Source organism: Bos indicus x Bos taurus, chromosome 22 (assembly GCF_003369695.1).
Source record: "Bos indicus x Bos taurus breed Angus x Brahman F1 hybrid chromosome 22, Bos_hybrid_MaternalHap_v2.0, whole genome shotgun sequence".
Taxonomy (NCBI): domain Eukaryota; kingdom Metazoa; phylum Chordata; class Mammalia; order Artiodactyla; family Bovidae; genus Bos; species Bos indicus x Bos taurus.
In genome coordinates, this window is record NC_040097.1 from 15,107,640 (window position 1) to 15,179,728 (window position 72,089).

General features: G+C 43.3%; 1 long non-coding RNA gene across 1 annotated transcript; it reads left to right on the forward strand.

Moving 5' to 3' along the window:
• Positions 1–34,363: 34,363 nt before the first annotated feature.
• Positions 34,364–59,090, forward strand: LOC113880946. Its single transcript, XR_003507890.1, has 3 exons — positions 34,364–36,408; positions 49,571–49,740; positions 57,472–59,090. It is a non-coding gene; the product is annotated as an uncharacterized LOC113880946 (long non-coding RNA).
• Positions 59,091–72,089: the final 12,999 nt, after the last annotated feature.

Sequence of the window (72,089 nt, forward strand, 5' to 3'; positions counted from 1 at the left end):
CCGAAACATATTCCTCTGCCATCTCATTGTAAATATCTATTTGTATTTTTATGTCTGTAGAAAGTGAGTTATGTTTCTCGCCCTTGCAGTAGTGGCCCTCTGTAGGGGATGTTCTGTGGGTCCCAATAGGGCACTGCCCTCTGGTCACCTAAGGGCCAGGGGCCAGCTGGTCCCAGGATGAGTTCTGATCTGTGTGTGTGGACTTGATCCCACAGGCTGCCAGATGGTGGTTCTCTTCTGGGTCTGCCCTTTGGTGGGTGGGCAGGGCCATGTCATGGGGAGTGTCTAGAGGTGGCTGTGGGCTCAGAAAGTCTTTGGCAGTCTGTCTGCTGCTGGGTGGGGCTGTATTCCTCTTAGGTTGGTTGTCTGGCCTGAGGCATCCAGCACTGGAGCCTGCAGGCTGTTGGGTGAGGCCAAGTCTTGGTGCCAAAATGGCTGCCTTCAGGAGAGCTCCAGCTGATAATTACTCCCTGGTACCTCCTGCACCAATGTCATTGTCCCCATAGTGAACCACAGCTTTCCCTCACTGCCCCCGCCCTCCCCCTCAGAAACCCTCCAAGACCAGCGGGTAGGTCTGGCCCAGGATGCTATAGAGTCACCACTTTTCTCCTGGGTCCCGTAAGGCACAGACCTTGTGTGCTTCCTCCAAGAGTGGAGCCTCTATTTGCCCCAGCCCTGTGGAGCTGTTGTCATCAAGCCACACTGGCCTTCCAAGCCAGATGCTCTGGGGGCTTCTCTTCCAGATGCAGACCCCCAGGCTTCTGAGCTGGCATGGAACTCAAGAGCTCTCACTCCTATGGGACCATTTCTGTGATATGATTGTTCTCCAGTTTGTGGATCACCCACCCTGGGAGGTATGAGATTTGATTATATCATGAGCACACCCCTCCTACAATCTTCTTTTCAGTTCAGTTCAGTCGCTCAGTCATGTCCGACTCTTTGCGGTCCCATGAATGGCAGCATGCCAGGCCTCCCTGTCCATCACCAACTCCCAGAGTTCACTCAGACTCACGTCCATCGAGTCAGTGATGCCATCCAGCCATCTCATCCTCTGTCGTCCCCTTCTCCTCCTGCCCCCAATCCCTCCCAGCATCAGAGTCTTTTCCAATGAGTCAACTCTTCGCATGAGGTGGCCAAAGTATTGGAGTTTCAGCTTTAGCATCATTCGTTCCAAAGAAATCCCAGGGCTGATCTCCTTCAGAATGGACTGGTTGGATCTCCTTGCAGTCCAAGGGACTCTCAAGAGTCTTTTACAACACCACAGTTCAAAAGCATCAATTCTTCGGCGCTCAGCCTTCTTCACAGTCCAACTCTCACATCCATACATGACTACAGGAAAAACCATAGCCTTGCTTAGACGGACCTTTGTTGGCAAAGTAATGTCTCTGCTTTTGAATATGCTATCTAGGTTGGTCATAACTTTCCTTCCAAGGAGTAAGTGTCTTTTAATTTCATGGCTGCAATCACCATCTGCAGTGATTTTGGACCCCCCAAAAATAAAGTCTGACACTGTTTCCACTGTTTCCCCATCTATTTCCCATGAAGTGATGGGACCAGATGCCATGATCTTCATTTTCTGAATGTTGAGCTTTAAGCCAACGTTTTCATTCTCCACTTTCACTTTCATCAAGAGGCTTTTGAGTTCCTCTTCACTTTCTGCCATAAGGATGGTGTCATCTGCATATCTGAGGTTATTGATATTTCTCCCGGCAATCTTGATTCCAGCTTGTGTTTCTTCCAGTCCAGCGTTTCTCATGATGTACTCTGCATAGAAGTTAAATAAGCAGGATGACAATATACAGCCTTGACGTACTCCTTTTCCTATTTGGAACCAGTCTGTTGTTCCATGTCCAGTTCTAACTGTTGCTTCCTGACCTACATACAGATTTCTCAAGAGGCAGGTCAGGTGGTCTGGTATTCCCATCTCTTTCAGAATTGTCCACAGTTTATTGTGATCCACACAGTCAAAGGCTTTGGCATAGTCAATAAAGCAGAAATAGATGTTTTTCTGGAACTTTCTTGCTTTTTCCATGATCCAGCGGATGTTGGCAATTTGGTCTCTGGTTCCTCTGCCTTTTCTAAAACCAGCTTGAACATCTGGAAGTTCATGGTTCACATATTGCTGAAGCCTGGATTGGAGAATTTTGAGCATTACTTCACTAGCATGTGATATGAATGCAATTGTGCGGTAGTTTGAGCATTCTTTGGCATTGCCTTTCTTTGGGATCGGAATGAAAACTGACCTTTCCAGTCCTGTGGCCACTGCTGAGTTTTCCAAATTTGCTGGCATATTGAGTGGAGCACTTTGACAGCATCATCTTTCAGGATTTGAAATAGCTCAATTGTGACAGAATGTGGTCCACTGGAGAAGGGAATGGCAAACCACTTCAGTATTCTTGCCTTGAGAACCCCATGAACAGTATGAAAAGGCAAAATGATAGGATACTGAAAGAGGAACTCCCCAGGTCAGTAGGTGCCCAATATGATACTGGAGATCAGTGGAGAAATAACTCCAGAAAGAATGAAGGGACGGAGCCAAAGCAAAAACAATACCCAGCTGTGGATGTGACTGGTGATAGAAGCAAGGTCCGATGCTGTAAAGAGCAATATTGCATAGGAACCTGGAATGTCAGGTCCATGAATCAAGGCAAATTGGAAGTGGTCAAACAAGAGATGGCAAGAGTGAATGTCGACATTCTAGGAATCAGCGAACTCAAATGGCCTGGAATGGGTGAATTTAACTCAGATGACCATTATATCTACTACTGTGGACAGGAATCCCTTAGAAGAAATGGAGTAGCCATCACGGTCAACAAAAGAGTCCGAAATGCAGTACTTGGATGCAATCTCAAAAACAACAGAATGATCTCTGTTCGTTTCCAAGGCAAACCATTCAATATCACAGTAATCCAAGTCTATGCCCCAACCAGTAACGCTGAAGAAGCTGAAGTTGAATGGTTCTATGAAGACCTACAAGACCTTTTAGAACTAACACCATCTTGTTTTGGCTACTTCTTTATCTCTTTGGGTGTAGAATGTCCAGTCTTTTTTATCAATGGTTGTTCAGCAGTGAGTTGTGATTTGGATGGGCTTGTGAGTGGAGGTGAGCTCATGGTCCTTCTACTCTTGCCTAGCCCACTCTGCTACAAGTGAGAGCTCCTTATTTTGCTTATACTGGTCTGAACTGGGTTTTCTGCTACCTGCAACCAAGAGAATAAGACTCAAAGCAACCCCTGTTCTGGTGCATTCCTCCAACTCTTCAAGATCAAGAATCTCAGGAAAAGACCTTCCAGGCCCACCACTTTGCTGATCTTGCCTTGCTCTCAGTTTGGAAATGTACAGAGCTGGACACTTCTCTCTGGAACTGGGGAAAGCACCAGCTAATGCAGCAAAAATCTTGACACCATCAAGATGGATGGGACTTTAGAGGGCTTAGACACCAACTGGACATCTGGAGCTCGGACTTTTCCTCCTCCTTCCTTGCATGTGACTGTCCCCAGTGCTGAGACACTTACCATCTTCCAGGAATATCATTTCCAAATTGGCTAACTGTGATTATTCAGAATTCTTCAGTAACTCAACCTGTCGCTAGAGAAGGGGAGAGCTAAACCTGAACCCTACATTCTAAACTACACCCTTCGGCAAGCAGTGTTTGCCTACTTACTTGTTCATTTATTCATTTCTTCACACATTCAGTAAATATTTGTTAGTGGTTTCCATGTGTCAGGCACTCGTCCAGGTATTTGGGAGACGTGAGTGAACAAAAGAACAAAACAGATTAAAGCCCTGACTCATGGAGCTCACATTCTAGAGACAGAAGACAGGCCATCAACAATAAACCCTGTGATAATGAGTTATGAGGAGCACTGGAAGGTGGCAAGGACCATAGGAATAAAACAGAGCAGTCTAAGAGCAATCAAAGGCCCGCTTTCACTCTTACGCGCAGGTGGTCCAGGTGGGCCTACCTGGTGATGGGGCCCTGAACTCTGCCTTGAAAGAGAGGAGGAATGATCCATGCAGAAAGTTAGGGATCCTGGGACCTGTTGATTAAAACTGTTTCCCAAGTTCTTGAACTTCTGAACTTCTAATTCTGTTTCCAACCACCAGTATTTGTTGGTAGTTCAGGGTTGTATCTCTACACAGACCACTTCAAGTGAATTTCTTTCTGTTTTGTTTAAGTGTGGAGGGTGGTATAAAGGGTGGAGAGCTGTTAGATTTTGGCAGCAAGAAGCTAAGGAGTAACGCTGGTGGGAGGTTCATAGTTTGCCTGAACACCACCCTGCCGTGCCGGGGTATCGATTCCAGAAATATTTAGGAAACTGAGTCACTACCAGTGGACTCAGACCAATGAGCGAGCCACAGCAACACCTGCCAGGGCTCTTTCTCTCATTTGAACAACAGCCGGAGGTGCTGCCTCTCTCAGGGCTGGTGACTGCTGACCCCGGAGACCTGGGGCTGGGGAGTGGCCACAGGGAAGCCGCCCCCGGGCCTTGGACTGCCCCGGGCGGGGGTGATGTGAATGGGCCGCCCCTCCCGGGTGTGTTTGGGCTTTCTCCTTCCTGACCTGTCCTCCCACTGACCCTCGTCTTTGACTGAGATTTATGTGCCGGTGTCACGCTCACCCTGGATCCTTTGAGGAAAACATAAAACAAATCCCTAGGATTGGGGAAGGAGGGCAGTCATCGGTTGCTTTGAGGAAAGTCAGAGGCAGCTGCACACGGCCTCCACCAGGTCAAGGTGCGTCTCGAGGCTGGAGCCCAACTCCCTTCCCGGCCAGTACTGGCCAGGTGCCTCCGCAGCCAGGGCCAGCTGCTCTGTGCTTCCCGATGAGAGGCTGACTAGGGCCCCACACAGTAATACATCCCTGCCTCCCAGCTCTTTTATTTCTCTTCTTCAGATATCACCAAGGATTGCCTCTTGTTACTATGATAGACAGTTTTCAATGTGGTAAGCTTACCTCCCTAATTGAGATTATGAATGCTGATGAACAGGAAGCGTGTTTAGTGTGCTTTTGTATGTCTGCCCCTTTCCTGCCCTCTCCAACACACCAAACTCCCACCCACCCCTCACCACTCCCATGCCTACTCCCAAACACCAGGCACAGTGACCAAAATTAACAGGCCTACCCGGTATTGAGTGCTTCCTATGTGCCGCCTCTGATATTTAAACATCTTAAACGCTTAACAACTAAGAAATCTAAATATTCACCTTCTGAACATATAGCAACTCAGTTCAGTGCAGTTGCTCAGTCGTGTCCGACTCTTTGTGACCCCATGAATCGCAGCACACCAGGCCTCCCTGTCCATCAGCAACTCCCGGAGTTCACTCAGACTCACGTCCATCGAGTCGGTGATGCCATCCAGCCATCTCATCCTCTGTTGTCCCCTTCTCCTCCTGCCCCCAATCCCTCCCAGCATCAGGGTCTTTTCCAATGAGTCAACTCTTCACATGAGGTGGCCAAAGTATTGGAGTTTCAGCTTCAGGATCAGTCCTTCCAATGAACACCCAGGACTGATCTCCTTTAGAATGGACTGGTTGGATCTCCTTGCAGTCCAAGGGACTCTCAAGAGTCTTCTCCAACACCACAGATCAAAAGCATCAATTTTTCAGCGCTCAGCCTTCTTCACAGTCCAACTCTCACATCCATACATGACCACTGGAAAAACCATAGCCTTGACTAGATGGACCTTAGTTGGCAAAGTAATGTCTCTGCTTTTCAATGTGCTATCTAGGTTGGTCATAACTTTCCTTCCAAGGAGTAAGCGTCTTTTAATTTCATGGCTGCAGTCACCATCTGCAGTGATCCAAACCACCACTTTGAGTAGGGAATTATCCTTCCCATTTCACAGATCAGGAAGCTGCAATCCAGTAAAGCTAAACAGTGTGCCCCAGCTGGGAATATCTAGGGTTTGAGCTCACCCCTGCCTGTCTCTCAAGCCCATGTTCTTTCAGATGCATAGCGCAGTTGCTTTATAAATATTGGGCACAGGTGGACCCGGATGTTTGTCAGGGTGCACCAGTTTCCAGTACAGGTCTGGTTTGTTGTCTCGCTTCAGATGGAGGGCAAAGGCAGGAGAATGTGGAGTGCAACAGTGATTCTCAGAGGGAAGGGTTTGTCCTCCAGGGGACACTTAATCTCTGGAGACATCTCTGCTTGTCACAACTAAGGTGGAGGATGTTGCTGGCATTTTGTGAGTTGAAGCCAGGGATGGTGTTGAAGATTCTGAGATGCTCAGGGCAGAGCATTCTTCCATCTCAGTGGCATTAATGCTGAGGTGGAGAATCAGAGAATTAGAAGGACCCCATCCCATCTCCATGATAGGTCCAGCGCTCTCCTTGCAAACGTCTAGCAGGGATCAGCTTACAGTCATCCTCCTGTCGGCAATGAAATCTTTACTTTGTTCCCAGAACTCTGGCATTCTCCATCAATAATGAGACCCATGTAGTTTCCATAATATCTGTAAAGAACAATCTTCCAAGTAATTCCTAACTTTTTCTCTTTCTCTTATTAAAGGTAAAATTAGAGTCTTTGCTGGGATGAGTGGGTCCATAGGGCTGTCAGAGTTTATATTCACCCCAAAGCCTTCTGACTTTCTGCCAGAAAGAGTATTTTAATACCGACCAAGAATAAGAGCACTTAAGGGGATGTAAACCACCTCTTGTTACTCAGAATGTACTGTTCATTTTTTATTTGTTTGAATCATTTTCTCCAATTAATTTACAAGCATGATACACTCAAAATAGGCCTGGGAATCATCCTGCAACCAGGACAATGTTTGAGTACCCACAAGTTCTGCAAATCATCTAAGACTGATACTGTTATTTGATAAAAGTGAAGCAATTGTGTTATCAGGAGTTATCAAGAGAAACAGAAACAATAGGATATATAGATATACAGGTATAGATGTAGATGTAAATGTACAGATAGAGATAGACAGGAGGAGATTTATGTTAGAAATTGGCTCACATGATTAAGAGGTTAAGAAGGCCCAGGATCTGCTTTCTGCCAGTTGGGAACCAGGAAAGCCAGTGGCATAATTCAGTCTAAATCAAAAGTCTTGAGAATCAGGGGGTTGATAGGACAAGTCCCAGTCTGAGTTCAAAGACCTGAGAAACATGAACACAGATGTCCAAGGACAGGAGAAGACAGATATTCCAGTGCAAACAAGAAGAACAAATTTGTTTTTCTTCTGCCTTACTGTTCTAGTGAGGCCTTCAACAGACTGAATGATGCCCACCTGTATTGGTGAGGGTCATCCTGTTTATTCAGTTCACTGAATCACATGCTAGTCTCTTCTAGAAACACTCTAACAGACACACCTAGAAACAATTTTTACCAGCCATCTGAGCATCTCCAAGTCCAGTCAAGTTGACATATGAAATGGACTATTATAGCAAAGTTCCTAAGAGCTGGGGTCATGTGGGCCCTTGATTAGAATCACAGAGGGGGATTGATCAGACCATATCAGGACTCTCTAAGGCATGGTTTGATGGAGTTGTCAAACTGAAAAGACCAGAGGATAGAAAACTGCAGGCATGGCTGAATCCAGGTGCACAGAAAGCGCCACCAGGATCTGTTGTCTCTCCATGTGTCTGCCCACTCTCTCTGTGTTGGGGCCATTCTCACAAAGACATTACCCTCATGGCAGCCAGCTTCCGCCTTTATCCTTGTAGGTTCTACTGGAAAAGAGGAAGTATCTCTTTTCTGATACTCCCCCCAAAAGTCACAATGTGTCTAGTACTGGATCGCATGATATTCCTTAGCCAGTCACTGAGGCCACTGGAACACAACACTACACTTGGCCAGGCTGCATCGTTGCTGTTAGGGGAGTGATGGGGAAAGAAAAGTGGATCATGCCAGCCAAAGCCACAGTGACCATTTGAGAACAAAATCAGTCCCGCCCAGAATCACATCTACTCTGGAAGATGAGCCTGAAGAGTCTAGCACGTTACAGGAGTCCTCACTGGGGGGTGATAAGGCTAGCCCTGACTTGCCGAGTGACCCTGAGCAGGGCATCTCTTCTCTCGGAAGACCTCCAAAATCCCAACCACTTCAGACTGTTTTTCTCTGTGGATGCCTTCACCAGTTGTTTCAGAGTGTCTACCCCAAGCCATCTGTTCCATTAGAAACCAAACGCTCCAACCAAACACAGCAAAGGAAGAAAAATGAGACAAGGGTCAGCAGAACTTCACCACTGCTTTGTGTCATTTCTGGCAGTTACAAAACAAACCAGCAAATCACTTAGGATAATCTACTTGGTTTACAAATTTCATGGTAGCGTAAACTACTCACTAGGCTCTGATTAATACCCTTTAGCACCAAAAGGGTGCTGTGCCAAAGACAGCAGCAGAGCTCCAGTGTCTGAAAAACATGGGCAGGAAGATGGAACCAAGACTAACATGCCTACTGGGCCAGACAGCTTCCCTCCTCCCCACGGGGGGACACATTTTCTAGTGGTCGAATTGGGTAGAGTGTGGAACAGTTATCAATATCGTGATAAAATTGTATTCTTTGCTGCAAGCATGAAGCCTGTAATTGTTGATTTCACCCTCTGATGTGGCCTAAAGACAGAGAGAGAGATTGGGAGTAACTCAGTTGGGCTCTTGGCATCACCTACCAAAGAGTTGGCTAGAAATACTCGGATGTCCATTAGGGAAGCAGGAAGTGGTGTGGCAGCTGACCCGTCAAGATTGTAATCGTATTAGCAAGCAGAGTCTGTGATTCTTTTAGTAAATCTCTCGTCTCTAGTCCTAACATGGAAAGACCTGCTCTTCCTCTAGAGAATGGTTAAATGGCTTATGATTTCTCCTAACGGAGGCACATTACTCTACAATTAAAGGTAGCAGTATGTGTTCATGTTGGAGCCAGCGCCTCGGAGCTGTAGAGGGAATTAATAAAATGGAAGGCAGAGTGTATTCCAAATGTAGTGAGAAGATAAAAAGATGGATGAGAAGCCCAGGAGGTTAAGACGTATAGAAGACGGCGGGAGAAGGTTTAACACAAATCTAATCCAAGTTCTGGAAGGTGATAAAAGACAAAATAAGGGAGAAGTACTATCAAAGAGATAATGTTACCAATTTTCAGATTTAGGATTTAACATAGAGGCATCATAGTGAAACTGACGAAAACCAAAGAAAACGAAACTCTCTTTAAAGCAGACAATGATAAAACACAGATTGCCTACTAAGAAACAGCGTTTAGAGCGGCTGCTGGCTTCTCAACTACAAGGGAGCTCAGAGAAGTGGAATCTGAAGGGAGTGGGCTGAGAAAAGCTACTGTCAACTTAGAGATCAATACCCAGTGAGACTCTTTCAACAAATGACGATCAGATAAAGACACAAAAACTCAGTATTTATTCACAATACTATAAAATATCCTTAAAACTTACATTCTAAAGGCTATATGTAGATAAAAGAAAAATTAGTCCAGATTAAAAGCTTCTGTAAGTAGAAAGAGTAAGCATATATATTGGTAATATGCAGACTAATCAAATGATTGTATAAAGTGATAATAAAAATAAAACCAAATGAGATGTGGCAAAGCAGAAATAATAGCTGATATAAAAATATTGGCTTACAATAGTAATAGAACTCCAGCTGAGGCAGTACTAATGAACAGTAGTAGTTGGAGGAAGGGTGATCTGGAGTGAAATTATCCTGATTGTAGTTTGTTCAGGAAGATGGGAAATATGTTAATTAAGTTTGGACTTTGCTAAACTAAATATACATATTAAAATTGCATGGAACATATGTCCACCAGAGGAGTAGCAGAGAAAAAGGAAATGAGAAACTAAAATCCAAAAGAAAGGGAAAAGGAGAAGAATTCAAAGAAGCAGGACAAACTCAAAGCACTTAACAGGATAGAAGAAATACATTTAAATATGTCAGCATCCACCATGAATACAAATGGATTAATGTCTAGGTAAAAGGTAGAAGACAAAAACTGCCAGGCAGTTGGAATTTTAAAAGTTCAAGTATATGCTGTATATAAAAACAAAAAGTAACAGAACTGTAAGAACTAGGTAAATCTATCAATATAACAGAAATGGCATTTTAGAATTTATTTTTTAATTGGAGGAAAATTGTTTTACAATGTTGTGTTGGCTTCTGCCTTAACAACAATGTGAATCAGCAAGTTATACACTTATCTCCTCCCTCTGGAGCCTCCCTCCTCTCCCCCCTTCCCACCCCTCTAGGTCATCACAGAACACCAAGCTGAGCTCCCTGTGTTATATAGTAACTTCTCACCAGCTGTCTCTTTTACACATGATTGTATACATATGTCCATGCTACAGAAATAGCTTTAACACACCTCTCTCAATATTTGACAGATCAAGCAGACCAAGAAACCATTAAAAATTGAAAAGACAATTCACAACCCTGATTTAATGGGTTACATAGAATATTGAGCCCAGCAATTGGAGAATACATACTCCTTTCAAGCACAAAATCTGGTCATGGATTATGCCATAAAGCTAGCCTCAGTAGGTTCAAAAACTTGTCATCTCTCCTGCATTTCTGACCTGTATACCCTGAAATAAGAAAATGTGAGGAGGAAAAGAAAAATAGAAAAACTGCAAATATTTAGAAATTTTAAAAACTAATGTGTCAGTGAAAAATAATGAAAATCAGAAAATACTTATGTGGGAAGAATCATATATTATTGCAGGGGAATTATACTGTCAGTGTTCCACTAGAAAAAAAAGAAAGGCTCCAAATTAATGAGCTAAGAATTCAACAAACAGATTTAGGGGTGAAAATACCAGAATAGAAACAAATAGGAGAAATGGAATAGGTTTAAAGCAAAGGTTTAAACATGAATAAGGTTAAAAGCAAAAATAATAAAATAGAAAATGAATACACAATAGTTAAGACCAACAAACTCAGACTAATCAATAGGAAACTGTCATCACAATTAATGGAGATAAAAAGTCAACAAAATCAGAGATATAATGCAAATAAGCAATATTAGGAGTGAAAGAAAAGATGTAACTGCAGATCTGCAGAGATGAATAGTTAATAACAAGTTATTTTAACAAGTTATAGTTAATAACAAGTTAATAACAACTTGATGTTACTAAACTTATGAATTTTCGTAGAGTGGGTAAATTCCTAGAAAAACACACACTACTAAAATTGACTCTCAAGAAAGAGAATATAGGAATAATCCTATAACTGTTTTAAAAATAATATCAAAAGCTTAAAATGTTGCTAAAAGAAAACGCTGGTCTCAAATGGCTTTATAGGCAAGTCCCACCAAACAGATAGGAACAGATAATTCTGAATTTATACAAACTCTTCCAGAGAATTATTTTATTAGGCCAACCTAACCTTGATTCCAAACAAAACAGGGACAGCATAACAGTCCAATTTCACTAGTGAGTATAAATGAAAAAAATGTAAATAAATATTTGCAAACTAAAATCAGAAGTTCATAAAAACAATAAAACACCATTACCAATTTAGATTTGATCAAGAAATGTATCTTGATTTAAATATAAAATATATTCATGCAATTCTTCATGTTAACAAATTAGAAAAAACTCCCACATGATTATCCTAGTAAATGCAAAAGAGACTTTCCATAAAATTCAACTCAGTCAATTGAACCTATAACAAAACCACCACAAATAAAATCCTTAGTGACGAAAGTTGAAAATACTCCATCTCTAAATATTTTTCAAAATCAATATAGCAGAATAACCTTATTAGTTCTATAAGGAAAGCATTGTTAAATAAGACATAATAATCACAAAAGATAAAGGAAATGATTGGAAATTTTGACAATTTTAAAATAGATAACTTTTTCATAAAAAAAAAAAAAAATAGCAACCTGGGAGATTTTTGCAACCTGTGATCAACAGAGAATTGGTACCTAGGATAAGATTTTCCTATTAAAAAGTTGTAGCTCAATAGAAAAAAAACTTTCAAATGGGTATTTCATAGGGAGGAAATGAGCAGATTCTATGCCTCATAAAAGTTAATCTCAATTAGTAATTAAATAAACATGAATTAAAACTACCTGGAGATATAATTTTGCACTGGGATCAATGCAAAAAAAATCTGACAGTACTAGATGTAGGCAAGGGTGTGGAGCGACGGAGATTCTCGTTACATTGTTAATGGAGTATGGATTAGGAGGGACCCTGAAAAATATTTTAACGTGACTCCAGGAAAGTGACTATGCACCGGCACCAGACCCAGCAATTCCAGCCCAGGTTGCAAAGCTCTTGCAAGAAACTCTCTCACAGAAAACTGAACAAATGTGTGCCAGGGAACACACACAAAATGATATGGCAAGATTATTCATGAAAGTGAGAAACTGGAAACAATCTGAACGTCCACCCACCCTAGAATGGACAGCTAAGTTGTAGTACACTTCTACATTGAGTAGTGTGAACAGTTCAAATGAATAGAGCAAGTTACAAAAGCCTGCAAACAATACAGTTCATTTACATTAAGTTCAAATTCACGTAGGTTAATGGATTCATTGTTTAAGAATGTATAATAAATAGTGACACAACCATAAAGAAAATAAATGAGAAAAATTTTGAATATTGATCCCTAGGTAGAGGGAAGGAGATGAAATCAGGGACGTGTCAAGAGACAGCTTGGAAGGTAGTGGAACAGTGTGTGTGTGTGTGTGTGTGTGTGTGTTTAATTAATGTGAGTAGTCAGTACTTGGGGGCTTATGTGATTATTTTTCTGTAAACTGCTAATATATTTTACAAATTTTTGTATATATGACATATTTTACAATTGTTCAGTCGCTGAGTCATGTCTGACTCTTTGCAGCCCCGTGGACTGCAACATACCAGGCTCCCCTGTCCTCCACTATCTCCCGGAGCTTGCACAAACTCATGTCCAAGAGCATTTAACAAGATCATTGAGTCTTTTTTCAACTTTTAGAAAGACTCCAAAAAGAAGTCTGATGATTTTTAAATATATGTGTTTTAAATTTCTTAAATCAACCAGCAGTACAAAATAAAGCATCTTTGACAAAATGCTTTAATTCCCAATGAAATTAAGAACAGAGTAGTGATGTCATTACTATTACTGAACATTTTTATAATATAGCCATGAAATTGGATGATAACATTACATACATAAAAAACAAAACTATTAAAAAGGAAGAACATTGCAATTATTTCTTATGGGTTACTTTTTCAAACCCAGAAAAACCAAGAGAATCAAATAAAAAAATAATAAACTCAGAGAAGCCTAAGTTACTCTGGATCAAAATACATGCTATGCTATGCTAAGTCACTTCAGTCATGTCCAACTCTGTGTGACCCCATGGACGGCAGCCCATCAGGCTCCCCCATCCCTGGGATTCTCCAGGCAAGAACACTGGAGTGGGTTGCCATTTCCTTCTCCAATGCATGAAAGTGAAAAGTGAAAGTGAAGTCGCTCAGTCATGTCCGACCCTCAGCGACCCCATGGACTGCAGCCCACCAGGCTCCTCCATCCATGGGATTTTCCAGGCAAGAGTACTGGAGTGGGGTGCCATTGTCTTCTAGAATAAATAAAATTTTATGCAATATTCTATTTTAAGAATACAAAATTTGAAAAATGCCTTAAAAACACAAAATATCTAGAAATAAACAAGACCTAACCAAATAAGATAATTAAATTATACTGGGGTATAAAATAAAGATAAGTAAATCAAGAGATATACCATAGATGCCCTTAGATAGGAAGACATAATTAGTATATCAATTTTCTTGAAAACTAGTTTGTAAAATAATATCATCTCACTACTTTGGAACTTGACAAAGTTGTTCTACAGTTAGTTTCAAGAATAGTCAGTAAAAATTGCAAGGAAAATATTTTTAAAAGGAGAGCAATACTATAGCAGAGATTTATCAAACCCCTGGATATTAAAATGTATCATAAAGCTTTGGTGACTAAAATAATATGACATTTACTCAACTCCAAGGACACCATACCAGACTGTTTGCTGGAGTACTTTTGATATAATAAAAGAAGAAGAGCAACTAAATGTCTATTGACGTGAACCCATGTAATAAATTATGTGACAGTAGACATTGAAATATTCTACAAACAGTAAAAACCTAAATGAAAAGTAATCCACGTTGAGGTATTTCACATTCAATCTATAGGACACAAAAGACTATGTGAAAAATCTTAGAAGCAGGTAGGCAGAAGGCTATATTTGAACCAAAAGACGGTACTTTAAAGGGCAGGAAACTTCTCAAAAACAACAGTCTAACTCAGAAGAAAATTGAAGAATACACCAAAAATAGCAAGAATAAATAGTAAGCCTAGAATTTTCCCTTCAGCTAAATTACCATTCCAGAGTGAGAGCATAGAATAAAGCAAATATAGTTTCACACAAAGTCTGCAGGAATTTGCCACTTGAAGTCCCTTCTGAAAGAACCATCAAAGAATGGATCACAGAGAAGAGAGATCTGAACCTCTCTAGGAGAGGGTAGGATGAGAGAAGCAACGTGAACAAATTGGGAAAATCTAAAGCAAGAACTTGGTATACAAATGATAATAAATGATTTTGCAGGGCAAGACAACAGGAAGCACAATAGTCTATCAATAAAGAGGGGTACTGAATTATAGCATTATTTTAAGTTAAGCAATCATGCTAAAAACATTGTGTTGACTCCTAAATATATTATATAAAAGAAACACAGAACTTGCAAACCAGTGAAGGAATAAGTTGGAAAGAAAAGAAATCACCCAATCCAACAAAAGAGAAAAAGGTGGGGGCGGGGGGGGAGGCAGATAAAACCATAAGGAATAAAACAAGGTAAAGGAAATACGCAAACATAGGTAACTTTTGCTCCTTAGGATGTAGAAGGATCTGATGGACCATTTCTCTTGTGTTAACAAGACCCCAGACAAAATAAAAATGGTAAGGAGCTACTAAAGAGCAGTTCAAGCCTTGAGTGACTGAATTACAGAGAGAAAAGAGACCGTTATATCGTGAGTAGAACCTCAGTCAGCTTCAGTTTCCAAATGGACAGGAGTGGGCTTCAACCATAAACAGAGATAATTTGTGCAGATAAGAAGAAATCAGGCAAACCTGAGATGAAAGCCTGGACTAGCAGGACTAAATCCAAATGCAAAAACAAATGACTCATCCCCACAACACTCACCACCCCCTTCCACACCCTCAAGTTCTGCCAAAAAGCATCAATACAGGAGGGGAAAAATAGGGTTCAAGGGTCTTGCTGGAGTTGAATTCAAAGATGAAACAACAGTCCAACCTCCTCCCAGCTGGAAAACTAACAAACTCCAAAGGGGAGTGGTTGACAGAATGAGAAGGACACATCACCTCTGTACTTTTCTCCCGCATTTCAAATCCAGTCATGAACAGAGCATCAAACAATCCCAAATGAAGAGCTTTCTGCAAAATACCTGACCAAACCCCTCCAAATAATCAGGGTCATAAAAACGAGGGAAGTCTGAGGAACTGCCACAGACCAGAAAAGTCTAAGGACACATGAGGACTAAATGTAATGCAGTCTCTTGGATGGGATCCTGGAACTGAAAAAAGGACATTAGCGGAAACATTGGTGACATCTGAAAAAAGTCGGAGTTTAGTTAGTAGTAGTGTACCGATGAGGGTTTCTGAGTTGTGACAGTGTACCCCGGTCATGCAAGATGTCAGCAAATGGCCAAACTGGCTGAGGGATGCCTTCCAACTTTCCTGTAATCTCACACTATTCTAAAATTAAAAGTTTACTTTTTAAAAGGAGAAAAAAACACCCATTTACAAAGTACAAAACATTTGTGAATAAATTTAACAAAAAATGAGCCCGAGTGGCATGCTGAAAACTAAAAAAATACAGCTCAAAGCAATCAAATGGAGAAGTGCCTTATTCATCGACTGAAAGTCTTATTAGCGTTATGATGTCATTTCTTCCCCAAACACCTCAACTAATTCAACAGCTTCCCAGGTGGCACAGTGGTAGAGAATCCACCTGCCAGTGCAGGGGATGCAGGTTTGACCCCTGGGTCGAGAAGATCCCCTGGAATAGAAAATGGCAACCTGCTGCAGTATTCTTGCCTGGAAAGTTCCATGGACAGAGGAGCCTGGCAGACTATCGTTCATGGGGTCACAAAGGGTCAAACAGGACCACATGACCGAGCATACACACAATCCCAATCTAAATCCCAGTATGCCTTTTTTTTTTTTTTTTGGTAGAAATTGACAGGCTGATTCTAAAATACAAAAGAACAGCGAAAACAACTTTGATAAAGAGGAACAAAGTTGGAGAGTTAATGCTACTGGATTTCAAGACGTCTATTAAGTGGAAAGAATCAGGCCCATGCTGTAAGGGCATGGCTATCAACATGGAATGAGTACGGAAATAGACACCGTGCACACGGTCCAGTGATTTATCGCAACAGAAGAGTCAGAGTAAATGACTGGGTAAAGGGTGGTCTTTTCAACAAACAGAACTGGATATTTTAAAACAATGAACACCTACTTCTACATCACACCATAAACAAAGATTAATTCAAAATGGCTCATAGACATAAATGTAAGAGCTAAAACCATAAAACTTAATTTAGGAACCAATTTTCCTACGTTTGAGCTAGGTAAAGGTATTTTTATTGAATAAAAGGAGTACAAATTATGGGGGAAACTGATAAAACTGAGCTCATAAAAATTAAAAACATCTGCTCTTTAAAAGTTATCAGTAAGAAAAATAAAAAATAGGCTACGTAGGGAAATATTATATGTCTTATAAATATAAAACGTAGTTACACAAAACATACAGAACGCATGTAATTCAATAATAATACAATAAAAATGAGTAAAACATTTAAATGCAAAATTCACAAAAGTAGATATACAAATGGCTGATTAGGACATAAATCTATATTTGTCATCATGAAAGAAATTCAAATTAAAATCACGGAGAGGCAACGCAGCCTACCTCAGAATGGCTAAATGTTTTTAATTGACGTTACTCACTTTTGGCAACAGTGTGGAGCAGCTGGAACTGCTGATGGCGATGTAAAATGATGAAACAACTTTGGAAAACAGTTGAGGAGTTGCTTATAAAGGTAAACAGCCATTCATCATCTGACCCAGAAACTTTCCTCCTCAGTAGTTACCTGAGAGAAATGAAAAATATGTCCACAAAACGTTGTGCACAGAGATTCACAAAGAGGCTTATTTCCAAGAAGCCAAAACCTAGAAGTGACTCTACTGTGCATCCATCAAGAGAAAGGATGAACAGACTGTTATGTAGTCACACAGGGAGACATGACTCATCAAGAAAAGGGCATGACTCTGCTTCACGAAACAATTGTATAGATTTCAAAAACAAGGTGTTTTTTTTTTTTTTGCAAGAGACACAGAAGGGTACATATTGCAGGATTTCATTGGTGCAAAACTTAAAAAGAGACAAAACTTACCTATGGAGTAGAAATCAGAACAGTGGTCACCTCTAGATGGAGGACTGAACACAAAGAAGGGCGAGGAAATGTTCTGGGGTTACGGAACTGTTTTATATCTTGACTGGAGTGTGGATTACATAGGTATACGTATGTTTTGTTAAAGTTAGTCTGTCTCCAGATATCATAAGCTGTCGTCTGTGGTCCCAGGCATTTATTAAGCCCCTGCAGAGTGCAGACTTTCATCTCCGAGTGAAGTTCAACTTTCAAGTGCGAGGAATTCATATGCAAAAGCCGTCCAGGGGTGTTATTCCACCCTTTGCTCCATGAAGACACCACCATGGCAGGAAGGTCAGGGAGGTCCTTAGCAGTTTGGGAGCCCAATATATATTCTTCTGAGGTGCTCTGCTGAGAGAGTCTAGGTGATTTGGTCTCTGCTGGCAGCAGGATGCTGCAAAGGAGAGGCTGAGTGATCGCCAAATGCTTGAGATAAAAGTCATCTTTCATGGCCTCAGTTCCCTAAATCTTATAGCTGCCAACTGGTTTGTGTTAGATTTATTTCTTTCTGGTCCTGCTCCTACACCTTCCTGGTGGAAAGATGGTGAGAACTTGACAGGGCAAAGCTTGGTCTTAGGATATCAAGCATGAGCAATGGGTTATAGGCATAAAAATTAAGTTTTGACCCAGAGGAGCAACCAGTCTGGTTCAGACACCCACAGAGGCCTCAGGTAATTTTTATCAACCCCCAGCTGACCCTCTAGTTCACCCTCTGTGCAACTGGAACTTAGACAGTGTCATAGTCCATTCTGGCTGCTATAACAAACAAAATATTACAGACCAACTGGCTGATAAACAATAGAAAGTTGTTTCTCACAGTCCTGGAGGCTAGAAGTCTGAGGTCTGCATTCCCTTATCCCACAACTGCATATGGAGGGCTGGACACTCTCTGAGGTGCTGCAGATGTGACGTGAACAAACTAGCTCAAAATCCCTGCTCTCCCGGAGTACGCACTCTAGTGAAGGAACGGACACCCACAGCAGCTTGAGACTGTGAGAAAGTCAGAGGCAGAAACATGCCAAGGACAGCGTTTAGTGGGACTCGGCGGAGAGACACTGGGGAAGCTGGGGGACTGGAAGATCCTACTGGTCCAAGCATATTAAGGCCCTTCGTTTCTCCTCTTTTGTCATCTATTTTCAATTGCATGACAGTAGTACAGCCCTCAAGAGCTTTATATTCTTATCTCAGTTCTTTACCCATAAAGACTGGCCTTTAGTATGTTTAGGAATGTAGAGCTTCTGTCTCTGCTTATTTTCATATTTATTTACTTGGTTACAACAGGCCTTAGCTGTGTGCAGTATGCAAGGTCTTCGATCTTTATTGCAGTATGCGGGATCTTTAGTCACAGCATGCAAACTCTTAATTGTGGCATGTGGGGTCTAGTTCCCTGACCAGGGATCAAACCTGGGTCCCATGCATTGGGAGCGAAAGTCTTAGCCACTGGACCACCAGGGAAGTCCCTCCGTCTCTCTTAATTACTGATTCACTTACTAAGTTATAGAATTCTCATTTGGTGCCAGTCATGAGGCAGTATGAGAGCCCTCCTGCTGCTTCACCTGAGGGAAAGATTAAATGAAATGCTAAGAGAGCAACTCACTAGCACTTCACTAGTGAATATTAGAAGGCAACCCTTCCCTCAGAAGTCTTTACTTCCACTTGTCATGATCACTACATTTTTGGGAAGAAAGCATTCTATTGTTATCTTCCAGAAAATGCATGTAATAAATATCCTAACATCCACTATCATTGATATACATGGTATTTCTTAGAGATGCAGCCCTTGGGCAGTGCGCCACATGCACCACCATACATGGCGGCCCCACCAAAAAAAAAGTCATACAGTTCTAGGGAGAGAGCAGTGATGTGGGTGACTGCTCCAGATTGTACCTAATTCTGTGTGTAACTTTAGAGTTCTGAATAGTGGCGGTTTAGTAGCTAAGTCATGTCCGACTCTTTGAGACCTTATGGACTGTAGCCCACCAGGCTCCTCTGTCCATGGGATTCTCCAGGCAAGAATACCAGAGTGGGTTGCCATGCCCTCCTCCAGGGGATCTTCCTGAACTTGAGATTCCTGCATTGTGGGCAGATTCTTTACTGACTGAAACACCTAAGCTGCTGCTGCTACTGCTAAGTCGCTTCAGTCGAGTCCAACTCTGTGCGACCCCATAGACGGCAGCTCACCAGGCTCCCCCGTCCCTGGGATTCTCCAGGCAAGAACACTGGAGTGGGTTGCCATTTCCTTCTCCAATGCATGAAAGTGAAAAGTGAAAGTGAAGTCGCTCAGTCGTGTCTGACTCTTAGCAACCTCATGGACTGCACCCTTCCAGGCTCCTCTGTCCATGGGATTCTCCAGGCAAGAGTACTGGAGTGGGGTGCCATTGCTTTCTCCGCCTAAGCTACTCATGCTAAAACATTAGTTTTGTTTTGTTTGTTTTTTTCCACATATAACTGTTAATGATTGATTAAATGTGAGTGAGGGTTAGCTCTACCCCACAAGTTTCCTATTGAAAACAAGTTTCAGCCTAAATCTGCCGCACTGGAAGGCCCTTTATAAACAGGCGTTAATAGGCAAGGATGTTACCAAACAGTCTGGACTGGAAAACTGGTGAGACCCCAGCTCTGTGACTTCTCAGGAGCACCAGTCACAGCCGGTGTGAAAGACTGACTTATAGAAGATGTGCCGATAGTCTGTTGACTGTAAGGAGACGTTGTCCCTAGTATATTTCAACCAATCCACATGTATTAATTATACTAGTTTCACCAATGAGAACCCATTTCTAATGCTCACCACGCTGTGGACAAGCACTCAGCACCATGAGGGGACAAGCCGCTCATTTTATCAAGGGAAACCCATTTCTAGCATTCTTTCTGCAAATTCCCAGAGCCCATAGTATGGAGAGAAGACCTAAAGAGAGCTAAATAGGCTTTCTGATCAGAATACCGGCTCCTTCACCCTGGGTCCAACTTCCTGATTAGGGAATTAGCTGCCTGAGGGTGTTACAGCTAAGTGCACATTCTCTTTTTAAATTTTTTTAAATTAAAATATAGTTGATGTAGAATATTATCAAAGTTACAGGTGTACAGCAGAGTGATTCACAATTTTTTAAGTTTATATTCCATTTATAGTTACTACAAAATACTGGCTGTATCCTCTGTGTTGTACAGTATATCCTTGTAGCTTATTTTAGACTTAACAGTTTTTAGGTCTTAAACCCCTCCCCCTCTCTTGCCCCTTGACCCCTCCTTCTCCCCACTGGTAACCACTAGTTTGTTCTCTATGTGTCTGCTTCTTTTTCCATAGCACATTCTTAATATCCCCCTGCCTAACATGCATTGCAAAATATAGACATCCCCGCCATGAGAACACCACCTAACCTGCCTTGCCTGTCTCCTCAGGCACTCAGTTCACCCCATTAAACATTTGTTCACGCGTACTGTGATGGAGACTCGAGATACATTCTGCCCTAAGGAGCTCAAAAGTCTAGACCTTAGAAGGCAAATATATATATATATATATCTTTTCCTATTGCCAACCCATTGGTAGGAGCTCTGTAGAGTACTGGCTCAAGAAGAACTCAAGCTCAGCAACAAAAGAAATTTAGGATTGACTAATAGTATCTGCCATGACATGAAATGGAAAGTAGCCATACATATTTATGTGCTATTCCCACACATTCCATAACAAAAAGAAGACAGTCTTCCCAACCTCCCCAGTTATTTAAAATTGTAAAGAAGACTAATTAATTATAAAAGTGCATTGTAAAAATATCAAAGCCCTGTATTGATGTGAGGCATCGTTACTACCAAAAGTAGCTGCCAATTCAAGCAGAAAGATAGTATCACCTGCCCATCTTCAGGGCTTCAAGCACACACACGAGATGAAAAGACAGAAATGAAAGTGCTGGCAAGCTCTTCTTACGGCAATTTCCTGTGAAGAAAGGTCAGTACATTCCAGGCTATGCTAACCACGGCTTCCTTTTAGCTTCTCTTGAGAAACCAAGGAATAATCCTGCACAGCACACCTGTTCTGAAGTTAAACCATTAGCATTCGGGGCTTGGACGCCAATGATCTGAATCAGCCTTAGTGGCACAAGACCCTCTATATAACTGCAACCGCTCTTTGAGAATGGGAGCAGTGTTTCACAGACAAATGGCCAGTACCGTCAGCACTGCTGTAACACAGCACGTGTATTCCAAAAGAATCGGCATGCTATGGAAAGTTGTGCAATAAAAACCTCAGGACCTAGGGAGGGGAAAAGGTGTTGAAGCACAGCACTCAGAATCTTCATCAGGGACACATTTTTTTTTTTTAAGACATGAATCTTATAAAAATGGCACCACATTTGTTCATGTGTTTAGCGGTTAAAGAATACATAGTACTATAGTTAACATGACGGTAAAGCGTCTGCCTACGATGCAGGAGACCCAGGTCCAATCCCTGGGTCAGGAAGATCTCTTGGAGAAGGAAATGGCAACCCACTCCAGTATTCTTGCCTGGAAAATCCCATGGAGAGAGGAGCCTGATAGGCTACAGTCCATGGGGTCGCAAAGGGTCAGACATGACTGAGCAACTTCACTTACCTTGAAAAAGGCCTAGTGTTCCCCCGTGGAAATGGGTGTGGGAAGGGTTGCAGCCTGGGAGGGCTTCTTGTGCAGTAGCAGATTATCTGAAATCAGACGGAAAGTTGAAGTGCCTGCTGTGGGTGGTGTGGCTGACAATGGCCTCCCTGACCTGAGGGAGATGAGGGGTGTTGGAGGGGTGGGCATTTTGTGAATTCCTACATGTCTTTGTTCAGCTGGGTGCAGTCTCCAGAGTTCACCAAATGTTTGTTCTGGACAAAATATTCAGCAGACCCAAGTGTAATATTCGCGTTACGCTCAAATTGTTCCCTAATATATCAATCTCACTGAAGTAAATGTGAAATTATAAGACAGCCATCACAGCAGAACTAACTGTATAGAAGTCTAGTCTGGAGCACAAAGGGATTAATTAATAATAGCTATCTCTTACTGAGTAATAAGTAGTCATGCAAACATTTTTACTCAAGCATCACAGTTCAGTTAAGTCACTCAGTCGTGTCAGACTCTTTGTGACCCCATGAATCGCAGCACACCAGGCCTCCCTGTCCATCACCAACTCCCGGAGTTCACCCAGACTCACATCCATCAAGTCGGTGATGCCATCCAGCCATCTCATCCTCTGCCATCCCCTTCTCCTCTTACCCCCAATCCCTGCCAGCATCAGAGTCTTTTCCAATAAGTCAACTCTTCGCAACCAAGTTATTAAAAAGTTAATATTTACAACTGAGGAAACTTGGGACTCAGAATTCAATTATTTGCCCCAATTTATTCAGGCCATAAATAGTAAAGACAAGTTTTGAACCAAGTTGGCAGGAATGCAACACACACGCTCTTTACCGCTGTACCTACTCCCTGCCCAAGAGATTATTAAATGTGAGGAATAATTTATCCACTCGTTGATTCATTTTCTGAGATACCAGGATGAACCTAGCAGTGTGATTGTGATGATTAATTAGATAATAAGTACCAAGCTCTTAACATAGCGAGTGCTGAATAGTACTCTTGCTTCAACCATATTCATCACTGTTCTCATTATCATGTCCTCGGCCAAAAAAGGGCTGGATACAGTGAAAGAGGAATCGTAACCCATCTTGCACGGAGTCAGCTGTCAAAATGTCCCATGCAGTAAGGCACTGGAGAAAGCCCTTCCAAGGAGCCAGAAGGAACTGGATAAGCTTTCCAAGGAGGAGACAATAAGGAGAATTTTCATTGATATAAAAATACGGATTTTTAAAGTGTAGTTCAATCCTTCTCAGTAGTGTTTGCCTTTTGAAGTCCCTGACTCTACCTCTTCAACTTTGAGGAAGCCAAGTGCCACTAAAACACAGAGAGCCAATTCCAGAATGACTCAAAGAACCGAGGAGATCAGAGAAAATGAGTTAGCTGCAGTCCTGAAAAAACTTGAAAGCAGCAATTATGGCCTGTTCAGTCATATCCTGTCCCTCATATTCTAAAAAACAAAGTACTCTTAGGGGCGAAGGGGGCTATGGTTTGCATGTAGTAAACCCAGTATTACTCATTTTGACCTGGACGACTGTTGCCAGTTATACTTTTATTTTTTAGTGTAAAAGAGTACAGAGAAGTGAACTCAGTATCCCCAAGGTATGTCATAGATTTCCTGACTTTCAGGTTGTGGCAAATCAGGTATCAAATTCGAGAGAATAACCCTAGAGAGGATAAACCACCCTCTGGTGAAAAACATTGCTCTCCACAAGAATCTGTTATTTCTCTGCTACTGTATATTTTGCACTGGGGGTCTATCCTCCCCCAACTTAAGTCAACCAAGTGTTACCTGAGACAGTCATCTCTCATTCCCCAGGCCACAGTGGGTGACCCAGGGATAGGCCAGCCAAGATCTAATTGAAGCCAGCGAGACCCAATCAGACCTTGGTCTGCCTGGTTGGGATAAGGACCACAAGTCTTTCCCCCACTCCACTGGAACCAGAAAGAATGAAGGTAATGCTTCTACAGCTATTTTGCCACTGGGCAAGGCAATTCCTTGTGAGAAACGACCGGAGAGCCAGGGCTAAGATGAAGAGAGAAGCGTGTTTAGAATCTGTGTGGCATCTTTAGGATGTGTCGCTCTCCCCATGCCTGCAGCCACATGTTCTCGTGGAACATATTCACGTGTGCCACTAAATGTACTTCTTGCTTATACACAAACATTGTCCTTGCCTACCTGCATCTGGTACTTTCCTATTTGCAATACCACCATTGTTCCTCTCCCTCTATTTAAAATCTTTCAAGACCACGATTATTAACAAAATCTCCCCTGACCACACCGACCCGGGCCACTGCTCCTCCTCTGGGCTGCGGAACACTGGCTACTGGAGCCATTGCCCTACAACGTGCCATATCAGAAAGCATGCTGTGTGCTCACCACGTAGCCCCAGTTCCTCTGGAAATGTGCGGGCCCATGAAGCTCCTCACCGTGTTCCTAATATATCGATGATCTCAGCAAGTGTTTAATTCAGAGGAAGTTGACAAAAATGAGTTTCTGAAATCTAGAAAAGTATATTTAGTGAGAAAGAAATATTTTCTTATCACACAGAGAGACCAGAGCAATTCGTTTCTACGACAGATTCCACATTCTTTATCGTTTTTCTCTTGGTATTTTGATTGCGTTCGCACTGGATCTTCACTGCTGTACGCAGGCTTTCTCTAGCTGTGGCAGGCGCGGGCTGCTCTTTGGTGTGCTGTGCGGCTTTCTCCTTGCTGTGGTTTCTCTTGTCGCAGAGCACAGGCACTCGGGCTTCAGCAGTTGTGGGACGTGGGCCTCATTGCTCCGAGGCATGTGGAATTTTCCTGAACCAGGGATCAAACCCGTGTCCCTTGCATTGGCTGGTGGATTCTTATCACCAGGGAAGTCCTGTCGGGTATTTTTATAATGTTTATTTTTATTTCTTTCTTTATTTGGCTGCGTTGGATCTAGATGCAACAGACAGGATCTTTTCTAGTTGTGGCATGTGGGGTCTAGTTCCATTACCAGGGATGGAACCCGGGCCCCCTGCTTTGGGAGCTCAGAGTCTTAGTCACTCGACCACCAGGGACGTGTCCCACACATCATTTATAGTTTTAACAAGCACCACCAGCACAGCAATGCCAACTGTAATAAACAGGTACTGTTTTTTGAGTGCTTATGATATATAAGTCCTTTGCATAATACTTTATTTCATCTTTACCACAAACTCATGAGCTTACCCCATTATAAATCCCACCTTATAAATGAGAAAACCGAGGTTCAGAGACATACAGTGACTGGTGTGAAGTCACACCAGAGTCAGGATCTGAACCCTGGTAGTCGAGCTCCAAGGTACATAGTCACTGCACTGCACTAGCTCCCAGAGTCACAGCCTCTCAGCTAACCTGTGCTGTGATCACACTCCTTAGAGGGCACAGTTGATATATCTTGCTAAATGCTTTTCATGTAAGTAGCTTATAATTGCTGAGAATGATACACAATAATTTTTATCAGTTCGAGGAAATTCTTCTTTAAAACACTTCAAAATGATAGAGATGTAGGCTAATTTGAAACTAATTTCCATTAAAGGGCAATATCAGTAGTGCAGTGATGACTCTAAGGGAAATGGCCACTTGACTAATGTACTATCCATCACGTTCACAAACGTTGCAGAGTCTATTAAATCCATGGTCCAAGTAATAAAGATGGTAAAGATGTCCTTTATGACCCAATTTTCTTTTTAAATACCAGATAGATGTCTGACAAAACTGGGTTTGATGCTCTCTGGAAAGAAGTGCCCTGAGATTTGTACAGGAACTGAAGAACCCCCTAAATGGAGGGTTGGGAGGTACTGGTTGAAGCCAGTTCTGCAGGCTGATGCCCCCCTACTGGTGGGGACCACTTAACACACTTGTCTTATTATGGTTACGGCCTCTGAGGCTGGCAGCTCTGAGTCTGCAGTTTAGATCTAAAATTCCACCTCTCCAAGCACAGCCCAGGGGAGCTGCACACATAAACACTCCACCTCAGAGACTCCGACTACGATTGCTCAGCAGAACATGGGCGGTTTGTCTTTATTTTTACCATTCCTTTTAAAACTTTAAAAAAAGGAACTCATGGTTTCAGCTGGCATGCTAATGTATATACGCCCTGGAGGAAGTACAAGATGAAAGGTGTGAGATTGCTGGGTGCCTGTCTGGTCTTGGCTTTACACCTGAGGGTATAAAAGAAAGGGGAGGAAGAGGGAAGGCAGGGAATCATCAAAGTGCGGATAATTCTAGCGTTGGACATTTAGTTCATAAAGACCAGTCTCTGGAGGCAAGCTAACACTTCAATCAGAGTTCTACCAAAAGAGCAGTCACCAGTCCAGTGTGCACTGTAGCCATGACTACTTTTGATTTTACCTTACTTGCTTCTTTGGGATGTAACTCCTGTGTCCAATATGTCCCGATTGTGAAGAATATATGTCCAGTATTCAGAAAAGAGGGGGTGGCTCCAGCAACAGCCCACTATCTTTTGGATCTCAGTGTGTTCAACACCTCACCCTTTGACCATCCATCTCCTAAGCTATCACTTATCCATCTGGTGGACAGAGTTCCCCAAAACTGGAGATGGCCAACTTTGGATAACCACTTTGGATTTGAGAAGTGGTACTCTTGGGCATGAACTGAGGTGACCATCAGAGCCATACTCCAGAGACTAAGACTGAGTTCCTACATAAATGTCGACTCAGAATTCCACAGATTCTACGCCCTGGAGTTCCACAAATAATTCCTTACCTTGACTGTTTTTTCTCTTTTTTTTTTCATTTTTAATTTTTTAAGTTATGAAAGTATATTAACACACAGGAGACTTGGAAAACACAGAACAAAGATACATATAGTTCCACCATATATTACAATTATTTTTTAAGTGGATAAATTAAAATCTTTACTTGGAGTTTCAATATAAAACTCTCAAAAATTAATATAATGAATAGACAGAAAAGCAGAAGGAGATAGTAGACCTGAAGAGCATTGTGAACCAATTCAACATAATTAAGATTTATACAATGTTCACACAACAGCAAGATACAAATTCTATTCAAGTTTCCAAGACTATAAACCAGTCCTTACCTTGACTCTAAAGACTTTCCCACACATTGTTCTCCCTGACATCATCTTCAAAGGTTTATAAGTGTTCATACACCATAATTTCAAGGAAACATACAAAAAATACAAACTTCACATATGTGAAGACAGTATATTTATGAACATATTGCTGCTGCTGCTACTGCTAAGTCGCTTCAGTCGAGTCCGACTCTGTGCGACCCCATAGATGGCAGCTCACCAGGCTCCCCCGTCCCTGGGATTCTCCAGGCAAGAACACTGGAGTGGGTTGCCATTTCCTCCTCCAATGCATGAAAGTGAAAAGTGAAAGTGAAGTCGCTCAGTTGTGTCCGACTCTTTGCGACCCCATGGACTGCAGCCTACCAGGCTCCTCCACCCATGGGATTTTCCAGGCAAGAGTACTGGAGTGGGGTGCCATTGCCTTCTCCATGAACATATTAAAGAGAGGCTATCTCCAGGCTAAAGGCTTATGGATAAATTTTGTTTTCTTTTATGGTATTTTCTTTTTCCCTTACACTGTGTTTCAGACTTATATTTTATTTTTTGTATGTATGTTGCCTGCTATGAATTTTTTTAATTGAAGTATAGTTGGTTTACAATGTTGTGTTAGTTTCACATGTACAGCAAATCTATATCTATATCTATATCTATATCTATATATCTCAGATTCTTTTCCCTTCATAGGTCATTATAAAATCCAACTGTACTCATACAGTTTACTGTACCACACAGTAGGTCCTTGTTGGTTATCCATTTTATATATCAGATCAGATCAGATCAGTCGCTCAGTCGTGTCCGACTCTTTGCGACCCCATGAATCGCAGCACGCCAGGCCTCCCTGTCCATCACCAACTCCCAGAGTTCACTCAGACTCACGTCCATCGAGTCAGTGATGCCATCCAGCCATCTCATCCTCTGTCGTCCCCTTCTCCTCCTGCCCCCAATCCCTCCCAGCATCAGAGTCTTTTCCAATGAGTCAACTCTTTGCATGAGGTGGCCAAAGTACTGGAGTTTCAGCTTTAGCATCGTTCGTTCCAAAGAAATCCCAGGGCTGATCTCCTTCAGAATGGACTGGTTGGATCTCCTTGCAGTCCAAGGGACGCTCAAGAGTCTTCTCCAACACCACAGTTCAAAAGCATCAATTCTTCAGTGCTCAGCCTTCTTCACAGTCCAACTCTCACATCCATACATGACCACAGGAAAAACCATAGCCTTGACTAGATGGACCTTTGTTGGCAAAGTAATGTCTCTGCTTTTGAATATGCTATCTAGGTTGGTCATAACTTTCCTTCCAAGGAGTAAGCGTCTTTTAATTTCATGGCTGCAATCACCATCTGCAGTGATTTTGGAGCCCAAAAAAATAAAGTCTGACACTGTTTCCACTGTTTCCCCGTCTATTTCCCATGAAGTGGTGGGGCCGGATGCCATGATCTTCATTTTCTGAATGTTAAGCTTTAAGCCAGCTTTTTCACTCTCCACTTTCACTTTCATCAAGAGGCTTTTGAGTTCCTCTTCACTTTCTGCCATAAGGGTGGTGTCATCTGCATATCTGAGGTTATTGATATTTCTCCCAGCAATCTTGATTCCAGCTTGTGTTTCTTCCAGTCCAGCGTTTCTCATGATGTACTCTGCATATAAGTTAAACAAGCAGGGTGACAATATACAGCCTTGATGTACTCCTTTTCCTATTTGGAACCAGTCTGTTGTTCCATGTCCAGTTCTAACTGTTGCTTCCTGACCTACATACAAATTTCTCAAGAGGCAGATCAGGTGGTCTGGTAGTCCCATCTCTCAAAATTTTCCACAGTTTATTATGATCCACACAGTCAAAGGCTTTGGCATAGTCAATACAGCAGAAATAGATGTTTTTCTGGAACTCTCTTGCTTTTTCCATGATCCAGCGGATGTTGGCAATTTGATCTCTGATTCCTCTGCCTTTTCTAAAACCAGATTGAACATCAGGAACTTCATGGTTCACATATTGCTGAAGCCTGGCTTGGAGAATTTTGAGCATTACTTTACTAGCATGTGAGATGAGTGCAATTGTGCGATAGTTTGAGCATTCTTTGGCATTGCCTTTCTTTGGGATTGGAATGAAAACTGACCTTTTCCAGTCCTGTGGCGACTGCTGAGTTTTCCACATTTGCTGGCACATTGAGTGCAGCACTTTCACAGCATCATCTTTCAGGACCTGGAACAGCTCAACTGGAATTCCATCACCTCCACTAGCTTTGTTGGTAGTGATGCTTTCTAAGGCCCACTTGACTTCACATTCCAGGATGTCTGGCTCTAGGTCAGTGATCACACCATTGTGATTATCTGGGTCATGAAGATCTTTTTTGTACAGTTCTTCTGTGTATTCTTGCCATCTCTTCTTAATATCTTCTGCTTCTGTTAGGTCCATACCATTTCTGTCCTTTATCGAGCTCATCTTTGCATGAAATGTTCCCTTGGTATCTCTGATTTTCTTGAAGAGATCCCTAGTCTTTCCCATTCTGTTGCTATCCTCTATGTCTTTGCATTGATCTCTGAAGAAGGCTTTCTTATCTCTTCTTGCTATTCTTTGGAACTCTGCAGTCAGATGTTTATATCTTTCCTTTTCTCCTTTGCTTTTTGCTTCTCTTCTTTTCACACCTATTTGTAAGGCCTCCCCAGACAGCCATTTTGCTTTTTTGCATTTCTTTTCTATGGGAATGGTCTTGATCCCTGTCTCCTGTACAGTGTCACGAACCTCATTCCATAGTTCATCAGGCACTCTATCTATCAGATCTAGGCCCTTAAATCTATTTTATATATGGTAGTGCATATATGTTAATCCTAGACCCTTAAGTTATCTCTTGTGTGTGCTCAGATGCTCAGTCATGTCCAACTTTTTTGTGACCTCCTGGCCTGTAGCCTGCCAGGCTTCTCTGTCCAAGAGATTGTCCCTGGCAAAAATAGTGGAGTGAGTTGCCATTTCCTCCTGCAGGGGATCTTCCCAATCCAGGGATCAAACTTGAATCTCTCGCATTGGCAGGCAGATTCTTTATCACTGAGCCACCTGGAAAGTCCCAGTTTGTCCCTTGTCCCCTGCTTTTTCCCTTAATTTTTTCCCCCTTAATTTCCCATATTTTTTTTTAATGTCTGTGAGTCTATTTCTGTTTTGTATATACGTTCTTTTGTATCATTTTTTGAAATTTCAGATATAAAGGGTATCACATATTTGTCTCTCTCTGTCTGACTTACTTCACTTTAGTAACCTCTAGATCCATCCATGTTGCTGCCAGTGACATGATTTCATTGTTTTCATGGCTGAGTAATATTCCACTGTGTATATGTACCACATTTTCTTTATCCATTCATCTGTCAGTGGACAGTTAGGCTGTTCCCTGTCTTGGCTGTTGTGAATAGCACCACCATGAACATAGGGGTGCGTGTATCTTTGATTTACGGCTTTCTGCAGCTATATACCCAGGAGTGGGGTTGCTGCGTCATATAGTAGCTCTATTTTTAGTTTTTTAAGAACCTCCATTCTGCTCTCCATACTGCCTGCACCAGTTTACCTTCCCACGAGCCGTGTAGGGGCATTCCTTTTTCTCCACGCTCTCTGTAGCATTTAGCATTTGTAGACTCTTTGATGTTGGCCATTCTGATCGGAGTGGGGTGGTACCTCACTGGAGTTTTGATTCACATTTCTCTAATAATTAGTGGTATTGAGCATCTTTTCATGTACCATTTGGCCTTCTAGTTTTTACCTAAGGCATGTGATAATACCGATGATGAAATTTATCAGTTAGAAATTAATTCAGCAATATAAATAATACATACATTGGGTAACAATGGCACATCTTAACTTTAAAAATGACACATACATACATACATACATATATATTCCCCAGGCAGCAAAAACCATTAAAAACTTCAGCCCTTGAGTCTCTTGGCTCCAGCATCAGATTCCAGGAGAGATAATTTATTATCTTAGGCCACCTGCCCACTCCCTTCTCTCCTGAGGAAAGGTCACCTAACTGACATTCACAGCATGACTCCATGTGGTAAGGGAAGAAGGCTCCCCAAGGGAGAATCAGGTGCTATGAGTAAGAAAGGACCATGGAGGCAACGTAAAAGCAGCCAACATCCACCATAAGGCAGACGCTGAATATCTCTCGTGTCCCCACTATGTGCTGTTCACCTGCTAAATACACGCTTGACATAGATCACCCAGTTAATAGTGATAGATAGACTGTGATTGTTTCCATTGTACCGCTGAGGATACTACGGTTCACAAAGATCACATGGCTTACTTGTGTAACAGGTGAGTGGGAGGGTTGGGATTAACCCCAGTCCGTTTCACTCTAAATCCCCCAGTCTTCCCAATTACTTACAACCCACCAAAACCTCCCAGCACTACCCTGCTATTGATGTTACTTGTACATCTTTCAGATCGGAGCAAGGATAATGGACACAGCCAAGTCACACACCATCACCCCCACCTCCTGTGCCTGATTAAAGGTTACCCATTGAAGGTGGGGATAACACAATTCAGTACCACAAGGGGTTACACATGGCCCCATTCAGAGATGCATACTGGAAAGGCACAAAGAAATAGACTCAGAAATAATAGCAGAGTTCATCTCCCTTCCGTTATCAGAAAGAAAAGGAAGATCAAGTTGTGTGCCTGCCAGTGTCCACAGAAACCCTAAACACATTTCTCTGTGCTTCTCCTTCTGAGTCTGGCCTGGTGTATTTCATGAAAAGACAACCTGTCTGTTTCTAATCCACTTATGTTTAATTTATTAAAACGTTTTGGGTCAGAGTTATTTGAGTCCCAAAAAGCATTGTGGGTCTATTTTACAAGACTTTAAAAAGTCTATTTCCTTTGAACAAAGAAGTTCTATTTTGCCTCAAGTGGTTTGACCAAAACCTCAAAAAAAAGTAAAATTGCTTCTAAATTCAGGACTAAAATGCTTAAGTCTATTCTAAACTCCATAAACACTCTATTCTCAGGCACCTTAAATACCCTCGGGCTATCTGATGACAATGGGGGTCATCTGGTCCCCTCAAACGTTGACCAGCAAATCAAAAGAAGAGATATCACGATCCAAAAGGTGGGGGGTGGGTGGCATTTAAAGCTTGACAACAGAGGAACTGGCCACTTTAGCTGTGTAGTCCCCACCAATCTGTTTCCCCTCTCTGGGTCTTGGTGTTCCCTTCTTTTAAATAGAAAGGGTATTTATGTTCTTAGTCTTCGGGGCGTCCTAGGATCAAGAGAGAATAGATATAAAGGCTTGAGCACATATAAAGGATAACCTTCATTATCATCATTGCTACTAACTCTACAGTAAGTACAAGTAGTCAAAGTGGCATGATCAGCAACTTAATGAAAACTAAGAAGATGAATTTTCACAGCTCATAGCAAAGATCAGCCACGCCAACAAGATTTCCTCAAAGATCTTAGCAAAACCCAGCTCTCAGAGGCAGTTATTGTGCCCGTCACTCTGGCAGTTGGTTAACAGGAGAGCGTGTGTTTGTGTTCAAGAGTCTGAAATAGTCACAGCGTAAATTGTGAACAAATTATCCAAATCAATGTGACTCCCGAGCCGCTAGCCCAGTAATAAATATCCGTGTTAGGCCTGGCTTACACAAAACCTTTCCTTGAATCCAATCATGATGTAACTTTTACTGCAGGCTCAAAAAGAGGTTAATGATAGAGCAAATGTGAAGGGAAAGAAGCTTATTTGGGTCAAACAGTAACTTGCTCAACTTTCAGACCTCAGCAGAAAATATGACGGTTAATTTCATGTCTTTGCAGGGAGTAATGCACAGGACTGTAATGGTTTCAAAATTAACTAGCAAATGAAGAATTAAGCCTTCCAAATACTCAGAAACAATTTGCTCATTTTATTAAAAATATATAGCAACATATATTATTCTTTGACTCGAGTGACATATTTTCCTGTCGGGAGAACCAAATTGGAGGAATTACATTTGTTTCCCAATGTATTCTATGGGACAATGCCAAAATACAAGCTTATGGGCAGGAAACTTCATATCCACAGTAGATTTTCCACATGTCACTGCTGGTCGGAAGCAGCTCCCCAGAGAGACAGCGTCTGCTCCCGGGGATGACTGAGGGCAGCAGTCGTGCTGAGGGGGACCTTTATTAGGAAGGTTCTTCCTCATTAGCTTTTCTGAACTTTCTTTCTTTTCAACCAACCTGGAACAGAGTTCAGTTGGTATGGGCAGAGCAGTCAATGATATTTTATTTTAAAGAGTTGGAATGTGAATAAGCAAAGGCAAACCAGGAACCCCTTTCCCCATAATCTCAGAGAGCCGAGATAAAATGCCCCCCCTCCCACCCAGGGTTCTAACCCAGGGTCCACAAACTTTTCTCAGAAAGTTGGATAATTACAGATTTATGGACCATGATGCAAATAAGGGATATTCTATAGTTACCTCACAATAATTTTCAATGTGACTATATTTTTAAAAAATAATTTTATTTATTTATTTTTGGCTGCTCCGGTGTGCTCGGGCTTTTCTCTAGTTGCAAGGAGCAGGGACGACTCTTTACTTGTGGTGTGCGGGCTTCTTACTGCGGTGGCTTCTCTTGTTGGGAGAGACACGCACACAGGCTTCATTAATCATGGCTCCCGGGCTCTCGGGCACAGGCTCAGTAGTTGTGGCACACGGGCTTAGTTGCTCCACTGCATATGGGATCTTCCTGGATCAGGGATCAAACCCGTGTCTCCTGCATTGGCTGACAGATTACCACTGAGCTACCAGGGAAGCCCCAATGTGACTATTTAAAATATAAAAACCATTCTTAGTTTGCAGGCCATCCAGAAATAGGCAACAGGTCAGATCTGGCCCACTGACTGTAGTTTGAAAGTCAGTAGGCAAGTTTTGAAATCTAGACTTGTGAGGCAACTTAATGTGAGAAGATAATGTTTTGGAATATTGCAACATTCCCTTTCTTTCTGTTCAAGTAAGGCCACCCTGAGTTCATTGCCTCAGGACAAGATAAGGGAACAGAGAAAGCAATAAGAATTTCTTCCTGGCTTTTGAAATCCGAAAACCTTTTTTTTTTTTTTTTTCAGTTCTTCCCAAGGGCTTCCCAGGTGGCACTAGTGGGAAAGAACTCGCCTGCCAATGCAGGAGACACAAGAGAAGCGAGAAACATGGGTAGATCTCTGAGTCGGGAAGATCCCCTGGAGGAGGGCATGGCAACCCACTCCAGTATTCTTGCCTGGAGGATCCCATGGACAGAGGAGCCTGCTGGACTACAGTCCATGGGGTTGCAAAGAATAGGCCACGACTGAAGCGACTTAGCACTCAGTGTGAGGAGATGTGCGAGGAGGGAACTTCTGGATAATAGTAGATGTGGGAGAAGAAGAGGGATTAGTCTGGTTGGTGAGAGGAAAGGTCTCAGGAGGTGAATGGCAAGCCTGAACATGGGCACACGGATACCAGCCTATCCATGCACTGACAGAAGGGGGACCCGAGGCCGGTTTCTCCATCCTCCCCACCACCATACTATGCTGAGTACCAGTGGAGGGAGAAGAGACTTCAGGGTCCCCAGGCTGATGCACAAGATCTGAGATGATAGACAAGGCAAATGGAGCCTGAGACAGCCTCACAGAGTACCCTCAGACCCACAGACAGAAATATTCCACATCCTTGGATGATAACAAGGAACCAGGGCCAGTAGCCGAAGGAGAGTTAGATGTGATGGGACCTTGCAGATGGCAATCCTGAATACTTAGCAGCAGCCCTGAGGTCCAGGCCAATGATCAGACAAGATGAGGAATGTGGACTCAGGCACCAGCGTGCTCGCAGAAGGCTGATGACTGAAGACCAGACCATGGGGAAGCACCAATAGATGCCACGACAGAGCACAGGGACCAAGGCAGGACCATACAGGCACTCATGCCTCGGTCCTCTGCTGCCTCCCAGAATGTGGCATAGCTCCAAAGTGGGAATCAGATGTTATGTTGCTGCCACTGCGCAGAAATGATTTCATCCAGAAGCTGAGCATGGCTGATGGTTGTTTATAGCTATGTATCTTACATACCAGAGTTTGAAGGATGAGATTCCTAGGCCACTTAAAGTGGCTTGTATTAAAAAAAAGAAAAAGAAAGCTATCATCTGATACGAGATCCAGCTGTGGTACAAACTAACCATGTGTCTTTGATAAACTGTGACCCCACTGGGTCCTGGCTTTCTGATGGGTTAGGAAGGAATAGTCCAGATGGCAAAGAAGTTTCTTCTCTGTGGGCCACATTGGCTACATCAGTAGTTGTTAACTAGTGCCCTGAGTTAAGAGGGTTCTGAAGTTGCATCTAGGTTCTTTTACTGATGGTTTCCATGGGTACAGAGGTAATGGGGAAAGGATCATGGCAGACATGACTCACCTTTCCTACTCCTGCGCAGCTACATGATCTCTGAGGTCCCTTTTAATTCAGAAAGTGAGTTTTCCCAAAGGCCTAACACCCAGGAGTTGGTCCAGAAACTTTTCTTGGGAAAATGTTTTACCAAGAGTCTAGCTGGCCTTGGCAAAAACTGGGCTCAGAGAGATGAAGGAGGCAGCCTTCATGGGACAGAGACCGAGCAGACGCTCACACTCACGAGTCCACACCCCAGACCTGCGGTGAAGCGAGCTGAGCTCTGAACCCAGAGTCGGTCCCTTTGTAGCAGTGAGAGTGTCAAGAAGATCAGATAAGACAGTGAACGGGGAATGAGCTCCAGAACAGCAAGCACTCAGTAACTGCGAACAAAATGGCAGCCTCCCGGAGAGTCCTTTCTGAATGTGAAATTTATAATTCTTAGAACAATGTTTTTGGCTTTCAAAGTACAGAAAGTTCACAGTAAAATACATATATTTTAAAGTAGGTTTTCAACCTTCACATCAGAATTGCCTTAAGGTTTTCTAGAAAGCAGATGGCCAGACTCTGCTTAGACCTAATGAGTCAGACACTCAGGGGCTTAGGTCTAGAAGACATTTGTTACCACAGTTCTGATCCCAACTAGCATTCAAGACTGTCAGTTGAGCAGCCACTTATAACTTCTCCCTGCAGCCCAAACCACAAGGTTCATCCTCTTCACCTCTTCTGGGAGGGCTTCCCTGACCACCCTGTTTAACACAGGAGCCCTACCTGACCCAGCCCTCCTTATCTCCTTTTGATTTTTTTCCATAACACTTTCCATTCATAACATCACCCATGTGTTTGATTTGTCTTTTCTTACCCCATCTGACCCTGAACGTCAGTACTACACAGGCAGGCCTTGCTGCCACGTCCCCAGAGCCTAGACCAGCGCCTGGCACGCCGTGGACACTTGGTAAATATTAATCGAGTGATCTGGGATGCATCCCCTGCTCTTATTTGATTTCAGAGGACCCCAAGAGGGAAGGTTAAAAAGTTGAGAATGGTTGTCTGTGATGGGTTGTGTCATGACATGATTGGAAAAAAACCACTAATCTAGAAATGTTAAGTACTGAGTCCCAGTGATTTTTTAAAAAGGGGGTTAAGAGCCTAGATGTTAATTTTAATCATTGTCTTTATATTTTGACTGTGCTGTCTTCATTGCTGTGTGGGCTTTTCTCTAGCTGTGGCGAGCGGGGCTGCTCTTCCTCGTGCCCAGGCTTCTCGTTGTGGTGGCTTCTCTTGCTGCAGAGCGCAGGCTCTGAGACACGCAGGCTTCAATAGTTGCAGCTCGTGGGCTCATAGTTGCAGCTCTTGGGCTTTAGAGTGCAGGCTCAGCAGTTGTGGTGCACGGGCTTACTTGCTTCAGGGCACATGGAATCTTCCCAGATCAGGGATCAAACCCGTGTCTCCTGCATTGGCAAGTGGATTCTTTACCACTGAGCCACCAGCCACCAGGGAAGCCCCTTCCACTACCCCTCTGTGATCTTTGATATAAAGGAAGCAGTGATTGCCTCGAACCTTGTCCAGCCTTGACCATTTTCTCAACTAAATGGCTACCCAATAGCATTGGTTTTCAGTTTCTTGGTTGGGCAGGGACAAGACCTGGCCTAAATCCAGGAGCAGAGGAAAGCCCAAGGATCCCACTTGTCCAAGTCACTCAGTGTCCTCAGCATCTTCTGGGTCTCCAACCCCGAGCTCTGCTTCCTGCGACACTGGTCTGCCCACTCCCTGGCCAATGCCCTTGACACCCAAGACCACGCCGGGCACCACCCTCTCTGGCCTCCAGAAAATAAGGGTGTGGTTCCAAGCATCTGCAGATGAGGGGGGAGACTGTTATTTAGCAAAAGAGACACATCATTATTTTCTTGAGCCAGGATCATGTTTCATTTAGCTGACTTGGCTCCACATTTAAACAGCATCCCCCAGGCAAATAATACAATTAAGCAAATGGAGAGGAGATTTAGTAACAATAAATTCCACAGAACTGGTCATTCTTTTGTATGCAGTTTTAAAAGGAGGAGAACATTTAGAAGGATCAATCACCCTGAATCTCATGGGCTCAAACATTATATAGAAACTGCTAGTAAAAACTGACTGGGATTTGAAACATACATACACACGCACACACACATGCTTGCACACACACCACAGAAACACACTCATGGGTTAGGCCTAGGCCTACTTTTTTTTTTTTTTACAATCCAATAACTAAAAGACAATTATAAAAATAGGCTTAGGATACACATGGAAGAATGCAGGCCAAAATGGAAAATAAACTACAGAAATGAAACCTCTGAGAGCCAGTCAAGGAGACAGAATTGCCTCTAGGAACTGTGTTAGAACAGATAAAGGATTACAACGGGCACCTAGAGACCTGAATCATCATGTCAGCTCTACCAGGCATATTCTGTATAATGTTAAGCAAGACAATGACTTGTGAATTTCCCTTTCTCTATATATAAAACAACTTTTTGAACCCCATCACCACCATTTTTACCATCCCCAGGCATCATCAGTACTGTTATTTATGTAGTACTTTCATTTAAGTCAACTCTTCTTTATTCGAGTATGTTACACATTGGGGAGGGAAACAAGTATTTATTAAACTGTTTGTCGTGTTTTGCTACAACTTGTACATTTCTCATAATAAATACACTTGCTTAGAAAGGAAATTATTTCACTAATATAAAAGGAAAGCCAGAAATCACTGGTCTTAAAATAGAAGGTAATGACAAAAATAAGTACAATGGACTCCTGCTTTTAGTCATGACAGACTAGTTTGCTTTAGACCAATCTCTTTGCCAAGAACAACTTAAAAATCTGGATAAAATATATAAAATGTAAAAATAAAAACAAAGAACTTCTGTTTGAAGACATTGGGGAGATACTAAGACAGCTAGGCCCTGAAGAACTAAGAGCCAAGAGCCAAGGAAAGAACACTGAAATAAGTCAAGTATTTGAATCACTGTTTTCCTCCAGGCATTGCTGATTTGTAAACTTCATAGGACCCAGAGGCTCAGAAGTCTACAGCCAGTCTCATGATAAAAATTGATGTTCAGGGTCCACCAAAGAGAAGGGCCTGGTAAACACTTCAGACTTCCAACTGGAACCATGAAAGGGCTACACATTAGAAGTGAGAGGGAAGCAGAAATAGTTCAATGCTCATAAAGACTAAAATCCAGTGTTGAGCCCATTCAAACCCAGATGAAAAAAAAAAAAAAAATGATCTACCAGTATTTGAAAAGCGTGCCAGAAGCAAAAGAAAATTTGGTTCCCTCTGGAAGAAAACAACATAATCCAGCATTTCTAGTTGGCTCTTAGTTTGTCATAGTTTGTTTTATGTCCAGCGCTTACCAAAATTTACCAGGTATTCTAAGAGACACAAGCAAATTCCTAAAAACAAAGAGAAAAATCTTATATGTGACTTATCATATATAGATTTCAAAATATCTACAGTTGATAACTTCAAGAAAGAAGATGACAAGATGGAGAATTTCAAGAGAACTAGAATCTTTGAAAAATGCAAGTCTGGAATTGGAATATCTAATAACCCAAAATAAGAATTCAACAGATGAGGTTTATTGACAGATTAGATATTGCAGAAAAGAGAATCTATAAGTTGGAATATATGACAGCAGAAAATATTCAGACTGAGAATGGAAAGCAAAAAAAGAAAAGTATAGTTAATATACAAAAGATATGGGGCTTGGTAAAAATTTCTAACATGTATGTATTTAGAGATCCTGAAGGAGAAACAAGAGAATATTGAACTGAAGTGATATTCAAATGGATAACAGTTGAAAATTTCCCCATGGTTCCCAAAGACGTCAAGCTAAATATTTTTAAAACTTTACAATTTCAAACAGAACAAAGGAGACCACATCTAGGCATATCATGGTAAAACTACTTAAAGACAAAGACAAAAAAAAAAAATCTTGAAACCAGCCAAAGAAAAGAAACATATTACCTCCAAAAGAAAAACAGTAATGATGGAAGCTGAGTTTTAAACAAAAATAATGGAAGCCAAAGAACAATGAAATGACATCTTCAATGTGCTGAAAGCAAAGAATTGTCAACTAGAACTCTATGCTTATTAAAAACATCCTTCAAAATGTGCATGAAATAAAGACATTTTCAAACAAACTAAACCCTAGAGAATTCATATACAACAGAAATGCATTAAAAGAAATACTGCAGAAAATTCTTCGGGGCAGAAGACAATGAGATCAAATGGAGCTATGGAAATGGAGAAAAGAATGAGACAATAGAAAGTACAAATGTGTGGGTGAAACCTAATACATATTAGCTGCATAAAATAATAATACTAACTTACTGTGCCATGTCAAATATATGTAGACCTAAATTAGGTACAGCAGTGACAAGAATAGGGAGAGTAACAGTCAAGACATGGGAACAGCCTAGGTGTCTAACATTACATGTTGCATATATACATGTATAGAGAGTTGACCCTTGAACAACAGGAAGGTTGAGGCACAGACCCCCTCCCCAGCACAGCTGAAAATCTGCATATATAGCTTTACATTAACCCCTCTATATCCAAGCTTCCACATCTGCAGACTCCACTGACTGTGGATGGGGTAGTACTAGAGTCCATATTTGCTGACAAAAGCCCATATACAAGTGGACCTACGCAGTTCCAACTCATGCTGTTCAAGTTGCAACACTTAGAGAAAACATTTTTTCAACTACACGTGGAAGATTTACTTAGATTTACCTTTTTTGGGGCCATAAAGTACATAAAAGCAAATATAAAAGAACTAGAATACTAAGAGCATTTTCGTTTTCTCTTGTTGCTGTAACACATTGCCACAAACTTAATAGCTTAAAACAACACAAATTTATGATCTTACCGTTCTGTCAGTTAGAAGTCAGAAGTGGTGAAAACAAAATTAAGAAAACAGTTCCATTTATAACATCATCAACAAGAATTAAATACGTAGGAGTAAATTTAAAGAGTAGAGAAGTTGTACACTGAACACTACAAAATGTTTTGAAAAGAAGGATCTAAATAAAGGGAAAGACATCTGTGTCCATGGATTAAAATATTTAATATTAAGACTGTAACATTTTCCAAGTTGATCTACAGATTCAATGCAATCCTTATCAAAATTCTAACCATCTCGTTTGCAGAAATGGATATGCTGATCTTAGAATCAATATGGAAATGCAAGGGACCCCAAGCAGCCAAAACAAGCTTGAAAAGAACACTTACAAGTCAATTAAAAAAAAAAGACTGACACCCCCAATAGAAAAATGGGCAGAAGTCTTGACCAGATACTTCAAAAAAAGAATATCCAATCCAGATCAGATCAGTTGCTCAGTCGTGTCCGACTCTTTGCGACCCCATGAATTGCAGCACGCCAGGCCTCCCTGTCCATCACCAATTCCCGGAGTTCACTCAGACTCATGTCCATCGAGTCAGTGATGCCATCCAGCCATCTCATCCTCTGGCGTCCCATTCTCCTCTTGCCCCCAATCCCTCCCAGCATCAGAGTCTTTTCCAATGAGTCAACTCTTCACATGAGGTGGCCAAAGTACTGGAGTTTCATCTTTAGCATCATTCCTTCCAAAGAAATCCCAGGCCTGATCTCCTTTAGAATGGACTGGTTAGATCTCCTTGCAGTCCAAGGGACTCTCAAGAGTCTTCTCCAACACCACACTTCGAAAGCATCAATACTTCAGTGCTCAGCCTTCTTCACAGTCCAACTCTCACATCCATACATGACCACAGGAAAAACCATAGCCTTGACTAGACAAACCTTTGTTGGCAAGGTAGTGTCTCTGCTTTTGAATATGCTATCTAGGTTGGTCATAACTTTCCTTCCAAGGAGTAAGCATCTTTTAATTTCATGGCTGCAGTCACCATCTGCAGTGATTTTGGAGCCCAGAAAAATAAAGTCTGACACTGTTTCCACTGTTTCCCCATCTATTTCCCATGAAGTGATGGGACCGGATGCCATGATCTTCATTTTCTGAATGTTGAGCTTTAAGCCAACTTTTGCACTCTCCACTTTCACCTTCATCAAGAGGCTTTTTAGTTCCTCTTCACTTTCTGCCATAAGGGTGGTGTCATCTGCATATCTGAGGTTATTGATATTTCTCCCAGCAATCTTGATTCCAGCTTGTGTTTCTTCCAGTCCAGCGTTTCTCATGATGTACTCTGCATATAAGTTAAATAAACAGGGTGACAATATACAGCCTTGACCTATTCCTTTTCCTATTTGGAACCAGTTTGTTGTTCCATGTCCAGTTCTAACTGTTGCTTCCTGACAGGCATACAAATTTCTCAAGAGGCAGATCAGGTGGTCTGGTAGTCCCATCTCTTTCAGAATTTTCCACAGTTTATTGTGATCCACACAGTCAAAGGCTTTGGCATAGTCAATAAAGCAGAAATAGATGTTTTTCTGGAACTCTCTTGCTTTTTCCACAATCCAGCGGATGTTGGCAATTTGATCTCTGGTTCCTCTGCCTTTTCTAAAACCAGCTTGAACATCAGGAAGTTCACGGTTCACATACTGCTGAAGCCTGGCTTGGAGGATTTTAAGCATTACCTTACTAGCGTGTGAGATGAGTGCAATTGTGCGGTAGTTTGAGCATTCTTTGGCATTGCCTTTCTTTGGGATTGGAATGAAAACTGACCTTTTCCAGTCCTGTGGCCACTGCTGAGTTTTCCACATTTGCTGGCATATTGAGTGCAGCACTTTCACAGCATCATCTTTCAGGACCTGGAACAGCTCAACTGGAATTCCATCACCTCCACTAGCTTTGTTTGTAGTGTTGCTTTCTAAGGCCCACTTGACTTCACATTCCAGGATGTCTGGCTCTAGGTCAGTGATCACACCATCGTGATTATCTGGGTCATGAAGATCTTTTTTGTACAGTTCTTCTGTGTATTCTTGCCATCTCTTCTTAATATCTTCTGCTTCTCTTAGGTCCATACCATTTCTGTCCTTTATCGAGCCCATCTTTGCATGAAATGTTCCCTTGGTATCTCTAATTTTCTTGAAGAGATCTCTAGTCTTTCCCATTCTGTTGTTTTCCTCTATTTCTTTGCATTGATCGCTGAAGAAGGCTTTCTTATCTCTTCTTGCTATTCTTTGGAACTCTGCATTCAGATGTTTATATCTTTCCTTTTCTCATTTGCTTTTCGCTTCTCTTCTTTTCACAGCTATTTGTAAGGCCTCCCCAGACAGCCATTTTGCTTTTTTGCATTTCTTTTCCATGGGAATGGTCTTGATCCCTGTCTCCTGTACAGTGTCACGAACCTCATTCCATAGCTCATCAGGCACTCTATCTATCAGATCTAGGCCCTTAAATCTATTTCTCACTTGCACTGTATAATCATAAGGGATTTTATTTAGGTCATACCTGAATGGTCTAGTGGTTTTCCCTACTTTCTTCAATTTAAGTCTGAATTTGGCAATAAGGAGTATCCAATCCAAATAACCAATAAACAGGAAAAAAAAAAAAATTACTCCATTCCATTAATCTCGAGAAATGCAAATCTGTCACAATGAGATTTAGCTGCATACCTGGAAGATTGACTGAAAACTGTTTACCTAATAGAAATGCATAGATAGCCAAGAAAATGTTCATTGCAACCTATTGACCAAAGCCTGGAAACAGAGGCCATCCACAATAGAATGGCTTAATAAATTGTGGTGTATTAGCACATGGAGAATCCCAGGGACGGGGGAGCCTGGTGGGCTGCCATCTCTGGGGTCACACAGAGTCAGACACGACTGAAGCGACTTAGCAGCAGCAGCAGCAGCACATGGAATAACATGCAGTAATGGAACAGAATAAATGAGCATGGCGTAAACAACACAGATGAAACTCTGATATGCAATATGACACGGAAGAGGGCAAACATAAAAGAGTTTACACTGAATGATTTCAGTTACATAAATCTCAGAACTGGCAAAGCTTACCTAAGGTATTAAAGTTAAGACAGCGGTCTCCTTTTGTGATGATGTGTTGGGGAGACAGTTATGGAGAAGGGGACTCCTGAGGTGCTTCTGCTACTGTATGTCTTAGTCGGAGCACTGATTGCAAGAGTGTGCCCACTTTCCAAAAACTCAGCAAGCTGTATCCTCACGGGTGCTCTGTGGTATGAATGTACACTTCACTGAAGATGCTTTTTAATTAATAAGAATATCTGCAATCCTCTTAATGCTTTAAGGAATTATTTGAATCAAATGTTAGAGTCATTGGCTGTTCTATACAAATAGAAGTTCAAAAAAAAATAAAAAGAATAAATGTGCGTCCACAGATAAATATATTTAGCGCATTCAAAACCATGTTATTAAATTCCAGTGAGATTCTGTTGCCTGCTATGGCTCTGAGCTCGAGACTTGGTCCCCCTCCATTGAAAAGAGGTGTTTAAGAAGCACTTAAGATTTACCACCAAGCCGAGACTGCTTCTTGATACATAATGAAAATAGGATTGAAAAGGAAATTGCTTTCTCCGAGGGTGATGCAGTAACATTCATTACTATGTGTCATATGAAATCCCTTGGCTAAGTATCAGGGACCTCTGGACGCCATGGGACATACTGGCTTATCTGATCTCAAAGCTGACTCCCGGCTGACCATCTGACTTTCTGATTGAAGACTGCCCCTCAGTGAAAACTACAAATAGTACTACTCTTGGAAATGATTTCAGAAAGGAGGACTGAGTCACATCCATTGGTTACAGGATCTGTGAAGACGCTTAGGCATCTATCTCTACCCCTATGAAATCGTGCCACCTCCATACATCACAGGCCTCACCCTAGGAGGATGGAGCACCATTCCAAGGGCTTCCCTCTCCTGCCCCACATCTGAGTCACCAGCAAAGCCATCAGCTCTCTTTTCAAAGCTCATCTGAAATCCAGCTGTTTCTCACCATCTCCCAAGTCACTGTCATCCCTCGCCCACTGGCCTCTCAGCAGATCTCTCCACTTTCACCTTTGTCCTCCTTCAATCTGTTATCAACAGAGCAGCCCAAGTGAAGTTAGAAAAAGAATTGAAAAAACAAGACTGACACCCCAATAGAAAAATGAGGAGAAGTCTTGACCAGGTACTTCAAAAAAGAATATCCACATGACCATTAAACAGGAAAAAAAAAATGGATACTACGGTCCATTAATTGCCAGACTCAGAGGGTTTTTCTGCTCAAAACCCTCCCATCTCACAGAGCAAAAGCCAACAGATTCACCATGGTCTGTCAGGCGCTCCATGACCCAATAGCCCATTACCTCCCAAACATCTCCTCCTATTGGGCTTCCTGGCTCACTCTGCCCCAGACTCAGAGGTCCCATTGCTGGTTCCCAGGCATGCTAAACATGCTCTCACCTCAGGACCCGGAAACCTGAGGTTCCCTGTGTCCAGAACACTCTGCCTCCAACATCCCTTGGCCCACTGCCTCACCTACTCCCTTTATTAATCAATCCGCCTCTTATGCCAAGTTGCACTCCCCTCAACACTGCCAAGCCCTGTTCCCTGCTTTTGTTTTTGCTTAATATTCACCACCATCTAATATTCTCTCTGTTTGTCTGCTTCCCTTATTTAGACCTTGTTGCTCCCCTCTCTAACCAGGGGATTTTTCAGTAAGGAAAGCAGACTCAAGTTTAAGAGAAAGTTAGACTTGAATTTGAAGAGACTAGCCCTTCTTTTAGCTTTAGAGTGGGAACTGTGCTGTTGGTAGTGGTACACTGGAGAGCCAAAGCTCCTTTCTCTCTTGTTGGGCTGATAAAGCCGAAAAGATAGTCTAGCTGCTGACATGAAGTTCCTGTTTACCCTTCGAGTCATGACATTCTGCCCAGTTCCTCCCTTCCAATTCCGGAGGCTCGCTGATTTACTGGGGGTGGAGAAACCTTTGCTCTGTTGCTCCCTCAGGGTGGGAGAGTACAGTTGTTCACTCAGCAAATACTTATCAATTACGACTTATGTGCCAGACAGTGAGCTACATGCCAAGAACACGTGTCAAGGATCCAACATTGGCTTTGCCTGAGTGATGCTCGGAATCCAAAGAGCAGAGGGAAGCTGATGTCTGAGCACTCTGGTTAGACCTGCAGATGCATAAGACACATTACTTCTTCTGGGTCCTGACAGATACCAGCTTGTCGCCAGTAATTTGTAGGTAGTAAGCTATTCAAATTTGCAATCATTCAGTCTTTATTTATAGCTGAGAGTGATTTAAAGGTTGTGCCTATGATGTCACTTTCACTCTCTGATGTATTTCTTAATGGAGAGAAAAGAAAGTATAAGAAATTAAATATAAGGCAGGGAGGGCCCAAAAAGTGAGTGTGTCATGCCCAAGGTCATGAGATCATCAGGCTGCAGACTGGAAACAGGGTGAGAACCTCTGCTATAAGATATTCTTTCCCTCAATTCCCTTGTTCAGTTTCTCTTGTCCAAATTCACAGGTGGCAGTAAGAAGGCAGCTGTCACTGCTGGGCACTGGTACATGCAGGGACCGTGACAGGCACTTGGATTAACTCATTTAACCCTCACACAACAGAGGGGTTCCCTCATAGCTCAGTTGGTAAAGAATCTGGCTGCAGTGCAGGAGACCCCAGTTCAATTCCTGAGTCGGGAAGATCCGCTGGAGAAGGGATAGGCTACTCACTCCAGTATTCTTGAGCTTCCCTTATGGTTCGGTGGGTAAAGAATCCGCCTGTAATGCAGGAAACCTGGGTTTGATCCCTGGGTTGGGAAGATCCCCTGGAGAAGGGAAAGGCTACCCATTCCAGTATTCTGGCCTGGAGAATTCCATGGACTGTATAGTCCATGGGGTTGCAAAGAGTCGGACATGACTGAGCGACTTTCACTTCAATAGAGGGGTATTAGTTTTTTTTTTCTTTCCATATTACTGAGATATAATTAACCTATGACACTGTGTAAATTTAAGGCGTATATTGACTTGACTTATATTGTGAGAATCATTACCACAATGTTCAGTTAACATCCATCATCCCATTCAAATACCAAAACAGAAAGTTTTTTCCCTTGTGATAAAAACTTTCAGGATCTACTCTCTTAGCATTTGAAAAATATACCACACAGCGGTGTTACCTGTAGCCATCATGAGGTACTTTATATCCTCGGTTGTGTATATTTCAATTATCCTAAAACTGGAATTTTGTACCTTTTGATCACTTGTATCCAATTCCTTCCCCATTTCCCGCCCCATTCCTGGGAAATCACAAATCGGATCCCTTTTTCTATGAGTTTGGGTGTTTGCAGGTTTTTTTTTTTCAGATTCCACATATAAGTGAGCTCTCACAGTATCTGTCCTCCTCTCTCTGACTTAATTCACTTAGCATAATGTCCTCAAGGTCCTTCCAGCTGTAACAAGGGTGCCAGGATTTTCTTCTTTTTTAAGCTTGAGTAGTATTCCGAGGTATAGTCATTGAATCCTACTTTTCAGATGCAGAAATTGACACTGGGGTTCATGGTAAATACATTACTCAAGGTTATACAGAAGGCAAGAGACAGATTTGGAATTCAAACCCAGATTCATTTGATAACAAAAACCTGTGAATAAAAATCCTTAGCATGCGTGCGTGCTAAGTTGCTTCAGTCATGTCTGGCTCTTTGCGACCCTGTGGACTGTAGCCCACCAGGCTTCTCTGTCCATTGGATTCTCCAGGCAGGAATATTGGGGTGGGTGCCATGCCCTCCTTCAGGAGATCTTCCTGAGCCAGGGATCAAGCCCGTATCTCCTGCATTGGCAGGTGGGTTCCTTACCACTAGCACCATCTGGGAAGCCCCTCCTTTTGGCATACATCTTTGCAAATCCAGTTGGAAGTCTTTGGAACCTGACTTTCATTTGAAGAGAGATTTGATGCATTTGTGAACAAATGTGATTCAACCAAGAACTAATTAAGTGAAATAAGGGATGTACAGTGGGTGAGCCAGGACCTAACTCACATTAAGAGCTAGATTTTAGTCAACACATCATCAGCCTTTTCCATCACATTTGCTCCTCCTCCCTTCCTTCCTGCATTCATTTATACCTTAAAACAACTGCCATCTGTTCTTGTTCATGACCCTTCTGGCTGCCTGGACAATTTTGTTGAATGAGGCTGGGCTCCCCTAAGCATGTGTCATGAACAGTGGATGAGCTGGCTGGGGGCTGGCTGGTCTAGGATGGCCCTAGCCACGTGTCTAGAGCATGGCTGGGTTTCAGTTTTTGGGTAACAACCATCCGGCTCGCCCGGGTTTGTCCACGTGGTCGCAGCAGTGTGGCAAGAGAACGAATGGAAGCAAGTAAGGCATCTTGGGGTCTGGCCCGCTCCTGTTTCAGTACAAATTATAGTCAGTCCAGATGTGGGGGATGGAGAAATAGAATCCTGTCTCGTAATGGGCAGGGCTGAAAAGTCACATCTCCACGGATGCCTCACATTTGCTCATACTCTCTGTTCTCCCTATGGACTGAGGGACCTCCTCGGGCAGAAGAATTTCCTGCATCCGAACAGGGCTGCACTCAGGTTCAGGCCATTGTTTAACATCAATGATTCTTTCTGATCCTCTGATTCAGGTTGGTAGTATTTTGTTCCCTGAAAATGGGAGCCCGCCCACAATATCTTTTCCTAGAGGAGTTTCCACTCTTACCCTTTTATTTGTTAAGTAGTCTGTTAAATTAATCTGGGTCCAACAGCTATGAGTAAGTACGGCATCCAGAGCTACAGGGTCCATTCACCGAGGGAGCTGTGCAGAGTCACACTTTACCTGAATCCCATGGCTGTGGACCTGCCATGAACCTGGCCAAAGGTGACCTTTTGTAGCCGTGTTTTCTGCTGCTGCCCCACAGGCACCTTCCTTCTGTGCCTACCACGACATTTCTGTGCTCCTCATTTTTATACATGCTGTTCCTGCTGCCTGGAATACATGCCCACCCCTTCCTCTTGGTCTGGTGAAGCCTCTGAATCCTTTATAACCCAGACTACGTCCCATGCCATCACTCAACAAATATGTACTGATCTGCCAGGTCCGAGACACAGGGGGACTGAAAACAGACTCAGCCCCTTCTCCTCGTGGAATTACCGTCACACTTGTGTGAAACACCATTTCCAAGTCCCTGCCTCTGCTTTTTTCCCACAGGCATGAGTGTGTATGTGTCTGTGCACACACATGTTCACACGTGACTGCATGTGTGCATACACATGTGTGTACACATATTCACATGCGTGTATACACACATGCACACATACCTTTTACAGCACAGATGTATACTGGATTCTACTGATTGGTGAATTCTTCTCTTTCATCAAACCAAGTTCTTTACACTCAGGGATCACACCTCATTATTCCATTTTATAATTAAATCACCCAGTCTTTCCTTATAGTAGAAATCCAAAAGAACATTAGCTGAACAGACAAATGACTGACTGTCAGAAGGAAAAGTTGCTCTTGGAAGAGTGTTTAGCTCAATGTCTTAATCTTGCCAATGAAAAGATGAAAACCCGGGCAATTAAACTACTTACTGCCACTACACTGCCTTTATATAAGGAGCAATGCAGTCCCCCAACTTCAGGGTCAAAAGGGGGACAGTTGTATATTTTAAACAAAGTTTCTGGTTTTAAGAAAATTTACTTTGCATTTTATACAAATTTCAAGTGGGCGAAATACAGTACATCAAAAGTGATTTAAGAAATTTGGCTTTTGAGCCAGACAGATTTGGAAGAAAATTCTGGAACTGTTTGACCTCAGGCAAGTTAATTTTACCTCCTAGTCTCACTTTTCTTATTTATAAAATGGAGCTGCCCATCAGCTCCTGCCCCAGACATGTTGGGAAGATTTACAAAGCACGAGGCTTAATCCGCAAAAAATGTGTAATATACATAAGCTCTCATTTTATCATTATTAGTTTGCTATTAATTTAAATGATGCCTGGAAAACAGCATTAGCTAAATGTTTAAAGGTTCAAGTCTAACCATAATTATATTCAAGAGATGTCCATAATGGTTGCTATCTTAAATCAGCTACAACCAATCTCTCTTTAGTTTAAAAAAAAAAACAAAACTTTTTCATCAGAAATTCAGATGCAGTATGACATTTTCCCACAGGATTTACCTACAGGAATTAAAGCATTAGCAAGGTCCTGTGCACGAGGAAATGAATGCATACCACAGCATGATGGCAAGCCCGGGATCGCAAGGAGAGTGATTCACATGCCGTTACTGAACTAGTAGAACCTGCTTTTAATGGCCAGAAGATGTTCATTTCCTGAGGCTCGGTTAGTACAAATACTGAACAGTCCTTTTTTCCATGCATAAAAATGGAAATGTAAAGGTTAGAATGCTATGGTTAAGAATGGTTTTAAACAATATTTTATGGCATCTGAAGGCAACCCTTTTATCTTTTACATCTTCACGTTTTATTGTCTGGGCTTTTACGAGCTGTGTGCTTGAACTAGACCCAAATCCTGGGTGCCACACTCAAAATCATATGGTACATCTGTTTCTCTGACCAAGGACGTGGTGGGATTCTGCATATCAAAATCGTCCTCCCGCCACACACTCACATTCAGTGGAAAAAATGGAAAATGTTGCATCCATGCCCTCTCTCAACAGGGGCAGTTCTGTTCACATCCCATGGGGGCAGGGGGCAGGACAGAGCCACAGTCAACAGGGGGACCTCAAATTGACTGGAGCTTCTCTTTGGACATCTATTTCCCTGGAGAATCTTCAAGACTGGTTAAGGTCCCCGCCTTGTGTGGACCTGGAACCTGGCTGGCACTCTCTGAACAAACAGAAATGCCCCATCATTATTTCAGAAATCAAGCAAGTGCCTTTTAGCCTTTTTCCAAATATGGGGTGGATTTTTTTTTAAATAAAAACATGATTTAACTATTTTACATTAGTAGAAAGTCAAGGGAAACTTGTGTGTTGTAACAAGAACCACAGTGATAGGAGTTCTGCTGTTGTTTGTGGAACTAAGTGAACTCTGTCTGGCCGAAGCTATATTCCCTTCTAAAAGGAGTGTGTATTTATAAAAACGTTGTGCCAGAAGTTAAGTGAGAGCCACCGTCTGTGTCTCGCACCTGCCCACTTCAGTGATGTTATCCAGAATTCACCCAAGCTATACTGTGATAGCTGAGTGGAATGCAAGACGCAAGGAGGCAGAGAAGGCGAGTGGAACCCCCTCGAACAGCGTGGTTGGCATGGAGGGCACATCGAAAGATGTGGTTGGAATTATACTGGCAAGGCATGTTAGGGTGAAACTCTGAAGGGGTTTGAATGTCAAGCAAACAAAAATAAAGGTGTCTAGGATTAACACGCTAAACACTAGAGGGCCGTTGATGTTTTTGAGAGGATCAGTTGCTGGAGTTCCCTGGGGCTGGGCTGCTCCTGCCGTTCTTAACTCACTGGGGGTTCTCGCCCTCCCCTGTGAACAGCGAGCATGAGCCCTGCCACCAGGTTCAACTACGCCTCCTGAGTTGGCCACCCATGTCGCCGGCGGTATATTTTCAGATTCTCTTGTTCTCAAGTTCACCAGACTCCCTGTTGTTACCCTCTGCTGCTTCTACATTGATGCTGATGCATGGGAGTCTTGTGGTTTGGAACGGTTTATCCTCCGTCTCTCCATTTGGGCGTTCGTAGGAATACCCTGGTTTGGAGGAGGCAGTTGCGATGTTTGGTAAATGTTGACCGTTGGTGTGTGGTTTTGCTGCTCAGCTGTCCTTTTTGTATGTAGGAATTTGGAAAGATTATAGAAGATGCATCCATGTACCCAGAACCTAGAATTGTGTTTCGTTTTATGGTAGAAATGGGGCAACTTCTGGTCTCCCCTTGAATAGAATGGGGGTAATGAGAAAATGCATGGTGAGACAGTACATTTTACAAAATATATTCAAAGAACAAGGAGCTCAGATCTAGAGGTGACCTTGAGGGTAGCCTTGGAGAAAGAAACAGAGGTGTCATGAGGGCTTTGGACCTTCTCAAAAGGTGCACAGGCTGCCATCTGGCTTCGTGCAGTCAGGCGTGCTTGGGCCATTGCGAATGTCTCTTTGGTGATGAGTGGCAGGGTGGTCTCTTCTTGCCATACTCTCTCCTTGGGACATCCCAGAATCTCCAGGTGAGAGTTTAAGTTCAGTTTTGATGACCTCTTCATAGGGAGGAGGTCAAGACGTGAAGACCAAGGATGTGTGAAAAAATACGACAGAAATGGGAGTTGAGAAGCAGCACCTTACTACTCGTGGAATGAATTCCACCGGGTGAAGGTGGTCCCGTGGGTCATACTGACTTGGGACGAAGCCCTCACATGGAAATGCAGGGAGGAAATGTTCCCTCCTAAGGGAACACACGCATAACGTATGTGTGCGTGCATGCTAAGTCACTGCAGTCGTGTCTGACTCTTTGTGACCTCGTGGACTGTAGCCCACCAGCGATGTTCATGGGATTCTCCAGACCAGAATACTGGAGTGGGCTGCCATGCCCTCCTCCTTGGGGTCTTCCCAACCCAGGGAATGAACCCATGTCTCTTAAGTCTGCTGTATTGGCAGGGGGATTCTTCACCACTAGCACCATGTGGGCAGCCCCCTAACATATGAGATAAATGCTCAGCACCTGTTCCTCCCCTGGAATTCCAGGCCCTGGAATGGGCGCCTCAAATCCTCCTTGGCTATCTGTAATGAAAACCTCTCCAGGACATGAAACAAGTTTCTCTCTTTCCCTCAGTCATGGAGCAAATCCAGGGAAATTTCAAAACCTCAAAGCATGAGAGAAACCCTGTGTGAGACACCCTCCCCATCATACCCCTGACCTGAGACAGAAAGACAATGGCAGGGAAGTAAAATAACGCACAGGAAGCAGAGCTCTGGCCTCACGGCAGGCCACACACACAGCTCAGAGAGGGACGCACAGTTCCTGGACAGGTGGCCTGACACCAGGAGATGAGACACATTTGAGGCAGAGCAGCAGAGGGACAGAGGACTTTTTCAGCCAGGATCCTTATCTCAGACTGCCTCCAAAGCCGGTCCTGACAAAATCAGGACGTGTACAAAGTACCATTGGGTTGTTCCTCATTTTACCCTGTTTAAGCCCCACCGCCTCTCCACATTGATGTCCCTCTCCTGTTGACCTCAGGAATCCAGTGACCTTGAGCCTTAAGGGAGTAAAAGAACATTAACTGTAAAACCAGGGATGTTGGACACGTTCCTTGACTTCTCTGAGACTTAGGTCCCTCATCTAAATAGACATAATAATTTATCTTTGCTATGAACCCAACAAGATACATCCATACACACTCCCAGTTTTTGCCTGTGGCATCCGTACAGTTAGCATCTCCTTTCACACTCAGCAGCATCCCAACCGGAGAATAAATTCTATGGTTACTCTATAAGGCTCCTGACACAAAGCCTGATAAGAAGAGGCAGTCAGCCATCTTCAGTCCTTGCCTATCCAACATGCTTTCAGAACCCTCCGTCCCATTAAAGTGTAAATGTTTGCCAGTGTTTAAATATTATCCCTGCTGGAAATCTTAAACTAAAAAGAAGTATCTCCTGTGGCAAAATCTCAGTGGCCAGTTTGTGAGCTGGGAAGATACTGGGGGAGGGGGAGGGGGGCCCTCGCACCTCCTGTGCATAAGACTGACCCCCAGTGGCCATCCAGAGCTTTGTGACTATTCTTAAGGCTTAACTGTCACCCACAAACTCACCACCAAAAAGTTATAGCAGAGATGGCTCAACACCATCAGAGGGTCGGGGTCTGAGCCTAACAGCGAGTCTCCCAGACAAACACTCCATCCTCCAGGTGGTTCAGAGGCTTCACTCCGAAAAAGCGCTGATGCACCCGACCCTCTGGTGCATACACCTGAAATCCTCCAGGATGTCAGTGTCAACCCTGGGGATGAGGGATTAGTAGAGGTGAGAAAACCGTGCCTTACGAAGCCAGCGGAACACATTTTAAAATACTAAATTAACAGTAACTCCACAGCTATTTTAGTACAATCATTAAACATGGGAACATCTACTATTGTCAGGGCCCTGGAGGCATGGCGATCCCTAGTGGGTCAGCAAGATGGCCAGGATCGTAAGGTCGAGGCAGGCAGGAGAGGCTTGCAGTTTATGTGGAGACCAGAAAATTCCCCAACCAGTGCGGAATGCTGTAGCCAAGTTTAAAAATCCCCCACCCAGGCGCTACTTTTCCCCTTAAAAAAATGAATGTTTTATTGTTTATATAATATATGTTTATCATCATATAATTGGAGGGCATATGTAAATTAAAAGCCGTGAAATGCTAACCCTAATGCCACCAACTAAATGTAACCACTTTTTTGGCAATTTTCTATCAACACTTACTTTCTCTATCCTTAGTTATCTTTATTCCTTCCTTTTGACCCATGGAAGGTAAAATTTTAAACATTTATTTCTTCTGATTACGAAAGTAATACATTTATTGTAGAAGAGGTGAAACACATTCCAAACCCAAAGAATAGAATACAGGCCATTCACAAGTTGCCAGGCAGATAATACTAGTGATGTTCTGAAATGAACAGTTGTTTAAAACTACAAAATACACATTAAAACAATAAAATGTAATAGCTGAATAATTTTAAACATACCTCTAACGATGAATAGAATGGGAAAGACTAGACCTCTGACAGTGAATAGAATGGGAAAGACCAGCTGCTGCTGCTAAATCGCTTCAGTTGTGTCCGTTGCTGTGTGACCCCATAGACGGCAGCCCACCAGGTTCCTCTGTCCCTGGGATTCTCCAGGCAAGAACGTTGGAGTGGGTTGCCATTTCCTTCTCCAATGCATGAAAGTGAAAAGTGAAAGTGAAGTCGCTCAGTCCTGTCTGACTCTTATCGACCCCATGGACTGCAGCCTACCAGCCTCCTCCATCCATGGGATTTTCCAGGCAAGAGTACTGGAGTGTGGTGCCATATCCTTCTCCCAGGAAAGTTAGAGATACCAAGGGAACATTTTATGCAAAGATGGGCACAATAAAGGAGAGAAATTGTAGGGACTTAACAGAAGCAGAAGAGATTAAGAAGAGGTGGCAAGAATACACAGAAGAACTGTACAAAAAAGATCTTCATGATCCAGATAACCACGATGGTGTGATCACTCACCTAGAGCCAGACATCCTGGAATGTGAAGTCAAGTGGGCCTTAGATGGCATCACTACAAACAAAGCTAGTGGAGGCAATGGAATACCAGCTGAGCTATTTCAAATCTCCAAAGATGATGCTGTTAAAGTGCTGCACTCAATGTGCCAGCAAATGTGGAAAACTCAGCAGTGGCCACAGGACTGGAAAAGGTCAGTTTTCATTCCAATCCCAAAGAAAGGCAATGAAAAGAATGTTCAAACTGCCGCACAATTGCACTCATCTCACATGCTAGCAAAGTAACGCTCAAAATTCTCCAAGTCAGGCTTCAACATTACATGAACCGTGAACTTCCAGATGTTCAAGTTGGATTTAGAAAAGGCAGAGGAATCAGAAATCAAATTGCCAACATCTGTTGGATCATTGAAAGAGCTACAGAGTTCCAGAAAAACATCTACTTCTGCTTTATTGACTATGCCAAAGCCTTTGACTGTGTGGTTCGCAACAAACTGTGGAAAATTCCTAAAGAGATGAGAATACCAGACCACCTGACCTGCCTCTTGAGAAACCTGTATGCAGGTCAGGAAGCAACAGTTAGAACTGGACATGGAACAACAGACTAGTTCCAAATCAGGAAAGGAGTACCTTAAGGCTGTATATTGTCACTCTGCTTATTTAACTTCTATGCAGAGTACATCATGCAAAATGCCAGGCTGGATTAAGCACAAGCTGGACTCAAGATTGCCGGGAGAAATATCAATAACCTCAGAAATGCAGAAGACACCACCCTTATGGCAGAAAGTGAAGAGGAATTAAAAAGCCTCTTGATGAAAGTGAAAGAGGAAAGTGAAAAAGCTGGCTTAAAACTCAACATTCAGAAAACTAAGATCATCGCATCCGGTCCCATCATTTCATGGTAAGTAGATGGGGAAACAGTAGAAACAGTGAGAGACTATATTTTGGGGGCTCCAAAATCACTGCAGATGGTGAGTGCAGTCTTGAAATCAAAAGATGCTTGCTCCTTAGAAGAAAAGTTATGACCAACTTAGCATATTAAAAAACCAGAGACATTACTTTGCCAACAAAGGTCCATCTAGTCAAAGCTATGGTTTTTCCAGTAGTCATGTATGGATGTGAGAGTTGGACCACAAAGAAAGCTGAACACGGAAGAACTGATGCTTTTGAACTGTGGTGTTGGAGAAGACTCTTGAGAGTCCCTTGGACTGCAAGGAAATGAAACCAGTCAATCCCAAAGGAAATCAGTCCTGAATATTCATTGGAAGTACTGATGCTGAAGCTGAAACTCCAATACTTTGGCCACCTGATGCGAAAACTGATTTATTTTAAAAGACCCTGATGCTGGGAAAGATTGAAGGCAGGAGCAGAAAGAGACGACATAGGATGAGATGGTTGGGTGGCGTCACTGACTCGGTGGACATGAGTTTGAGCAAGCTCCAGGAGTTGGTGATGAACAGGAAGCCTAGTGTGCTGCAGTCCATGGGGTCACAAAGAGTCAGACACCACTGAGTGACTGAACTGAACAGTGAATAAATGATTTAGTAATTGCAGAAAAATTATAAATACCATTTTGCTGCTAGGATGGTGGTAGGAACCCAAGAAAATAATCTCTCTAATCTCTTGGTTTTCATTTATCCACTTAATAGATTATGTAAAGCTTCTCTTAATGAAATTTCTTCTTAGACATGATTTCTAATGTCTATATAGCATACCATAAATAGATATAAAATTATTCCATCCTCTTGAAGTTTAGTTTGTATCTTTGTCTTTTATTTGTTTGTTATTTGCAATTTGTTCACTTAATATTTCTTTGTCAAATGCCCACTGTGTGCCATAAACTGTCTAGGTTCTGATGATACTAAAAACAAAATAGAGGTGTCTATTCACTTCAAGCAGATTTCTCTATACACATCTTAAATTATTTCCTTAAATCCATTTTTAGAAGTAGAAACATTGGACTAAAAGGCCAAACAGATTTAATATATATTCCCACAAGTGCTGTATAAAAGTGCCTTTCCTCTCACAAATAATGACTTTTAATAACTTTTGAGCTCAGGAGAAAGACAGTAATTTGTAGGAAGCAAGCAGGTGACGTTCTGGAAGGCATGCAACACTTAAAATCTATTAGGAATAAATAAAGAAACTCCTTATTAATCATAACATAATAAAGAAGACATGGCTAAGCACCCAACTCCAGAGCCAGAGTGTTGTAATCCTGGTTCTGCTACCCACTAGGGAGTGGCTTTGGAAAAGGTTTTTATCCTTTCTGTGCCTCAGTTTCCTCTTCTGTAAAATGGGGATAAAAATACTACCTACCTCAGAGGGCTGTCGTGGTGACTAGGTGAGTTAAGAACACATAAAGCTCTGAGCACAGTGCTTGGGGTTTCTTAAGTGCTTGTGTGAGTTGGGCTTCCATCATGGCCCAGCGGTTTAAAAAAAAAAAAAATCTGCCTGCAATTCAGGAGCCTCAGGAGACACGGGTTTGATCCTAGGCTTGGGAAGATCCCCTGGAGGAGGAAATGGCAACCCACTCCAGTATTCTTGCCTGGGAAATCCCATGGACAGAGGAGCTGGTGGGGCTACAGTCCATGGAGTCGCAAAGAATCAGACACAACTGAAGTGACTGATCACGCATGTGATTTTTAAAAACTAAAGTCTAATCTAAATCACCTTCCATACAGCATGACTGTTAGGTAAGGCAAAGTAAATCTAGTTCTCCAGTTTCTAAAGAACTTGTTGATCCAAAAGAATGATAAAATAATACCAAAAAATTGATTTGAACCCTAACAGAGCTTGAGTTCCCTCCCTTCCATCACTTTTCTATGTAGCCCAGTTCTTCACTCAGGTCTCAAGGCAACACCACAGAACATTTTCTTTTTTTTTTTTTTTTCCACAGAACATTTTCTACTCCCCAGTCTGAATACAACAATCTCTCCACTGGCGCCAAGAAACACAGAGCTCCGTGGGCGAAATACCCTGCCTGGGGCTCTTATTCTGAAGAAAAGCTCAAAGATCAATTGTCTAAAGCTCTCAGTGCCATTCGCTTGTACGAAAGTGCCAAAATCTGGAGAGACATGGCATTTTGAGTTATGGGACCAACTACCCAAAGAAGGCAGATTTCAACGGGAGCTATAGCTGTGAATTCTGACATCTGTTCGCTAGTGATTAATGACATCAGGGAAAACAAGCCAGCAGGCACTGATGTTAAGAGAGAAAGCTATTTTAAACACCCCCATTCTAATTAAATATTTCTTCTTATAACACTCGGAACCTAAAAATAGGTTTGATCTGTCCATTGGGGGCCACTTTGAGTTGACAGGAGAAGTTTAATTAGATTGCCTCAAACAGGAATGTTATTCTCCAAGGTTTTTGATACTGCCGGTAACTCTGGGGCTGAGGTCTGGGGGGTGTGTGTGTGTGAGTGTGTGTGTGTGTGTGTGTGTGTGTGTGTGTGCGTGCGCGCATAGTGGGTGCCTAGTAAAGTAGAAGGTAGTATTTTCTGACATCAGAGGAGGCTAGAAGGAAGGCATGTGTGTGCTTGGTGTATTAGGTCTTTAACAATCTAGCAGTAAGGGATAATAAATATATTTAACCCTTTAATATGGAAAAAGTTTCATATGCTTAGGCTCCAGTTCAACACAGAGGCAACAGCGGTGTGCATAGCAAAATACCTGACGAATGAAGACAAAGTGTACACGTCTCCTCTTGACTGATTTCATATCAATTTAGTCAGCTGGCTGGTAGGTCACTGGTTACACCACTGGACACTTGGCAACGTAGGCTGTTAAGTTTGAACAGTTCCGCTGATGAACACAGAGAAGGCCTCCAGTGTCTTGCTGCTTAGAACTCTCTTTCCTCCTCCGTCTGTATCTCTTCATGTTCACTCAGTTATCCAATATTCAGTCAGCTTTTACCAAGCATCTGATAGGTGCTCACAAAGGGTGACTAAGCCAGACAGCGTCCCTGCCCTAATGGTAATGCAAGTGCAGGAAACCCTCCAAACACTGTGTGACTCTTAATTCCTGGAAGTAGAACTGCTGAGTTTGGAACTTCGGGTAAATGTAGCCACGAGGCCTCACCAAGAGCCCACCAAGCACTCACTCTCGTTCTTTTTCACAGTTGCCAGTTTGACAGGCAGAACATTGCATCTCAGGGTTGTTTTGTGGGTTTTTTAAATTACTAATAAGAGTAAACATTTTTTTCAAATATTTGTTGGCTAGTTGAACTTACTTTGTGAGTCATCTGCTTATGGTCTTTATTCATTTTTCTACCAACAGCCTTATGTATACAGCTCTACATAGTTACTCCACAGTTTTCGGTTGTGGTTTTTCTCTCCTCAATGATTATATACTTGTATAAATTAAAGAAATTAAACATGCTTAATATCACTGACCATCAAAGAAATACAAATCAAAACCACAGTGAGCTATCGCCTTACACCTGTTAGAATGGCTTTTCAGAAGGACAAGATAACAAATGCTAGCAAGGATATGGTGGTAAAAAAAAAAAAAAAAAGGCAACCCACCTACCGGTGCAGGGGACATCACAGACGTGGGTTCAATCCCTCGGAAGATCCGCTGGAGGAGGAAATGGCAACTCCCTCCAGTATTCTTGCCTGGAGAATCCCATGGACAGAGGACCCTGGCAGGCTACAGCCTATAGGGTTGCAGAGTCGGACACAACTGACCTAGCATGCACGCACGCATTTGGAGAAAAGGGAACCCCTTTGCACTGCTGGTGGGAATGCAAACTGCAGCCACTATGGAAAACAGCATAGAAGTTCCTTGAGAAATTAAAATAGAATTACTATATGATTCAGCAATCCCGCTGCTGGGTGTATATCCCAAAGAAACAAAGCATTATGTTAAAGAGATAGCTGTACACTCCCATGTTCATTGCAGCATCATTCAAAATCACCAAGATATGAAAACAACCAGAGTGTCCATCAACAGGTGATGGACCAAGAAAAAGTTTTATATGTACATATCTTATGCATAAATATATTTAAGATAAATAATCTTATATGTAAATACATATAACATTTTTTATATTTATGTATATAAAATGTATATATAACATTTTTATATAAGATGTATTTTTATCTTATATATATTTAGATTAGATCAGATCAGTTCAGTCGCTCAGTCGTGTCCAGCTCTTTGCGACCCCATGAATCGCAGCATGCCAGGCCTCCCTGTCCAACATCAACTCCTGGAGTTCACTGAGACTCACGTCCATTGAGTCAGTGATGCCATCCAGCCATCTCATCCTCTGTCGTCCCCTTCTCCTCCTGCCCCCAATCCCTCCCAGCATCAGAGTCTTTTCCAATGAGTCAACTCTTCGCATGAGGTGGCCAAAGTACTGGAGTTTCAGCTTTAGCATCATTCGTTCCAAAGAAATCCCAGGGCTGATCTCCTTCAGAATGGACTGGTTGGATCTCCTTGCAGTCCAAGGGACTCTCAAGAGTCTTCTCCAACACCACAGTTCAAAAGCATCAATTCTTCGGCGCATATACACACACATATATATATCTGTGTGTGTCTATATGTGTGTATATGGAATATTCAGCACTGAAAAATAAATCTTGTCATTTGCAACAATATGGATGAAAATGGAGGGTATTATACTAGGTGATGTAAACCAGACAGAGAAAGACAAAATCTGCATATCATTTATATGAAATCTAAAAAAAGAGAAAGAGAGTATAAAAGTCATCATCAGGGTCTAGGAGCTGGGGAAATAAGGAGAAATTGGTAAAAACTTACAAGATGTCCATCAGCAGATGAATGGATAAGAAAGCTATGGTACATATACACAATGGAGTATTACTCAGCCATTAAAAAGAATACATTTGAATCAGTTCTAATGAGGTGGATGAAACTGGAGCCTATTATACAGAGTGAAGTAAGCCAGAAAGAAAAACACCAATACAGTATGCTAACACATATATATGGAATTTAGAAAGATGGTAACAATAACCCTGTATACGAGACAGCAAAAAAGACACTGATGTATAGAACAGTCTTTTGGACTCTGTGGGAGAGGGAGAGGGAGAGGGTGGGATGATTTGGGAGAATGGCACTGAAATATGTATATCATATATGAAACGAGTCGCCAGTCCAGGTTCGATGCACGATACTGGATGCTTGGGGCTGGTGCACTGGGATGACCCAGAGGGATGGTACAGGGAGGGAGGAAGGAGGAGGGTTCAGGATGGGGAACACATGTATACCTGTGGTGGATTCATTTCAATATATGGCAAAACCAATACAATATTGTAAAGTTAAAAAATAAAATTAAATTAAAAAAAAATTCAGGTATAAAAGGAGTAAGTTCCGAGGATCAATGTCTAATGGTGACTCTAGTTGATAACACTGCATTGTATAATTGAAATATGGTAATAAAGTAGAATTTAAATGTCCTCTCCCGAAGATAGATAAAAAACAATTTAATTAATTAACGCTTTGTCAGCAAATAACTCTGTAAGGTTGTGGTTTCTCAAGATTTTAAGAGATTTGGCGGGGATAGTCTGGTGCTGAAGATTTTTACCTCTTATGTAATTGTCTTTTTTTTTTTTTTAATTGTACTTTATTTTGGGCTGTGCTGGGTCTTCACTGCATGGACTTTTCTCTAGTTGCAGCAAGCAGGAGCCACTCTCAAGTTGAGGTGAGCAGGCTTCTCATTGTGGTGGCTTCTCTTGCTGCTGAGCACAGGCTCCAGGACACGCAAGCTCCAGTCGTCACGGCTCCCAGGCTCTAGAGCACAGGCTCAATAGTGTGGCGCGTGGGCCTAGTTGCTCCACAGTATGTGGGATCTTCCCAGACCAGGGATCGAACCTGTGTCTCCTGCTTTGGCAGGCAGATTCTTTACCACTGAGCCACCAAGGAAGTTCTGTAATTGTCTTTATGTTTCTGCCTTCAGTAACATGTTTAGAGACATTTTTATCCCCCGTGCTTTGTTCATTCATGTTTTCTCCTTGTTTAAATCTTTAGCTCATCCAGAATTTTGATATGAGGTGAGAAGTAGAATCTGGTTATATTTTGCCCAAAATTCAGCCAATTGTCTGAGTTTTCTTTAAGGTTTCCAAATGTTTCTACTGGTGTCCGGAGACACAGCCCAAACGGGGCCTCATTCAGCAGCCCAAAGCATCAAATGACCGCCAGTGGAATGACCACAGGCAATAAACAGGTTCCATCAAAAATTATGGAGGAGAGAGCCAAGTATTTTCCTTCTTAGAGTATTATCCAGAAAAGTATTTTGTCTCAAAGCTATAGCAGGGGGACAAATGCTATTAAAAAAATATCAGAGAAATATTTATTCTGAGCCAGTGGCAAGGTGTCAACTAAGAGAGATACAAAGATACAAATGCCAAGTGGGACTGAAAGGTTGATTTTCCTTTTCAAAGATCAAGAGTAACTTTCCTCATAAAAGCATGTAAATATTAATTTATTCAGATGGTAACTCTCGGAGCCAGGACAAAATGTCCATGGCTTTTCCACGGGTTAGAATTCTGAAAGCCTGGCTGACTTGCCAGCTCACCAGATTGTTCACACAGCGCAATGGCTCCTTGGGCTGACTTGAAAGAATCTCTAGGCCTAGAAAATACAGATCATGGGTGGTCGATTGTTGTTCTGACTGCGAGGATGGACATGATGTCCAGAGAGTTGTGTTGACAGGTCTTCAGATGCCTGTCTCATAATCATTCTTCCTTTTTATCCTGGTTCCTTTATTCCTTGTTTTCAGAAACATCATGGCTGCGTGTTTGAGACAAGTCCAGTGAGCTCCAGATACAGCCCCCTCTGTCTCCTTTTATTCCCCCAGAATTTAGTGAGCATCTTTTATGTGCCAAGAACTGTGGTATACTTGGGGTACTGTGATGGAAAAGACAGGTAGAAGCCTGGCCTCATAGAGCTTATGTTTTAAAACAGGGGTTGGCGAATGAAAGCGCACTGTCCCACTGAATAAGGTCCAGGAGCTAAAAAAAATGTTTTGAGTTTTTTGTTTTGTTTTGTTTTGTTTAATTTTTGAAGTTTTTTTAAGTCAAAAAGAGAGTGTTTTGTGACACATGAAAATTACATGAATTTCAATGTCTACAAGTAAAGTGTTGGAACACAGCCACACACATTCACTTATACATCTCACTCTTTCACACTAAAACGGCAGAGTGGAATCATTGAGACAGACATAGGGCCACAGAGCCTGAACTATTTTCTATCTGGCCCTTTACTGAAAAGGTTTGTTGTTCCAGAAGACAGACTAAACAGGAAAATAAGATGATTATAGACTAAGCAAGACACCCTGGAGCACATCGCTGGGGTGAGATGCAGGGAGGCACTGAGGGCCAGGGTCAGGGACGGCATCACTGGGGAAATGTGATTTGAACTGACACCCCAAGGAGGACAGAAGTAGAGCTTGTGCAGGGCCATGAGGGAAACAAATTCCAGGCACACAGAAACAGCAAATACAAAGACCCTGGGGCATGCAGGTTCAGAAAACCCACCTGTGCTGGGGCAGCTGGGAATGGGGGGAGAGGAGGCTGATGAGACAAGACCTGAGCAGCATCTGATCACTGGGCCCACACGGGAGCAGGGTGGAAGCAGAAGGCAGCTGGCTCTTCCAGGAGTCCAGGAGAGGTGCAAAGTGGCTGAGACCAAAGTGGCAGGTGCAAATGCAGAGCCCGCCTAGAGTCGATATATATTTTGGAGATGGAGCCCACGAAACTCAGTGCTGGATTGCACGTGGGGAAAGGGAAAAGGTAAGGGTGGGGACTGGATAGCTGGCTTAAACTGCACAGGTGATGGCATCCTTGCTGAGATGGAGAGGACCGGAAGTTACAGTTTGTGCAGGAGTTGGCAGGAGGGTGGAGAACTTGCCTTTAAGAAGCCCAAGGAAAAATGGCAAATAGAGAATGGGCGCTGCTGCTGCTAAGTCGCTTCAGTCGTGTCTGACTCTGTGCGACCCCAGAGACGGCAGTCCGCCAGGCTCCGCCATCCCTGGGATTCTCCAGGCAAGAACACCGGAGTGGGTTGCCATTTCCTTCTCCAATGCATGAAAGTGAAAGGTGAAAGTGAAGTTGCATCTGACAAACATGTTTCAGTACCTTTTCTCTCTCGTTATCTCCTCAAATCACACCCATCCATGCCTACTGTCCCCAGGCACCAAGCGGCCTTCCTAGAGGGAGGATGAGCTTTCACTACCAGAGGTCACCACACCTCATTATACGGGGCTCAGAAAAGTGTTTCCTGCTCAACCCACCTCCTGCTTCCAGCAAGAAAGCTCAGCTAGGAAACACCAGGGCAGTTAGGTAGACGGGAGAGCTCGACAGACTTGTGCAAGCCTTTGGACATGTTCGGGTCACTGAAAGACTATTAGCAAGATCACTGTCTGGAAACATTGGCACCAGACCCCCCATCTCCTGGGCAAGCCCCACTGTAAGTATGCAAGCACAGTTACGCTATTTGTACCCCAGAGATTCCCTCTGCATTCTCTCAGGCTGTGAGGACCTCCCAAAATCAGGGTTTGGCTTTTTGTCTTTGTTTTAGTTTATTGAAGTGTAATTGATTTACAGTGCTGTGCTCATTTCTGCTGTACAGTAAAGTGATGCAGTTATGCATTCTTTTGCATATTCTTTTCCACTATGGTTTATCACAGGATACTGAACAGAGTATACTGTGTATACTGAGTGTATACAGTGTATACTGCTATACACTAGGACCTTACTGTTTATCCATTCTGTATATAACAGTCTGCATGAGCTAACCCCAGATTCCCAATCTGTCTGTCCCTCACCCCACCCCTGGGCAACCAGAAATCTGTTCTCTATGTCTGTGACTCTGTTTCTGTTTCATAGGTAAGTGCATGTGTACCATATTTTAGATTCTACATATAAATGATCACAATCAGTTTCATAGAGGTGTTTGCTAGCTCCCAAGGTCCAGTGGAAACCCAAAGACATTGAATCCCCGCTCTCCCACTCCATGGCACTAAGTGAAGACATGCCAAGTCACTCTCAGGTGACTGTCGACAAAATGACAAAGTTCAAGGTTTTGTGCACGGCCACGGATACACCATCAGCCTCAATTCTAGAAGCTGGGTTCCTATACTGCCTTTCCCACCACCTGGCTGTCTGGGCACTGATTGTTCCCTCTCTGATTCTCAGACTCCTCATCTGTGACTGGAAGGAGCTAATTCCCTATTTCAGACGCATTTGCTGAGCACGGACAGGTGCTGTGCTGGGCCCCGGGGATATAGATCTTGGTAGACAGGTGCCTGCCCTCGAAGAGACTGGAGTGTACATTGGATCGGATGCGAGGCTCTCGGCTACAGTCAGCACTTCACCTGCTCGACTCTGTGATCAGTGCTGAGCCCATTATGTGAATGACCTCATCTCCCTCAGCGACCCAACGAAGGAGGCATTCCTACCCCATTTTACCCATGGAGAAACCAAAGTTTAGAGAGAGTAAGTGACTCATCCTACAGGGTCACATACACAGCAACTAAGAAGTAAAGCCAGAACTCAGCGGCAGGCAGGCTGAATCCCAGTGCCCCCACTCTGCAACACTTGAGGGGCCTCTCAGTTGGGTACGGCATCCCGGAGGGGGCTCATCCTGATTGCCACACTGAGTCTCAGCAAGCTGGTGAGGGAAGGGCCCTGGCTGCTTTGTCAGCTCTGACAGTTCCGTGCTCTGCTGTTTTCCTAGCCTCTCTGGACTTCAGATTCCCCAGAAGCAGCTCAGACGGCCCAGTTATAGGAAGAGCCTCAGAATCCATCAAGGCAGTTTACTTTGTTCTTATGGAAGGGGGAAACTGAGGCAGGAACCATGCAGACTTGGTCAAATTCTCCCCAAGAAGGAGCAGGAAGGCCATGCCAGGATCTCAGTGGGAGTCCAACCTCATGGGCACATTCTTCTCCACTCACATCTCAGACTTCATATTATCTTTTAATGCAGGAGGAAGCCGGGGCTCAGATGAAGGAATCAGCTTAACCAAAGTTTCCCAACCAGAAAGTGGCAAAATGAAGACTGGAAAGCATTTATTGTTGGCGGCAACATGGAAAGCAGGTGAGAGCATAACCTTTGGAATAAGGTGGAGTGGGGTGTGGACCTTCCTGGTTCTGCGTCCTTGGGCCATGGACTTGACACCTGCCAGTGGGAACAATTACAAGGTATCCTCGTCAGGCCAAGCGACACAAAGTGTTGAGCACACTGCCTGAGAAGCAGCAAGCCTTGCAAGTATCTGCTGAGAACCTACTATTCCAAGTGCTTCTGTTGTTCTTAACAGCTTGCTGGGGAGGTCTTACTATCTCACTTTTCAGATGAGCATTTTGTAGTAAGTCACATGCTCCAATTGTTCAGCTGTTACCTAGGGAAGGCAGGATTCAAACCGGTGCGGTGAGGCTGCAGACACCCAACACTCTCTGCCAAACTACTCTGTCTTCACCTGCTTTGAGTGTGGTAGTAAAACAAGACTCAGTCTGGAAAGCACAGGAGGCGTTTTTTCATCATAGAACAAGGCTGTCCTTTGGAACAAGTCCATGGGGATGAGGAGGGAAAGGAGCCATGGTGGGTGGGTCATTCTGTGCAGGGAGAGCAGAAGCAGCCTCCCAGGCCTGCCAGAGGACTGGATGTAACCAAGCAGGACCCTATGGGGCCTTCCCTGGACAGACCCCTCCCCCATATCCTCTGCTTCAGCTCCTCTCTGAAGTACTCATATAAAAATAGTACCTGATGCAAATTTCCTGAGTTTTTCAGATGCTGAAACCTAAAGTGGGGAAGTTGGGATGAACATCCCTCTTAGGGGTGAGGAATCTGTCAGGAATAATATTTTAGTCCCATAACTGTACATATAACTGATTCCATACAGTAATCATATGCAGTAGGTACCAGCATTATTCCTATTATATAAGGAGGAGGAGCTAAGTCACAGAGAGTTTCAGTGATGTATCCAAGGTCACACAGGTGAATTATCACAGACCTGGTATCTGAACCCAGGCAGACCAGACCGGAATCCAAAACTCCAATCAATGTGGTATCTATAAGGTGGTCCAAAGAGATGAAGTGACTTACCTACAAGATATGGAGCCAAGGCTTAGAATTCAGCCTGTGGTCTTAACAGCAAACCACGATGGGTTTAGAGCTTTGAGTCAGCTGGTCTGGTCTGCACCCTGCACTGAATGGCCATCGCCCTTGCTGGTCTTGCTGGTCTCCCCACCCCTCCACGGCGCACCTTCCCGTTCCCACCACAGGACAGGCTAACTCTTCCTTCCCAACCTCTAAGCCCTGCTGTCCTTCAGCCGGGTATGAACACACCATCCTCTGTGCCTGGATCACCTCTACTCTCCCTTCAAGACTGAACTTAAATCCCCCTCCACCTTGACTTTCCAAACCTGCTGTTTGTGCCCTACCTGCTCGCACACAAATCAGACCAATTCCCCCATCTCTGCACACATCATAGTCATGCTGGTGGGAATGGCCATCCCCTGTCCCTCTCCCAGGCTGTCAGTTCCAAGAGGGAAGGGATGAGCTCTGTACTGGGCATGTCAACACATTTTTAGTGATATGAATCTAAGGGGCGGAGGGACCTGCAGCGGCCCCAGTATACACCAGGCTGAGGATTCATAATTATTGCATTCAGTCCCTCGAGAGTACCCCACTCTTCCTCACCACTGGTCTTTGCACATACTGTACCCTGTCCTCCTTTTCACTCTAGTGTCTTGTCCCTGAGCCTGGGTTAGGTTGCCCTATTTTAAGCTCTCTCAATCCACATAGTTTTCCTCTAAAGACATTGTTCCCAGTGATCCCTGGACCCCCTGGAGCTCCTTTAAGCCCTTTCAGGGAGTTTGTGAGACCAAAACTGTTTTTCTAAATTATTAAGAAAATACAGTATACCTGAAACTGACACAATGTTATGTCAGTTTTATCTCCATTTTAAAAATCATACAAAGAAAATAATAATAGTAGGTGCTCAATAAACAGCCAGAAAATGAGTGACACCAGCCCAGTGATGGGTCCGAGGGTCAGTGCACACGCCCGAGACAAACCCTACCTCAGCAGGGGCAGTGGCTGGGGGAGGACTCCTCCCGGGAGAGACGAGAGGAGGAGGCCTGGAGGCAAATGGACCCCTGGGACTGGGCACCCAGTGGGCAAAATCTTCGGGCCCAGTACAGTCCTATAAATGTACAGCCTCCCACTTGGCTCTGCATTTTTCCAATTTCTTGCAAGTGCATCTGGAACACATTAGAAAGGGGTCAGACTGGTTTGGAAAATGTTTGGGTAACTCTGGACGTGGGAGGTGGAGCTGGAAACCTGTGGGGAAGAACATGACCCCCAGACAGAGTTCACAGTTATGGCTGGAGAGCCGCTCGCCCGCCCGCCTGCCCGCCCAGGACAAGCTCCCGGCCGCCCCCTCTCACGCCCTGCCCATCATGGGGGGCCTCTGGCTCCACCTTCATCCCTCAAAGACCCGTTGCAGAGTGGCTGTGGTAAGGAGACATCCCTCCATGGGCCCCTCCCTGCCCCCCACATCTTTTTCCTGTTGCTTCTGCCGACCCAAACCACAAACTCAGCCCAGGCCCTGCTCCATGAACAGCAATGGCAGTGACAGTAATCGGAACCCGTAAGTCACTTCCCATCTGTGGGGCCCTCGTGTCCCAGGTGAGGGGCTTCACGCACATCTTAGCCTTTGAATAAACCCCCCAACCATATGCATTCCCGTTCTCACATCTCAGGTAAGGAAACTGAGGTGCAGGAAGACGACCCGACTCTCTCGAGGCCATAAAGCTGAGACTCAGACCCGAGTTGCCCAGCACCGGTTTGTCGTGTGCCCTCCATGGCACACTGGCATCCCAGGAACCTAAAAGGATTCTCTAGAAGCCAGTTCCTCTTCTCCCGAATCAAGGAGGTGCAGGGGCAGCTTAAAGGAGGGGCTTAAAAGCAAGGGAAAGCGTCTTATCCGTGGCACCTGGTTACCCATACCAATCAGCTGTTTTAAATTAGCCTCCCCTGCTCTTGGCTGCAGCTCCCGATCAGGTCTCCAACGCCGCCTTCTCCACGCGTTATCTTGGGGTGAGCGACTACCATGGACTTGAAACCCACTTCCTCAGCCCACCCTAGCCCTCGGAAGATGGGGGCGCTTCAGAATAGAGAGACATTAATTTTCTAAGACCAACTCCTTTCTCCCGGACCATCTGAGAAATCCAGGGCTAAGTAATGTTCAAGGCATTCACGGGAGACAGGTAACCAGCCTGGCCCCAGAGCAGAGAGGAGGCTGGCCAGGGGTGCTGCCTTGCTCATGGCTCGTGTTGAAGGACAGCAGAGCCCTCGAGCTGGTGGCAGTTTACAGAGGGCACAGATGGAAGCCGGGAAAGGCCTCGTCCGCAGTCATTTCAGCCCAGCCTCTCCTCTGTCTAGACCTGTGCTGTCCTATGCTGCAGCTGCCAGCTGCCTATGACTCCAAAAAGCGGCTAATCTGCATCCGGGTGTCCTGGCCAAGAGACACTCCCGACCTTGAAGACTTGGCACAGGAGAAATGTGAGTCATTGCAATAGTAATTTTTGCATTGATTTCATGTTGAAATAACAAATATTTGATATATGGGGTTAAATATATTATCAGAAGTAATTTCACCTTCTTGCTGTTTCTAATGGGCTATCCTACAATTGTAAATTACCCAGGGGGTTGGCATATTTCTGTTTGACAGCACCACCTTTGATACAGGGCACAGCCCCATCTGGGGTTTCCTTCCTCCCCATTCCCCCGCAGTTCAGTCGCCCACAGCCCCTCTCTCCCTTGAAGCCTGCCCCTCCTTGTCCAGGGCACCCTGGGGCTCCCCATGACAGGTCAGATCAAGCCTCAGCCACTCTCCCCAGCCTTCCGGGCCACCTGGTTGACTGACCCTGTCCTGACCTCAGCTGATGACCCCAGAAGCCGTCTCCATCTTCCTTTCATCCCCTCTGTGTCCTGGCACACTTCTGGAGCCCCAGGTGGAGAACCACCCTCCTCCTGCCCCCGCTCCTTCTGGTCTTTTGCTTCTGAAGTTGGCAGGTAATTGCTCCTTCCCTTCTCTTTAATGAGCTCCTGGCTCCTGGGGTGCAAGGAACATGGGCCTGGGCTTGCCCTCCGTCTAGAACCAGTTGCTACCTGACCTCAGCTGCATCACCCCAGCGCAGATGCCCAACAGGAGTGTTGGGCCCATCGAGCCTGGCCTCTCCCCCTGAGCTGCACCCCCGTGAGCACTGATACCAGGGCAGAGCCAGGCATCTGGGTGCTCCCTGTTCCCACTGCTCCTCGCCTTCCAGAGCCCTCCTGCTGGAGGGTATCTCCCTGACTTCCCTTCCTCAAGAATTCAGGCTCTGTCTTCTGCAGAACCCCACTCCAACCACACAGGCTTCCCTCCCATCAGCTCAACCAAGTGCACACTTCTGCTTTTAGAACTCCAAAAGCAGAAAGAAAAGGGGGCAGAAAGACGCCCCTGTGATCTATAGGCCTTTGATACTCACCAAGCACATTTGCTTGTAGCCTTTAATCCCTGCAATCAAGCCCATGTAACGATGAAGCTGAGGCTCAGAGGGATAAAGGAGTGCGCTCAGGACCGTATGGAGGCAGGCTCTGAAGCTGCCATTGGTATTACTCTCTTTTATGACTGAGTAGTAGTCCTCTGTGCGCATGTGTGCACGTGTTTATGATATACACATACATACCACGTGTTTATCCATTCGTCTTTGTTGGACATGTAGGTTGTTTCATGTCTTGGCTATTGTAAACAGTGCTGCTATGAACATTGAGCTGCATGTTATCTTTTTGAGTTAAGAGTTTTCTTCAGATATATGCCCTAGAGTGAGATAATTGTATCATATAGTAACTCTATTTTTAGTTTCTTAAGGAATCTCCATATTGGTTTTCCATAGTGGCTACACCAATTTACATTCCCAGCAACAGTGTAGGAGGGTTCCCTTTTCTCTCTAGCATTTATTATTTGTAGACATTTTGACGATGGCCATACTGACTGGTGTGAGGTGGCGGTGGTGGTGGTGGTTGGAGTTTGAGCAAACTCTGGGAGATAGTGCAAGACGGGTAAGCCTGATGTGCTACAGTCCGTGGGGTTGCAAAGAGTTGGACACAACTTAGCAACTGAACAACAACGATTCTGCCTGGTGTGAGGTGGAACCTCATTGTGGTTTCTGTTTCTCTAATAATTAAAGATGTTGAGCATCTTTTCATGTGCCTGTTGCCATCTGTATGTCGTCTTGGGAGAAATGTCTATTTAGGTCTTCTGCCCACTCTTTGACTGGGACCTTTGTTTTTATTTTTATCGAGTTGCGTGAGCTGTTGCTATATGTTGGAGATTAATCCACTGTCAGTTGGATGTTTGCAGATATTTTGTCTCAGGCTTCTAGTTTCCTTCGCCATGCAAAACGCTAAGTGTGATTAGGTCTCTGCAAACATCTTAACCCCTCTGCACCCGTTTCCTCACCTGTCAAGTGGCAGTGACCATCTCAGAGTTCTCATGGGGATTAAGTGAGTGCATACAGGGTTTGTATTTAAAGCAGTGCCTACCGGTGCCACAGAGTAAGTCCTCAGTAAATGGTAGCTGTTCATATTAATATGTATTTAGTGAGTACTTAATCTCCTCTTCACTAGGCTGTGAGCTCCTAGAGGATGGGAGATGTGACCTGGGCCATCCTTGGCCTCCAGCCTCAGTCTCCAGGCAACGTCTTGAGGGTGCTCTGATTATGACAGTGAGACACGGGGATCCAGGTAAGTGCAGATCTTGTGAACTAACTGTTTGTGGCCCACAGAAACCGGCTGCTGTTGCTTCTTGTTGATTTGGAACAAAGGAATTGGCTTCTAGACGATCCTTTTCGGGTCCTAGAATATTGGTGTACTGTGGAGGGAATGGAATGAACTTTGGTGCTGGGGAATGGTAGGAGATATGTTCTACTGATTTTGACTTCACTTTAGAAAAGAGACTACTTGCCTTATATGGGTGCTGATTCTTCTCACTTATTAATTCTTTGTTACTTCTTCCATCATCCAACGTTTTAAACAAAAAAAAATTTTACCGGTCCTATGAATTAAGTTTTGTAACACACTGAAACCATACTCACAGAAAACTAGTCAATCTAATCACACTAGGACCACAGCCTTGTCTAACTCAATGAAACTAAGCCATGCCCGTGGGGCAACCCAAGATGGGCAGGTCATGGTGGAGAGATCTGACAGACTGTGGTCCACTGGAGAAGAGAATGGCAAACCACTTCAGTATTCTTGCCTTGAGAACCCATGAACAGTATGAAAAGGCAAAATGATAGGATACTGAAAGAGGAACTCCCCAGGTCAGTAGGTGCCCAATATGCTACTGGAGATCAGTGGAGAAATAACTCCAGAAAGAATGAAGGGATGGGGCCAAAGCAAAAACAATACCCAGCTGTGGATGTGACTGGTGATAGAAGCAAGGTCCGTAGCTGTAAAGAGCAGTATTGCATAGGAACCTGGAATGTCAGGTCCATGAATCAAG